General features: G+C 37.8%; 1 protein-coding gene across 1 annotated transcript; it reads right to left on the bottom strand.

Annotated features, from left to right (window-relative positions):
* Window positions 1-2780: 2780 nt before the first annotated feature.
* On the bottom strand, window positions 2781-43130 carry LOC131874511 (uncharacterized). The gene is made up of 5 exons (XM_059217927.1): window positions 42678-43130; window positions 42526-42590; window positions 37481-37553; window positions 3872-3927; window positions 2781-3365 (listed from the first exon to the last, which is right to left on the bottom strand). Exons 1-5 carry the CDS (start codon window positions 42774-42776, stop codon window positions 3260-3262), a joined length of 399 nt encoding a protein of 132 aa, XP_059073910.1. The 5' UTR covers window positions 42777-43130; the 3' UTR covers window positions 2781-3259.
* Window positions 43131-72089: the final 28959 nt, after the last annotated feature.

Here is a 72089-nt window from a genome sequence, read left to right on the forward strand (position 1 = left end):
TATTGGGCAAAAGCAGTGTTCACAATAGTCTATCTTCTTAATAGGTCACCCACTCATGTTGTTAAAAATAAGACTCCTGAGGAAGCATGGTCTGGTCGCAAACCTAGGATCAGCCATTTGAAAGTTTTTGGCTCTTTAGCTTATGTGTGGATTCCTGATGCCGAGCGCACTAAGCTGGATTCCAAGAGTCAGAAGCTCATGTTTACAGGGTACAGTGACAACCATAAGACTTACCGATTGGTTGATGTAGATTCGGATTGTCTTATCTTCAGTCGTGATGTTGTCTTTGATGAACGAGGACCATTTCAGCTTTCCTTGTATCAGCAACATTCTGAGGATCGGCCTTTGAAGGCTTCTGAGTTAGGTATCTATCTTCCATTCGGTTCACCTGATGGGAGAGATGATGCAGATTCTGCATTTGATGATGCACTACCTGAGTTTCCTCTGGAAGATGCTCATCTTCCTCCTCCTGATCCTGATCTGCTTCCTCTTCCAGTTATTCCTCTTGCTCCTGATATTGGCACATCTACTCTTCGGCCTAAATGGTGGGCTAAGACCATCAGCGATCTTCGTCTTGATGAGCTCGTTGAGGGTAGAGCTTCTAGAAATAAGGGCAAACAACAAAACACAGTTAATTTTGCTCTTATGGCTAACATCCACAATATCTATGAGCCTCAAACATATGCAGAGGCCAAAGGGATTCCAGAGTGGGAACAGGAATGGATGTTGAGTTCCAAAGTCTTCAGAAGAATCACACCTGGGTTCTTTCAGAGCTTCCTCCAGGGAAGAAACCCATTAGCTGTAAATGGGTATATAAGGTCAAGTATCATGCAGATGGTACCTTAGATAAATATAAGGCCAGATTAGTTGCTCGAGGATTCACATAGCGAGAAGGCATTGACTATGAGGAGACTTTTGCTCCTACTGCCAAGATGAGTACTATTCGTCTTCTTCTCGCCATTGCAGCTCAGTATGGTTGGAAAGTCCATCAGATGGACGTGAAGAGTGCCTTCCTCAATGGTGAATTGCAAAAAGAAGTCTACATGATGCAGCCTCCTAGTTTCAAGGTTGTCGGTTCAAAAAAGCCTCTATGGACTTAAACAAGCTCCTCGAGCATGGTACATAAAAATTGATCAGTACTTGGTTGTTCATGGCTTTCAGCATAGTCCTTCAAACAGTAATCTATATATCAAACACTCTGGTAATGATATTCTTTTTCTTGTTGTCTATGTGGATGACCCAATCATTACTGGGAATTCAACACATTTGATTTAAGAAATCAAACAGGATTTGTGTAGCACTTTTGATATGACAGATTTAGGACTTCTTCATTATTGTTTGGATGTTGAGGTTTGGCACACTGATAGCAACATCTTCTTTTCTCAGTCTTAGTATGCCAGAAGCTTGCTTGACAGGTTTCGAATGCAAGATTGCAAACCTGCTTCCACACCTATGGAGACTGGTCTGAAATTGTCAGCCAAGTCTGATTCTCCTCTTGTATATTACACAATTCAGACAACTAGTAGGCAGTCTCATCTATCTCACTACCACTAGACCTGACCTCAATTTTGCACTGAGCTACATCTCACGCTTCATGACGGTCCCGAGGGTTGATCATTGGGTAGCAACAAAGCGTGTCCTGCGCTATGTGAAAGGCACCTCGGATTATGGACTTCTTTACACTAGGAGTGATCATCCTAAACTTAGTGGGTTCACAGATTTAGACTGGGCAACCTCAGTTGATGACAGGAAATCAACCTCTAGATGTGTTCAGTTTGGAATCTGGTGCAGTCACCTAGACTAGTAAGAAACAGCATGCAATAGCTCTCTCTTCGACAGAAACAGAGTATAGAGGAGTTGTTAAAGCAAGGCTTCACCGGATGCTTGGAGATATGCAAATGTCTCAAGCAAGTCCAACTCCCTTGTTTTCGGACAATCGGGTTGTTCTCAAACTTGCCAAAAATCCAGTCTTCCGTGAGAGAACCAAACATATAGAACTTCATTGTCACTACATTCGGTAGTTGGTTGAAGACGGATCCCATTCAGTTGCTATATGTTCCTACCTCAGAACAGTCAGCAGATATTTTCGCCAAACCCCTCAGTCCAGATAAGTTTGTAAAATTCAAGGGGTCTATTGGTGTAGTTCATAGATTGCGCATTAAGGGAGGGTATTAGAATAATACTTTATTATTTTATTATTAATGCTCAATATTGTAAACTTAGTGTGTAAATATCTTAATAAAATCTTGCTCGATCTTATTGGCAGTTTCTTTTTAGAAACTTGTCTTCTTGTAATTCTTTGTAATCCTATTTATTGAGCGTTTGCTCATTGTTAATATACATTCAATTTTTTACCAATTACTTGCGTAATATGGAGCTCATTCGCCACCAATTAACTACTTCTGCATCTGCAAATGGATATTAATCTGTCTGATTTCTGAAGTTAATGCAAATGGATATTAATCTGTCTGGATTTCTGAAGTTAATTTTTCTTCTCAATCCTAAAATTAGGGATAAGACTTACATTAATCAAGACTACACTAACTCTGAGAAACTAATAACTCAACAACATCAATCCCATTATCAAGATAACCTAAAACTGGAAAACATGAGGATATAACTTCACTGGATTTGCATGTATAGCTTGTTTCTCTCTATTTCTGCTGCCGAATAATCTGTGCACTTATTCCCATATTGTATAGATGATGTAATGGTTTAAATTCTTATAAATTAGATTTGTGAACTCACTAAATAAAGCTCTTATGTTATGTTTGGAAGCATATCAAAACCATCCATTCAGATATCATATATTTCAATTAGAAAAGTTAAGTTATGAAAATATTATACAAAAAAATTGAGAATGTGCTTAATGTACACAAGGAAAGGCTCCTTTCCTTGGCCATGTTCCTGGTTCATATATCAGAGTGACCTGCATCAAGTGGATGGATAGTGAAATTAGACATTAGATACCATCTTTTTATCTTTGTGTGAAATGAGTCCGGATGCTGACTTAAAGTTCAAATACATTATAAATAATACTTCTTGATGAAAGTGCCCAATGTCTCTAACAAGGACCAAGAAAGCATATTTTATGTAAAGTATCAATCAAAAAGATCTTATGCCTCTACAGTTTCCCTTTATCGGCATGTCTCACACAATATGGCTCTTGAGAGAAGCTGAAAATAGGCTAAAGAGCTTCAAATCCAGCCACTGTATGCCTTTCATATAAATAACAAATAACTATAGAGTAGTTGATAATCTAACTAGAACCAAATTGTTCAATGGTTCTGGTAGCAAGCACTAGGACATCCATAAATGCACTGAATGAAGCACGCAGGAATCTAACCTCCACTGCTGAAAAATTACTGCATTAACGACAAGGGCAAAGAGGGGTGTTAAAGAGTTTTTTTCCAAACTAATCCAATCAGAAATATAGAGAACCTAAGAAACAACTTAGCGGTGAAAAAATTAGGTGAAGAATGCTTAAGACTGCCAGTTGAAAAGATGCAATGATGTTAAATAAATGGAGCTGCCATCAGTTTCATGTGCTATCATTAAAATATTATTTCTGCCAGTAATATCATATGTTACCCAAAGCTTCTAGTTGAGCTAAATGGAAGCAATATTAAGGGAATAAGAACTAGTCCATGTCGATGCTTAAAACAATAGATGTAGGCTATGGCAAGATTAAATCACGGCATAGTATTGTAGTACTACAAATTCAATCTTTCTTTGTGCATCCTTCATATATTCAAAATCAACAGTTGCAGTCTTGAAAACAAAACCAGTTGTTAAGCATTGGTCATCCCCAGCACAAATATAAGATGCATGGAACCGCTTTATAAAATTGATAAAAGAGCGAACAACTTACACTAAAAGTTGGGGACCACTCAAAACCATATCCCTCTTCACTTTGTCAGGCTGTAACTGCAAACACAAAAAAAAAAAGATAAAGGGTTCAGAAATATCCTACCTTGAAAAAAGAGCATGCATACAATCATAGATAAAGAGGATGGCTTAAGCAAAAAAAATTAAATGACTCTAGACATGGTTGTAAGTTATATTTAACAAACAAAATGAGTTATAAACTTAAAACCATAATAATAAAAGCTCCATGCAATGCAATTAACACACAATATAAGGACAACAAAAATATTTAATTAATAGTAAGGACAAGAAGGCATCCAAAATTACATTCAATATTTGATTTCTTATGAGCATCATGTTATAATTGTGTGGTCGAATGATGCTATTTCCTTGATTATTTGTTCATTTTTACATTGTTGTTCTCATTTTAATAGCTCTTTTTAACCTAAGCACTTAGATACAAAGCAAATTGAATAATTTATTCAATTTTTGGACAGGTTATATGTTCTATTTAAAGAGCTATATTTTGGTATAACCAGCCTCGATACAGATTTATTGTCACTAGAAAAAGAAAATAGTTAAATCTTTTCATCTTAAGGATAATATAAATTGCATGTACTAAAAAATATCCATTTTCTCACCAACTTGCAATAATGGCCTTGGTGTTTTGTATTATCTGACAGAAAAGGACAAACAAACAAATGTAAACCACAATAAAAAAATTGAGCAGAGAGGATAGCAATGCTTTATTAACTTTTAACTTTTAATAAAACATTGTGCAAATCAAAGTACATCCCTGGCACAATATCATCTTACATATGACAGCTCTTCAACATATATGGTATACATGTCAAAATATCGTTTATTCCTTCACTCGGTAATCTCTTGAATCCTAGAACATCTTAAAAGGAACCTTTCCCATTGAAGATAGATCCTAAACCAAATTAAACTTTTGTTTGCACTTTAACAAGCTTCAAACTGAAATCTGAAAGAAAGCAACTACACAGTGAGATCAATGCACAGTAAATACGTTGAAAATCCAGAATGGGAAAAACCACAGTGAGAAGTGCTGCTAGGATCTACTGTCCTAATCCAGCCTCACAGAGTAAGAGGATGTTTACAAAGTTTTAAGGCACCAACCCTAAGGAAACACCAAATCCTTTATCTGAGAGCACCAACTCCTACAAATTTACAACTTGACAGACTGAGCACCAACTCAGCATCCTTGGGGATCAACCACAACGATATTACAAATAAAATAGTCACTGATCTCAAATCTGAACTTTACAGCATTACATACATATGATCAGGTTGTTATGAAATAAACATCATGAATTCTTCACACATGTAAACCAGTTTTTATACTCCACAAGATTATTAATCTGCAAGAAAACTTTTGTATTCTGTCTGCAACTTTAAGGAAGTTCTATTCATATAAACTTTATACAATCTCATCAAACAAAACATGACATGTATGGCTGCTAATCCTGTTTACAATCTGAATCAATCAATAAACTGTATAAGTACCGTATACCTCAATCTTCCTCTAACATTTGAACACTTTCAGCACCTTGCACTCGTTCAGAATTTCCTCAAGAATTCATCAACATATTCACTTCACTTAATTCTCAGAATTTTATCATAAATTCTTGTTCAAAATTTTGAAACTCTAAATCATAATTCTCTGCAGTTTGATTATTTATCTTCAACATGTTCTCAGCATTCGTATTCTTCAACATTCCTCCCATTACCACGAACCATATGCATATAAATAGACCTTGATAACTGTTACCAATAGTTAACAGTTGCAGCCAGTTATAACTGATTAGGTTGGCAGTTATAATTAGTTTATAACTTCTTCCAACAAACCTTAAACAAGACAATATACCCTCTCATTGATGACACAAACATTGTCATTAAAAACAAAATAAGTCACATCTATTCATAACCTTCAAACCCACAGATATAACTGCTTTGCCAATGCTTAATATATTCGATGAGACAGTTAGACCAACCACTTTGTCAACCGAACCCAGTGGCTATTAATGCTTAATATATTTGTCAAGCACACTTAGTTTGTGAAACTTTTGTGAGGATCAGTAATACAGAAGACATGATGGTAATGTCAAATCCGATTCCACAGTTAATCTGAAATCACAGTGAGTGTAGAATACAATGTTTTGTTTGTTGACAAATTAACACGGTTTCCTGTTTGTTATTTCTGTCAGATTCAAGGTCAAAACAAACAGTTTCAGAGCAGAATCTGCAACCACAACATAATGTGATACTAAGATTGGAGATAGGTCTGTAATATCCAACCAATATTAATTTTCAGTATCAATCTTAGGGTTTCAGAATCTCTTGACATCAATGACAAATATACAGCCTTCTAACATGGTTTGGAGAAAATGAAGATTTATAAAGAATTCCGAGTTTGCCTTTCAAAGTTTTGGTGTATTTAGTTGATTTTTGGAGTGCTGTTTGAATTTGCAAGTTTTGGGTATTCCTTTCAGTTTAGGCCGTACACTTTCAACTACCCTAAAACCCACGTTTTTGCTCATAACTCTTGGGATATCTCATATTTTCTTCTGGGTATTGTTGCTGAGGCTTTCTCTCTACTGGGCAATGAAGATTCATATATCATATGTGGGTTTTGATTAGCATTTGAATTTTCTAGGCCAAGTCACCCAAGTACAGGGTTGTACACCTGCTGGGCTAGCATGTGGGAGGGCTGAAAGATTGTAATGTCCCCAACTTACAAAGATATATCTGCCCTTTATTGACTGCAAAATCATCTTCATTTGAGGCATTTAAGTTCCCAAAACAAATCTGGAAGAGGTCAGGCAGATTGGAGGTTAAGAGAAGTGCTTGGAAATATTTTATCTGAATCGCCTTTAGTGTTCTCAACGCTCAGGTTGCTGTAGCAGGGTGTTTAGAGTGTGTTTTAAGAAATTGGAATGATCAAATAGTCTTTAGAGTCTGCTCTTTCAGTTCATTTTAATGAAACTGCATCTAAAGGTTTGTCATGACCGAAATCAATTCATTTTATGTATTATGTAATGTGAATAGGATCAAACAATGATATCTTCAGTAGCTCTATGCACATTGCTTTCTCAATATTCTATGCATTGTATCTTGCAAATGTCTTTGAAATGAAGAAACATGAATGAAGTCTGAAAACTAATCCAAACAGCAAGTAACCAGTCCATTACAAATTACCACTTATAAACTAGCAAAAAGATTTTTCTCTTATATATTAAAGAGAGTGTAAACATACATATATCAAACTGTCTGATGTTCAGGACAGCATGTACCTGTCACAGTAAGACTAAAAGCCTATTATACCTATTGAGATAGCCACACAGGGCATCATATCAGTCTATAAATGTTATAGCTTATACATCTGTTTATTAGCATAATATACAAAAAAAAGAGGGGCACACTTCTGCATTATTTTGCATTTCTTTCATCATCATTAGCAAACAAGATTCAAAAAAATCAGAGGGTGCATATTACAGTGGTATCAGAGCTTAGTCATTCTTGCCAGCATATTAATTTAATGTTTCATACGAGCTAATGTGGCGGGGGAATTATCTTGGTAGAGTGATTTAAAAAACTGTAGGCTGATCACTTGATTTGATAACGTGAAAGCCTTAATATTTTCTGGGTAGTGAAATTTACCTTAGTTCGGTAGCTTCAAATAACCCTTGACTGAGCAATGGCAAGGATGAAGTGTTTTATGGGTAAACTTCTTTGGAAATGTGAGATATAGACTCGTCATGGACTGGAAAGGTCAAAGGGGATTAAATGTTAATATCAGTATTGCTGAGCGTAGCCTTTCTTTCCATCAAAGGGAGATTTTAAGAAAATTTATATAATATTTGCTGGAAGTGATCCTGGTTTGGTGTTGGATTCAAAGCTTTTGAGCAGGTCATTGAGCATTTGTCTATGTTATGCCCCTCTCGCTGATAACACTACCTCACAAGACAAATCGCAGCCTTAAATAACAACTAAACCTGATAAGGCTGCCTAGTATTAGAAATAAAAATAATAGTTATCATGGAAGAGGGCCGACTAAGCCCAGGGAAAAAATAATTATTAGCAGTTTATTCTAAGAGGCCGACCCAGCCAAGAGAAAATGAATATCAGCAGTTCTAGGTGGCCGTCTAGGTTAGGGGAAGTTATAAGCAATATTCAAATGACAATTTCTTTAAGGCTGACTGAGAATTGTTAAAGGCTGCAACTCTTGCCAAGGGAAAGGGGTGTTACTGAAGAGGCATGACTCTCTCCAAATGGGAGATATAAAAGGAAGTACAAATCAATTGGACAAGCATCCATGAAGGATCAAAATCTAAGTTGCCAGTACGAGTACAGGAACAGGTATGGGCAATTTTATTTTATTTTTTGCCCTTGGGTACGTGGGTTTGGGTACGTCCGAACATGTGTGCGTGTGTGTGTAAAGAAATATACAGAATTGTAAATCTAAATGCATTTGATAGTATGATAATTCATCATTGATCACTGCCAAATGCCAAAATGGAAGAATAAAGATAAATATTAATTGAATAGTTCCCTATATGAGTAAACATTTTGATGTCGTTGCCGGTACGAAACCTAGAGATCTAAGCCACAAAGAGGTAATATGGCAGCAGGTGTAATATCCCTGACTAAAACGTGCAAGGAATATTGTAGAACAGTTGTCTTCCAACCTTCAATCTGCTCATGCTGTTCTAAGTTTCAGACTGAATAACCTTGTGTGTTATTGACACTGGACAGCCTTTGCATAACTCTACGTGTTATTGATGCTCATGCAGTTTTTTGGTTTTTGCTTGTTTGAATATTTGAATGCAATGAACTGAAAATAAATCACTAAAAAAGAATGCATACAATCATCATATTCAGCTAGTTGACATTTTGTCAAACATATAACATGTAGCCTCAGATTTGAAACAAAACTTATTACAGCATATATAGAGCTCACAACTGATTTCTTTATTTAATGCAATACTTATTACAACCATCAATCTCTAAGCTTGCAACACACATACATACTCCTATACTCAGAAATTATAAATACCAACTAAGGCAGCCATACCAACAACAGTATTTGACAATGCAATATATGACCAAAATTGACAGCAAGAACCTGGTAGATAGATCACTAGTGCTGGTGTTTGAAGAAGCAAGCCATATCCAATGTAAATGAGATCTCTCCAAGCCAAATCGTGGACCACTAACTGCCACCCCTGTTTCTGATTGCTGCAGACAATAAATCAATAATTTCCAGCTTGTACGCCCCCTTTCAAGTATCAAAAGGCATTGTGGGCTTCTCCCAAGGTGAATGATCCAACCTAGGAGAGAAATCGATGCACCTATTGGGTGCTATGAGCAAAATCGTGGCAGCTTCCCAACTGATGTGAAGTCTGAAAATAACTGAGATAAGAACTCAGTAAACGGTAGTCACCAATCAGCTCTTAGATAGCAATAAAGTTGAAGACACCTGATGCCAAAAAGCTTCCAATTTTCCCCAATTCGAACCCAAGCACAAATTGGCCCTTGGCCACCAAATAACCCCAAATAAAAGGACTGATTTATCCTTCCCAACCTGCAACCCTTCAGTGGGTCTTTCACCACCTCTGCTATGCTATCAATGGGAGTTTTCGTTCCCAAAGACAAATAGATCAACTACAGCAATCTTCGGCTCCACAAGCTTAGTCACACAATAGAGATGTCAAGTAATCGATGCCAAACCATGAGGCTCATCCCCTATTTATTCTTTTTCACACATGAATCGACCTCCCTTCTAGAAGATTCCCTTTTTAATAAAATAATATTTAATTGCTCCCTTTAAATAATATTTAAATGTACTTTAGAAAATATTAAAATATTTTTATAATATAAAGTGCAATCAGCAACATACGTGACATCATATGTGAGAACACATTATCTCACCAAAAAATCATGTAAAATGATATGAGAAGCCACAAGTAACTGCCAAAAGGACCCTCTCATCAACTCCTTGGCCTACGAGGGTCAAATAATAGGCCAAACTCCATGAATGCCTGCGCACTAATGAGAAGGGGACATTACAACAGGCAATTTAGCAATGTAATGGGCTGCCCGTTCAAACAAGAAGTATTGGAAATTGAAGAAGAGGAAGACACAATTGAGGACAGATTGAGGCACCATTTGGTATACCTGTGGGAAGTATCTGTTAATTAGTACGTTCAAAGGGAGGCTCTCCAAAGAGAGGTCTCCAAGAGGTCATCTGTAACAACATGACAATGAACGATGCAATTGACCACCTTCTCCAAAGACTCCCAAGGTTGTTGGCACAAAATTTCATCGACCTTCGAGAGGAAAGGGACCAAGAGGAACCTTGGCAACAGATACTACGACGGCACGAGGAAAGGCACCGAAGGGAAGAAGAGGAGCCTGACACAAGCAAACGTTGTACCTCCAACAATTAATGCCCCTACGGCCAAATATGGAAAGAAGACATACTGCAAATAGTCGAGAGGAGCGAAAGAGATTAGTGAGGAGATCTCTCTAACTTAAAGAGCAAAGTAAATGACGACGACGGTTACAAAGAATCGTCAAGGAATCATAGAGTCCAACGAGAAGTAAAAGTAGAAGAGTCAGCCAAAGCCGTAGTCAGAAGAGACAACAGTCCCGTAAGGGAGACAAAACCTCGTATGTTGCCAAGAACCTACCATTCCCTAACGAAGACCTTGCTGACCAAGTAAACAACCAATCTGTACAATCAGTATTAGACAAAGACTCCAAGAGCGAGTCCACAGAGTAGCTCGTTCATACAATCAATACAGGACGAAGAAGAGGGGGATGAAGAGACAAGCTGAGGATGAAAATCGCAAGGGGACCAAAAAACAAAAGACAAAGGAGAAGAAACGTAAGGTTTGTAAAAAATTCAATGGAATAAATTATTACAGAGCAATAAGGCTTAAAAACTGAAGATGAAAAGAATAAGGTTGGGAAAAGTGAGAAGAAATAAATTGTTGGTCAAAAAATTATAATTAGAAAATATTGTGGCATTGGCGAAAATAAAGAGATATATAGGAAAGAAAATAAAAAGTGACATGGAATGGAGAAAGAATATAGAACAAAGTGAAAAAATTAAAAGTGTTCAAAAATAAAAAGGTAAAGGGATGGAAAATATTATAAAGAGAAGATTATTTTTTGTAAATCTAATAAACTATCTGATTAAAAAGCTCACCCTGGATAAAAGTTTCTTTTAAAGCAATTCGTGCAAGTCATTTCACTCTACCAAAACACAGCAAAGTAAGAATATTGAAGTTAATAAGAAGACCCACAAAGGCAGAGAAGCCATATGCATTGCAATACGCAAGAATAGACCGTACGGCAAGAAGGCAAGAGGACTGCACATGGTGCAGAAGGAGTGGTACAGACAGGGAGGACCCTACAACAAAGAAGGGTCCAGACCATACGTGCACACTAGGACCAAACCATATTGCTAATAGGGAAGGCAAAGTATCAAAACTCATCGCCAGCCAGGTGAGTTTGCCAAGTTGGCGAGTTGAGCCAAGCTCGGTGAGTTTTGACAACTCGTGACTCAGACTCGACGAGTTTTGCTCATAACTCGCTTGACTCGCGAATCAGATGAGTTATGACAAAACTCACCGAGTCCGAGCTACAGGACTCGCGTCGCGGCATGTAAATGTTTTGGCTTGCAAAAACAAAAAAAATAAGTTTTTTGACATGTTTTTTTTGTATTTATTTTTCATTTAACCCTAAAAGGTCTTCTAATTGCTAGTTGTGAGAAGAAGAGAGGAAAAGTGTGAGAGAAGAAGGAAAACAAGAGGCCATAGGTTTGCAACCAGCAGTGAAGAAGAACATCAAGGAGACCACAAATCACATTGGGGAGGCCATAGGCTTGCATTGAGAGCATCAAGGAGTCCATAGCAAGACTTCTCAACTCATTTGAAAGAGGTAAATGTTTTAATTTGTAGATTTTGTTGTTTTTTTTTGGTATGTTAATGGACTTTTTTCATTTTGTTTGTTAAATTTTTTTAGTTTAACAATTAACTTTCCAAATCTTGAATGTTTTTATTTTTTTAGTTTAACTTCAATGAGAGAAGTAGAATAATAGCAAAGTGCAAACCCTACATTTTTTTAGAAAAAAATTGTAAACATGTATTTACAATTTTTTCTTAAAAAAGTAGGGTTTGCTGATTTTTTCTATTAGTTTATAAATTTATAAAATTTTCTTATTGCAGCAGCCTTCACGTTTTAAAAACATTCATTTTTCACAATGCCTAAAAAGGAGGAGGCCTGGAAATATACTGAAGAGTTTCCTGGTAGACAAAAAAATCAAACAAAATGTTTTTTTTGTAAAGAAATTAATTTTGGCAGCATCAATAGATTTAAATACCATATTGTCGGCATACCTGGCCATGATATTGAGGTGTGTAAAAAAACAAACTGCTGAGGCAAAACGTTTCTGTTATGTCCAGTTAAAAACACATGAACAAGAAAAGTTAACTAAGAAAAGGCAATTGGAAGAGTTAAGTGCTATTGGCTCCCATGCACCCGCATCCGCATCTGCATCCACATCCACATCCGCAGGCTATGTTGGAGAGGGTTCTTCCATGCCTCCCTTTCGTCCTAGTGCTTCTGCTAGTGCTAGTGTTTCTACTTCTACTCCTCCTAGTGGCACCATTACCTTTGGCCCTAGAGTCCGGAAATCTAGGTTGGATAGTTATTTTGTGCCGCGCAGTACTCCTGGGGCACAACCCTCGCTTGAGAGCATGGGTTGGAACAAGGAGGTTCATGATGATGCAAGAAAACAAATTTGCAAGTTTTGGTACTTTTGCAACATTCCATTTATTGCACCCAAGTAATTCTTTTTTATTTGATTGCTTTAAGATTAAAAGTAAATTTATAGTTTGAAGTTGAACTCTACTTTGTCTAATCATAATCTATTTGTGACAGGTATCTTTATTGGCAAGGCATGGTAGATGCCATAACCATTTGTGATGCGGGATTTTAAGCCCCTATTGATGCTGAGTTAAGTGGCCCCTGCTTGTTAGAAATGGTTGAGGATATGAAAGTTGAGCTAGAGGACCACCGACAGTCTTGGAGCCAAAAGGGTTGCACCATCATGACAGATGGTTGGACGGATAGGAGGAATAGAACACTCCTAAATTTTCTTGTTTCCTATGGAGGTGATTGATCATTCTAATTTCTACTTCCCTAAATGCATTGAATAAATTAAATTTTGATTTGTTGATTGATACATGATAATTGATAATTATTTTGCTCTATTTTCAGGATCCACCATGTTCTTGAAGTCTATTGATGCTTCCTCACATGTGAAAAATGCCACATACTTATGTGAGGCTATTGAGGAAGTCATACAAGAGGTGGGGGAAGAAAATGTGGTGCAGGTGGTGACAGATAATGCAGCAAGTTATGTTGCTGCAGGTAAACTTTGAACTTTTCAAGTCTTGATGGAGAGGCATCTATTGTTGAAAATGGATAGCTAAGTTCGGATTATATTTTAATGATGCCTAGTGGCAATTAAAATATTAATCATATTGTAATAAGGTTAAGCGATTACACGTCTAATAGGGCTGGGCCCAAAATGAGACGTGGTATAACTTGCAATTTATGTAGGCCCCAAATTGGGCGTCACAAAGGGCAAACTTAAAATATGTAAAATAGCGGCAATTTTGTTAAAGCTGACTTGGGGAAAACTTGAACATGAATCTTGTATATAAACAAGATTCATTTCACACTTCAAACAAAAAAATATTATCTTCATCAAGAGCCGTTAGCCATATGCGAATTTAGTCAACGAACTTGGAAGGAAAGAAAACGATCTAAGTCTTCATACTGCTGCAAGTCTATCTGATCATTGAGCGAATCCATTGGACAGCTTGCTGGGCAAAGTGGTGTCCTATACTTCGGCGATCTCCTTCTCCAAGTGATGTCAATATTCTACTCTCTCTAAAGATATACTACAGCTGCATATACTTGGTTTGAATCTGCCCTAGATTGGCACTACAATTAGATAAGTAATCTGATATATACTGTTCATGTAATCTACTTATAAATAAAGCAACTGATCTGAATCTTTGATGTTGGGTTTTTCCTCCAAGAGGGAGGTTTTCCAAGGGTATTTGTGTCTTGTGTCGTGTGTTTTATTGTTATTTCTGCTTATTCTCAGTCTGATTGTAATTTAATTAATTATATTAACATATGATTGCCTAAATTTAACATGGTATCAGAGCCAAGTCCAGACTAGGAGCCCCAAGAACACAAGAGGTGTGGCTTAAGGGGGGGTGTTGGTGTTGGAAATAAGCCATACCCGGACCGACGATGGACTGGTCCAAGACAGGCCAGTAGCTCAATGGTAGAGCACTCCAGCAATGTATGGAAGGTCCTAGGTTCAATTCCTAGCTGGTCCATGTCTCAACATGGTATCAGAGCTTTAGGTTCATTTCAAATAATCGGATTATTAGTTGCCCTTCACTTTCAGTTTGCTGTTTTAGTTTTGCAAGATGGTTACAGGTCTGAAAGTAGAGGATAGACTTGAAGGTGCCCTAAATTTCACATCATAGAAGGTTCGTGTCCTCCTTGCTCTTGAAGAATTAGAGCTGTTACAGTTTGTGGAAGATATGGATCTGACTGAACCTTCAGATCCGGAAGAGCTAAAGCAATTCAAGAAGAATGCCTTCAAAGCAAAGAAGTTCCTTATTGATTTCGTGAAGGATTATCTTGTTCCAGTCACCTCCAAATTGAAGACAGTCCGAGAGTTGTTCAAACATCTAGAAGGGATATATGAGATCAACAACATCAGCCAGACACTCACATTGAGGCAGCAACTTCTTCAAGTCAGAATGTGCAAAGGAGATTCAGTCATGTCCTTCTTCATGAAGATTTCAGAATTGAAAGACCAGCTCAACGCCATTGGAAGCGAGGTTGTGGACAAAGATATCTTCATGATTGCGTTGAATGGTCTTCCTGACTCTTGGGATCCCTTCATTCAAAGTATGAGTGGAAGAGCTGAATTCCCTTCTTTCGATCGCCTCCGGTCAGATTGCATTCAAGAGGAGTCACGACTAGCTATCAGAGAAATGCATAACGGCTCTCATGGAGGAGATCAACATGTGCTTGCATCTCAACATGTTAGAAGGAAGGGAGAACATTGGAAGAAGAACAACTTCAAAAGAGAGAGAGAAATCAGACCTCCAGCTTTCGATTCAAGGAAGAAGCCAAGGGATCTCTCACGTGTTCGTTGCTTCAGATGCGACAAGTTTGGACATTATGCCAAAGAATGACAAAATTCACCCATGCAAGGGAAGGCCAACCTGAATGAAGTTGCAAACTCAGAGGATAATGAAGACTATCTCTTCATTTCTGCTTTGCCCAACAATGTGCCAACCGATAGCAACACTTGGTTGATCGACAGTGATGCATCTAAACACATCACGGGATATCGAGAGCATCTCTCAGACTTGATGGAGAAAAAGTCCAATCTTCATGTGGTAATTGATGATGATGCACAGTATTCGGTAAGAGGCTTTGGTAGTACTTCTTTAAATTTAGAATCTGGTATGTCCTTGCATCTTAGTGATATTTTATTTGTCCCTAGAATTAAGAGGAATTTAATTTCTAATTCTGCCCTAGAAGATAAAGGTTATCAAATAGCATTTTCTGAGGGTAAAGTACTTGCATGGCCTAAGAAATCTAGTATTAAATCTGCTCGTGTTATTGGAAATAGATATGATAGTTTGTATAAGCTTTCAGCTAACCCCATTCGAGCACTCATTCATGAAGCTCCTGAATCCAACGAGCTATGGCATAGAAGGCTCAGTCATCTTCACTATCAAGCACTTTCTTCACTTGAAAAGATGGTTAAAGGTATGCCTAAAATTAATCAATCTCATGATGATGCTTGCAAAGGTTGTGCATTAGGTAAGAACACTAAAAGTCCATTTCATAAAAGTGAGAGTAGAGCTAAAGAAAAGCTAGCACTTGTTCATTTTGATCTATGTGGACCTATGTATGTTCCTTCACCTAGCGGATTTCTATACCATGTTACATTTATAGATGATTTTTCTAGAAAGACTTGGATTTACTTTCTAAAATCTAAAGAATCTGATGAAGTGTTAAGAAGGTTTAAAGAATTTAAAGCTCTAGCTGAAAATATGTCTGGTAAAAGAATTTAAGTGTTAAGATCTGACAATGGAGGTGAATACACCTCAAGTAGCTTCAATGACTTTTGTGCAGAAACAGGAATTAAGAGGGAGTTTTGCATTCCCTACAATCCTCAACAAAATGGTGTAGCTAAACGAAAGAATAGAATCATTGTTGAAGCTGCCAAAGCTATGATTCACGATCGGGACTTGCGGATCTTCTTATGGGCTAAAGCATCCAAAACTGTTGTGTACATTCAAAATAGATGTCCTCACCGTGTCCTAAAGAACATAACTCCCGGCAAAGCTTTCACAGGAGTCAAACCAGATATCAGCCACCTAAGGATCTTTGGAAGTCCTGTCTATGTTCATGTGCCAAAGGAAAAGAGGATTAAGTTAGAGCCTTAAGGGAAGAAGGGTATCCTTGTTGGATATAGTGAATCTTCCAAGGCATTTTGCATCTAAATTCCTAGTCAAAAGTACATTGAGGTAAGTAGGGATGTCACCTTTGAATAAAATATTGCTTTCAAGAAATCTAAAGGTTCTCTTATTGATAATGATAAAGAAGTTAATGATAATCAAGATATGGATATTGATACTAACCGTGAGATTCAGAGGAAGCCTATTGAGCCTCCTGAACCTATTGAGCATGATGTTCCTCTTGAGCCTCTAGTTCCAACTGATGGACCTAGAGATATTGCAGTTAGCAAGAAAAGACCCCTTTGGGTTAGAAGCACAATTCAAGATGCAGAAAAGTTTGCAACTCCTAGTGGCACCTTCAGAGAAAGTAAGAGACCTCAGAAGCTCCCTACCTATGTTGCAATGATGTGCAACATCATTGAGGCTAAACCATCCAGCATAGAAGAAGCTATGAACCAGCAAGCATGGAAGTTAGCTATGGACAAAGAGTATCAATCCATCATCAAGAATGATGTTTGGGATGTTGTGCCTAGACCTAAAGGTAAGTTTGTTGTTTCTTCCACATGATTGTTTAAAATTAAACATGTTGCTGATGGTAATATAGAGAAATATAAAACTAGATTTGTAGCTCGTAGTTTTTCTCAAAAGGAAGGCATAGATTATGAAGAAACATTTGCTCTTGTTGCTAGATATACTTCTATTAGAACTATTATAGCTATTGCTGCAGCCAAAGGTTGGAAATTACATCAAATGGATGTAAAGACTGCCTTCCTTAATGGTGTTATTGAGGAAGAAATCTATATTGAACAACCTGAAGGTTATGAGATTCATAATATAGAGACTCGTGTGCAAATTGAAGAAAGCTCTCTATGGCCTCAAGCAAGCTCCTAGAGCTTGGTATGAAAGAATTGATAAGTACTTAGTTTAGGATTTTATAAGAATGATGCTGATCCTAACATTTACTTTAAAATATTTTATGGTGAAACGTTAATTCTGGTTTTATATGTTGATGATTTATTTCTAACTGGTGAAGATAGTCTCGTCATTAGGTGTAAGAAAGAATTAGCTACTAAATTTGAAATGAAGGATCTAGGTCTAATGCATTACTTTCTAGGGTTAGAAGTTTGGCAAAGACCTAATGAAATTATTCTAAGTCAAGGTAAATACACTATTGATATATTGAAAAGATTTGGTATGATGGATTGTAAACCTATGTCTACTCCTATGGAAACTAACTTGAAGAAGTTGAGTATTTCTGCAACTAACTCTAATTTTACAGATACTTCAGAGTACAGGCAGTTGATTGGATCTTTGATGTATCTAGTCAACACTAGACCAGATATTTGCTATGCAGTGAGAGCACTTAGCCAATTCATGAACCAGTCAAAGCATGTTCACTTGGTGGCAGCCAAGCACATCCTGAGATACTTGCATGGAACAATTGGCTATGGGCTGAAATATCCAATCAACACAATAATCAATTTGGAAGGCTACTTTGATTCTGATTGGGCTGGAAGTGTTACTGATAGGAAAAGCACTTCAGGAATCTGTTTTAGCTTGGGTTCCGCCATGATCTCTTGGGCCAGTAGGAAACAATCCTCAGTTGCATTAAGTACTACAGAAGCTGAATACATTGCTTCAAGTGTGGCAACTAGAGAAGCAGTTTGGCTTCGCAAGCTTCTTGCTGGGTTATTTGGACAACCTTGGGAATCCATTGTTATTTATTGTGATAATCAGAGTTGTATTATAATGTCTAACAGTCCCGTGTTTCATGACAGGTCAAAACATGTGGAAACTCATTATCACTATGTTCGTGATATGGCACAAAGAGGTGCCATCTAGCTGAAATATATCAACACTGATAAACAGGTTTCAGATGTTCTCACCATGCCTCTAACTCAAGTGAAGTTTGAGTACTTCAAAGAGAAGCTTGGAATTGTGGAGGACACAACATTGATTGAGAGGGAGTCTCAATCTCAGTAATGCAATTTAGTTTGCATCCTCCACCCTCTGCGAGCAATGCAAGGTGGAGTCACCCTCTGCGGGCAATGCAAGGTGACAGTATTTCCTTCTCTGGTAGAAGGTCGAGGTGAAAGACCTCTTCCACCCTCTGCAGGCAATGCAAGGTGGATCCATCATTTGCGAGCAATGTAAGATGGGAAGTTTTGTTGGTTTCTAGCAAGTCACCCTTCATCCTCTACGAGCAATGTAAGATGAAGAAGTTCATGATGTATTATTACAATATGTGATAGCTTGTTATTATCCTCTCTAGCTAAGAGGGAGTGTTTAAAATGGATAGCTAAGTTCGGATTACATTTTAATGATGCCTAGTGGCAATTAAAATATTAATCATATTGTAATAAGGTTAAGCGATTACATGTCTAATAGGGTTGGGCCCAAAATGAAACGTGGTATAACTTGCAATTTATGCAAGCCCCAAATTGAGCGCCAAAAAGGGCAAACTTAAAATATGTAAAATAGCGGCAATTTTGTTAAAGCCGACTTGGGGAAAACTTGAACATGAATCTTGTATATAAACAAGATTCATTTCACACTTCAAACAAAAAAATATTATCTTCATCAAGAGTCGTTAGCCTTATGCGAATTTAGTCAACGAACTTGGAAGGAAAGAAAGCGATCTAAGTTTTCATACTGTTGAAAGTCTATCTGATCATTGAGCGAATTCATTGGACAGCTTGCTGTGCAAAGTGGTGTCCTATACTTCAGCAATCTCCTTCTCCAAGTGATGTCGATATTCTACTCTATTCTACTCTCTCTAAAGATATACTACAGCTGCATATACTTGGTTTGAATCTGCCCTAGATTGGCACTACAATCAGATAAGTAATCTGATATATACTGTTCATGTAATCTGCTTATAAATAAAGGAACTGATCTGAATCTTTGATGCTGGGTTTTTCCTCCAGAGGGAGGTTTTCCTAGGGTATTTGTGTCTTGTGTCGTGTGCTTTATTGTTATTTCTGCTTATTCTCAGTTTGATTATAATTTAATTAATTAGATTAACATCTGATTGCCTAAATTTAACATCTATGATTATTTAAAATTTTCTTAACACATCAAAATTTCTAATTAATTTAAAATTGCTGCAAGTAAACTTTTGATGGAGAGGCACCCGAAAAAAATGTAGTCTCCATGTGCGGCCCATTGCCTTGACCTCATGTTGGAGGATATTGGTAAGCTTGAATGGGTGAAATCAATAGTTCAAAGGGCCAAAAATATCAGCAAGTTTATCTACAATCATGCATTGATCCTTAGCATTATGAGGCAATACATGGGGCAAAAGGAGTTGGCTCGTCCAGGTATCACGAGGTTTGCCTCAAACTTCCCCACACTGAAATCCTTGATGAAATCAAAGGCGGCTTCGAGGCGTATGTTTGTTGGTGAGGAGTGGACTTCCTCATCCTATGCTACGACCACTGCAGCGATGGATGTGGTAAATTGCATTTTTGATGAGCCAGGTTTTTGGACCCCTTGTGGAGAAATCGTGCAGGTAAATTTATTAGCAATTGAACTTTGCAATTTTGCTTTTTTTTATTTAATTTGTGACTTAATTGTTTCACATTATGTGTAGGTCACTAAGCCCCTTGTAGTTCTCCTACGAGTTGTTGATGGGGAGAAGCCCTCTATGGGCTATATATACGAGGGTATGGATAGGGCCAAGGAGGCCATTAGATCCATATATGCAGGAGATGAGGATAAGTATGGCCTCATTTGGGAGATTATTGATAGGAGATGGCAAAACCAACTTCACAAGCCCATCCATGCAGCAGCCTATTACCTCAATCCAGCATTTCGATTCCATGATGACTTCAAGGCAGATGAGGAGGTTCTTAGTGGCCTGTATACAGTGGTACAGAAGTTGTGTACTAATGGCACAGTCTCAAGTACAATGCTCCAGCTAGATCAATATAATAATCAAGAAGGGGCAATCTTCGCAAGCAGCATATGCATAGAGGCTCAGACACAATTGCAGCCAGGTAGAAATATATGTAAACTTAAGATTCTTAAGTTTATGGTTTATGCATTTTAATTTTTGATTTTATAATCTAGCCTTAAAGTTGGAAATGAGATTGATTTTTTTTCTTTTCGTTATTTCAAATAAATGGTGGCAAATGTTTGGGCCCTCGACCCCAAACCTTCAAAAAATTGCCATCAATATTTTGAGTCAGCCATGCAGCGCTTCTAGATGTGTGCGCAATTGGTCTATGTTCAAGCACATCCACTCGAAGAGGCGAAATAGATTGTCTGTGCAGAAGTTGAATGATCTTGTTTTTGTTCATTACAACCTCCGTCTTAGGACCAAACAGATTTTGGACACTGACTCCTTTCCGATCACTCCAATGGAGATCGATCCAAAGTTTGAGTGGATCACTGAGTCTACTGATCCCGTCTTCACTGAGGAGGACCATGAGTGGGTTGACTAGGCAAACAGAGAGGCTGAGGCTGTGACTATGGCAGAGCAGGAGGATAGAGCACGATCCGGCACAGGCACTGATGTTGATCATTGTGGCACCTCACAAGCAGAGACTATGGCTACTCCGTCATCCAGGACCTACCTTAGACGCCTTTGTAGGAGGCAGACAGACTACTCTGAGGCTGAGGCTGAGGATGAGCTAGAGCCTGAGCCATAGACTTGTTTTTGTTTACAGTTACATATATGTTTGGGAACATTTGATGACATGGATTTTATATAACTCTATATATCTATGTTTTCTATTTCCTTCAGCTACAATTTACATTTCTACGCATGTGATGGATGAATGTTTATGTATGAGATCAAATTAGCTTCTATTTGATGATGTTATAGTGTCTTTAAGCTTTATTCAATAATGGGTGCTTGAAACAAGTTTTAAATCATTAAAAATCTCTAAATTTCAAGGGTTTTTTTATTTTGCCGAGTCACGAGTTGAGTCGGCCTTGCCGAGTTCAAGCCGAGTCCAAGTCTGAGAACTCTAAGGGAAGGACACCGTACAACCAGGAGATGGAACTGGGAAGAAGTTGACACCCATAGAAAAGATTTGTTGATTCGGACGTGAACAAGGGAAGCCATATTATTCTGTCATACTCGGACACCAAAAGGTTGCGTACAAAGCACCCAATCATAGGTCATACGTCATAGAGTAAGGAAGTCGTAAAGCGACCATAAAACATAGGTGTATGAGCAACCAAGGTTGTACAAGGTAAGATTGCAAGCCATACATGGTAAGGCAATAAATTTTTTGCACGCCATATAGGGTACGAGGGAAGTCATACATGGTGCACACAAGCTCTGTAGGATTTTGCCAAGATCAAGGGCACAATGAAAAGCATAAAAAGAGAGACAATAGAATGATAAGAACAAACTGTATTCTCATCAATATGCAAATGATCAACTCGATTAACCAATACAATGAATATAGGCTTCCTTATATAGGCAAGGCCATATGGATATACGAGCACACAATCATGACATGTGGCTCAATGAGAAACAAGGGTAGGTAAGAAATACTAGGGGTAGGTGGATGACCCACCGAATGTGGAGTGTAACAACAAAACAAGACCACAAAAGGTGGAATTTCTCCTACAAGCTCTATCCCTATGTGCACACTTCCCCAAGTGTCTCAAATCCAAACTACGAAGAGATGCATTATCCTAAGTTAACTTAAGTAAAGTGTAATAATATCCAAAATGAATATTTATTTACACCAACACCCCCCCTTAAGTGCAACTTAGGGGAATGAAGACTCAAGTCAACAATGCAAGATGGGTCCCGGCTACTAGGCCATGATAGGTACCCATGTACAATATGCAAATGCAAGAAAAACCATGCAATGCAATCTTTCACAAACGGAGAAAAGGACAAAACCTAGTGGGAAAAAACTCCCCCCCAAAAGAGAAATGAATGTACAAAAGACTCTCAAAGAAGAAGAACAAAACCTCAAAGAGGAAAAAGTCCCCCCATAAGAGAGGAAGGAGAAGTTAGCTGACCCCCCCTAATGACACATCCCGCACCCCCAAGAGAACTTGCAACTGCTGGAACTTGCTCTCGATGAAAGGTTTGGTGAATATGTCAGCAACCTGCTCCGCTGTAGGACAATACTGCAAATCAATGACTTGCTCCTGAATGAGCTCTCGGATATAGTGCATATGAATCTCAATGTGTTTGGTCCGCTGGTGCTGGACCGGGTTCTTCGAGATTGCAATAGCACTCTGATTGTCGCAATGTAGAACTATCGGCCGTGGAGTGGTGAATCCAAACTCTGTGAGAATCTGCTGGAACCAAATGGTCTCAGTCGCTGTGTTAACAGCGCCTCGATACTCAGCCTCAGTTGAAGAGAGAGCAATAGCATGTTGCTTCTTGCTCTGCCAACAAATGGGGCCCGAACCAAGGTGAAAACTGTAACCAAAGGTAGACTTACGATCATCAAGATCGCCAACCCAATCGGAGTCTGTGTAACCAACCAAGCGAAGTCCTATGCCTGCTGCATAGTGAATCCCATAGTGATGTGTACCCTGGATGTAATGAAGGATGCGTTTGGCGGCTTTCCAATGAAGCTCATGTGGTTCCTGCATGAAGCGGGAAACTATGCCAACTGCAAATGAAATATCAGGGCGTGTATGGGTCAAGTAGATGAGACTACCCACAAGCTGACGATACAAAGTGGCATCAATTGGTGGAGAAGAACACTGAGCCTCAAGCTTGACTCCTGAAAGAAAGGGAGTCGGTGCAGGCTTACAATCAGCCATATGAAAGCGTGCAAGTAGATCAAGAGCATACTTGGGCTGCGATAGTGTAATCGCGGAAGGTGACTGTGAAATCTATCCCGAGAAAGTAGTGCAAAAGACCCAAGTCAGTCATAGCAAATCTGTCATGCAAAGTAGATTTGACCCTGCTAATGATGGATGCGGTACTCCCTGTAATGATCAAGTCATCAACATAGACCACAAGTATCAAGTGAGAGTCATCCTGTCGCAAAATGTAGACATTCGGATCAGAATGACACCTGGTGAACCCTGCGGAGAGAAGAAAGGAATCCATCTTGGCGTACCAAGCCCTGGGGGCCTGCTTAAGGCCATAGAGAGATTTTCTTAGTCTGCAAACCAAGGAAGTATCGTGGATGAAACCCTGTGGCTGCTCCATATAAATCTCCTCATCAAGATCACCATGAAGAAAAGCACTCTTCACATCCATCTAATGTACAGCCCAACCATGAGCTGCAGCAATAGCAAGTGTCAAACGAATGGAGTTCATCTTGGCTACGGGTGCAAAGGTCTCGGTATAGTCAACACCTGCAACCTGAGAGAAACCTTTGGCAACAAGCCGAGTCTTATACTTATCCACACTACCATCCGCTGCAAACTTGGTCCGATAGATCCACTTACATCGAACCATCTTTCTCCCCTTAGGGAGATGGACTAAATCCCATGTGTTGTTCCTCATCAAGGAACTATACTCTTCCTCCATAGCTTGGTCCCACTCAGGAACCCCTGATGCTTCCCGAAATGTCTGTGGATCGAAAGCGGTAACAATGAATGCATGTGGAAGATCCTGATGTTGTGATCGAGTTCTCCGTGTATCTGAAGGATCCCCAACAAGAGAACCCGCGGACTCAAGTGTCTATCAAGCCCAACGAGGTCTAGGTGGAGGTGGAGAACGAGACTCCTCAACTGCAAGTGGACCCTGCGGAGGTGTAACCCTGCGAGTCGGAGTTGAAGGAGTCTCATCATCTGAATCACTAACATCACCATTCACAATGGAGGAAGGTGGAGGAGGTAGAGAGGCTAAGCTAGGAGAGCTTTCCTCAAAGTGAACACTCCTCTCAATGAACACCTCATGTGTCTCAGGATCCATCAATCTATATGCCTTAACACCCTCAGGATATCCAACAAATATGCAAGGGCGACTCTGAGGTTCCAATGCCTTGCGTTTCTGCGGAGGTATGCGAGCCCATGCTGGACATCCAAAGACTCTGAAATGTCTCACAATCGGTTTCCTACCAGCCCAAACCTCAAAAGGAGTAATACCTTGCAAAGCTTTGTGAGGAACCCGATTCTGGATGTGTGTGGCACAACTGATAGCCTCTGCCCAAAAGGCGGGATCAAGAGAACGTGCATGTATCATACAGCTAGCCATTTCTTTGAGAGTTCAATTCTTGCGTTCTGCAACTCCGTTCTGCTGTGGAGTGTATGCAACAGAATGTTGAAGATCAATCCCCTCAAATGTACAAAAATCCTCAAGTCTTTTGTTCACATATTCCCTTCCATTATCTGTACGAAGAATCTTGACCACTTTCCCTGATTGCTTCTCCACGCAAGTCTTGATTATGATTAAGAAAGTAGACCCAAGTGAAGCGGGAGTAGTCATCAATGAAGGTGAGGACATAGCGGGCCTTACTAAATGAAGGTGCTGGAAATGGACCGGCTACATCGCTGTGAATAAGTTGAAGAACTTCCAAAGCTCTCCAAGCTTTCCCCTTATCAAACTTCTCCTCGGGATGCTTGCCCATGGAACAACCTGAACATACACCCTCTGAAAAACTGATTCGAGGTGGACCTGTGACCATGTCTTTAGTGCTGAGCTGCTGAAGATAGCGGTAGTTGAGGTGACCAAACCGCTAATGCCATAGCTTACTTTCTGAATTTGAATGAGTAAGCAAGGCCCTAGAAGGTGAACTTGGCACAAAGTGGGAGAATGAATAAAGCCTTGAGTTGTCATTGACTTGTCCCACTGCTACCAAGGCATCATCATCAAGTTCCTTTACCACAACTGAATCTGGTGTAAACTCAACCTTTTTCCCATTTCCATAGTGAGTGATTTGGTAGATAGAGAGAAGGTTGGTAGACAAGTTAGGAACATAGAGAACATTCTCAAATGTTCCATCATCCATGTCAACTGAACCTTTCCCTTCAACCTCTACTTGTGTATCATCACCTATGTAAATGTGAGGTACCTTAGATGGCTCCAATGAAGAAAACTGCTCCTTTGTAGAACCCATGTGATATGAGGCACCCAAGTCAAGTATCCATTGCTGTGAAGAACCTATTGTAGCCACAAATGCTTGCCCTTTTCCCTTAGAATGTGAGGAAGAGGAAGGAGATGAATCCTTCTTTGTGTAGGCGGATGGCAAGTTGATGTTGTTTTTCTTAAGAAGATTAGTTAACTCATCAACTTGCTTTGCGTGGCATCGATGCTCATCATGACCATACTTCTTGCAATATGCACAAATTGGCTTATCCTTCTTAGCTGGTGTCCCCTTCTTGGAAGAGGATGAAAAATCGCCTTGTGATGGAGAGGATGATTGTCCTTTTCCCTGGTGTGGCTTAGACTAGGATTACTTCTTCTTCTTGTTGGAATCTTTGCCTTGACTTCCTTGATTCCCTTGATTAGCCACCAAAGCCTTGGACTTTGAAGACTTGAGAAGCCCCATGTTCAACAACTTAGATTGTTCCAATATCAACATTTCTGTGAAAGCATCAAATGAAAGCATAACATAGGAACTCCCCACTGTCAAACGATGAGTTTGGAAGCTAGACACAAATGCTGCATATGCCGGTGCAAGCTTGTCAAACAAGTTGAATATCAACTGAGCATCCTTCTTGTCAATTCCACAATCCTTAAGTTTTGCTCTTAGCTCATTTGCTTTGGTGACATAATCTTGGATTGTATCAAAACTCTTGGCATCCAAGTTGGTAAGCTCATTGTCAATCTTATAACCTCTGATTTCATCAACTTGACCATACAATTTCTTAAACATATCCCAAGCATCTTTGATTGTGGTACACTTCTCAATATGAAAGATGAGGTCATCTGATAGATACTTGCGCAAAGTTCCAAGAGCCATGCAATTCTTAGTGAGCCATTCTAATTGAGCATTAGGATTAGCCTAAGGATCAAGTGGTGCTGCTATTGTTCCATCTATGTAATGCGTGAGACCCTTTTCCATTAATTTACTCCATACTTTAATTTTCCATGATGCATAATTATGTGGAGTTAAAGGTGGAAATTTATGAGGACTCATTGCAACAAAAATGAAAGAGCACAAAGAGAGGCACAATCACACAAGACACCCCCCCAAATTCACTCAATCGCAGAACCCCCCCAAAAGTGATGATTTGGCACTTTATAATTAGTGCGTATACAATGGGCCACTTGCAACAAATGGCAAAGTGGGCTTCTGATTTCAATTTTACAACTACCTCAAAAAGGCCAAAAAAGACTCAAACTAATAATGCAAGAGATCTAAACTGAGATCCAAGCACTTTACAAGTACCTAATAGGCCAAATAAGACCAATATCTGAAAGTACAACTTCCACTCAAAATCTCTGAAATCTGATCATAGATTATGAAAGTAGACGAAAAAACATGCACTTTCAAAAAAAACGGCACTTGAAAAGGAGGCCGTATGAGCTCAAACGAGGCCTTTGAAGTTGCAGAATTGAGGATTGGACAAGTACAGCTGAGAGAATCCGAAAATTCTAAAAAACCTATGCACCAAAATCAGAAAATAACCACACCACTGCGAAGATCACGAAATTTTAGCCCATTTCAAAAAAAATTGCACCAAAAAAAGAGCAAAAATGAGCAAGATATGGCCTTTCAAAGTTGAACTGCAAAACTGAAAAGCTCAATGAAGAGGGGGTCAAAAAATTTCAACAGTCTGTTGATGTGACGCTGACGTCAGCAAATGACGTGCTTAAATTTGACACGCGTCTGGCCGTCACAAAAATGTCATCTCTCCCTTGTGTGGCGTCCATATCGTACGGACATGCTAAAATGGCAGCTGTGACTGGGCGATGAACTGTCGTACGGAAGTCAACCGCGGGCCAATGGCCGCCTGCCATGTGGCGGGCGCGGGTCCTCCGATTTAGAGGACTGCCGGAGAGGAGGAGGAGCCAGCGGCAGGGAGCCGAAGGTGCCGGCGGTGGAAGGGTTGCGCGGGTTGCGAGGCGGGAGGCCTGCATGGGCAACAGCGAGGCGGGCGGCTTGCGCGGGCGGCGGCGGGGCGGCCTACTGGGCGAGGCGGCGACGGGGCGGCGCGGGGAGGCCGAGAGATCTAGGCGCCAGCCGATAGGTGCAGCGGAAGGAGTCGCCGACAGAAAAGGACGAGAGGTACACGATACGTGGTACAAACCCTGCAAAAAGATGACACATGGTACGAAGCTCACGGGGGGGTCTGCGTACCCCCCAAAATACTATTTTTTTTTCTTTTTTTTTTTTTGAAAATTTTCCAAATTTTTGTTTTCGGAAAATAAAAATTTATTTTTTTTACAAAAAAAAATTTCGGAATCCGTACAATAATAGCCAAAATGGGGAAAAAAAATTTCTCACCAAAATAGGTCGACTTTATAATCGAAATTCATGGAAACGACCTCCCAGATTCAACCATGATGTCCAAATCGTTGTACGACGCCCCCAAAAATTGAAGATCCCCAAATCCAAAAATTGAAGCCTCCAAAATGTCTCCAAAAGACTAATCAATGAAGCCCTGTAGGCTCTAATACCATGTAGGATTTTGCCAAGATCAAGGGCACAATGAAAAGCATAAAAAGAGATACAATAGAATGATAAGAACAAACTATATTCTCATCAATATGCAAATGATCAACTAGATTAACCAATACAATGAATATAGGCCTGCTTATATAGGCAAGGCCATATGGATGTACGAGCACACAATCATGACATGTGGCTCAATGAGAAACAAGGGTAGGTAAGAAATACTAAGGGTAGGTCGGAGAAATAATATAATATTCCACAAGAGGTGGATGACCCACTAAATGTGGAGTGTAACAACAAAACAAGACCACAAAAGGTGGAATTTCTCCTACAAGCTCTATCCCTATGTGCACACTTCTTTAAGTGTCTCAAATCCAAACTACGAAGAGATGCATTATCCCAAGTTAACTTAAGTAAAGTGTAATAATATCCAAAGAGCAAAGACTGCAAACTGTACACAGAAGAATCACCTAGGTCATACGACAAAGAAGGCATTGCCAGGTCATACAAAAAAGGAATACTTGCCAAACCGTGTGTGGTGGAACCTCCAAGGCCATACAAAGAAGACAGAGGGGTGCATGGAAAGAAGCCAGAGTGGTTATTGAATGAGGAAGTCATTAAAAAGAACAAGTGCAAGGCAAAAGAAAAATCACATGCTCAAGAAAAGATTAGATAATCCATCATTCTAACTAAGTAAATAAAATCGTGGACAAAAGCGAGACATTAGTTGCAATCATGGCTTGTAGTACGAAGGGAAAGAAGCATGCCAGACCTCACATTACAAGAGGGAAACCGAAAAACGAGCCAATCACGGCTGACTCCATTACTTGGGAGAACCTGAAAAGTGATGAATGTAGAAGCTGGTGGTTGAATGCAAAAGATGATCATATCTTGAAGTGCACACTTCGTAATGCATCCGTAGACAAAGCTATGCAATTACCCTTTTCAACTCCAAAGAATTCGAGCCCTACCTACAAGCCATGGTAATACACTACAATTGAGTAAGGAGAGAATTTGTTATTGACTACAATCGTTGTGAGGTGACCATTCAATATCAGCCTGCAGACTTTACTAGAGTATTGGGCATTCTGTCTACTGGACACTATGTAGGGAAATTCAAGAAGGTGAACACAGAGACTGAGTTGTTTATTCAATGGGTGTGTCGATAGGACCTGACACCAGAAGAGTAGGATAGCATACGAAGTTCAGGAGGGAACAGGGGTTTGAAAAGGAACTTCCTCACTAATGCCAACTAGAAATACATACTAGATTTGCTCAAGTGTCGTCTCATGGGTGTGAGTGGTGCATCAGACGTGTCGTTCTAGATGAACAAGTACATGATCAACATATGCATGGGGAGAATGTATAATTGGGCAAGGGGATTGTCAAAAAGGATCCACGAGTTCCTCAACCTCCGCCACAAAGCTTTCTACATGACCCAACATGCTATCGGGCTATTCCTACACGCTATTCACATGCAAGTGCCTTCAGACACGTGGGGAATATTTCAACCAGCTGGATAGCTGGAGCAAAGGTGGCCCACTGCCTTCTACTGTGCTCACCTATGTATTCAAGCAACTAGTGAGGAGACAGTTCCATCAACTATGTTGCAGCAAAGAAAAAGGAAGCACCAACCAGCCAATAGCCCACTAGCCAACGAGGGAGCCGCCATTGCAGTCTCATCCTCATCTAGAGAGGACACTACTCTTGAGAGCACCAGTTCCAATTCGAGTTCAAAGGAGGACGAGTCAATAGAAGCATATCCAATGGCAAAAGCATATTCGGTACCCATGAGACCACCACCACCACCTCCACCTCTAGCTAAAACTATTGTTGGGAGTAGTGTCATGGGGAATGTTGAGTTTGCACCTACCATACTCTCACCCACCACACGAATAATCTCATCCAATACACCACTAAGAATCACTAAACAGGAAGGTGTCCAAGAAGCCACACTGGAGGCCATCGTGGCGAGATTGAGTGCCAGTCATAGCATTACCAAATATGGTGCCCCAGTTGCTGCACTAGTGCCAAGTGCCACAGTGATGCCAGTTGCCACTACCACAGATGTGCCAATCAACACTAATGCCATAGCCACGGAGTAGGGAGAAGATACAAGGGTGGATAGTTAGCTATTAGTTTGAGGTGACAACCATCCAATACACCACTAAGAATCACTAAATAGGAGGGTGTCCAAGAAGCCACGTTGGTGGCCATCGTGGCGAGATTGAGAGTGCCAATCATAGCATTACCAAATATTGTGCCCCAGTTGCCACACTAGTGCCAAGTGCCACAGTGATGCCAGTTGTCGCTACCACGGATGTGCCAATCGACACTAACACCACAGCCACAGAGTAGGGAGAAGATACAAGGGTTGATAGTTGGCTATTAGTTTGAGGTGACACCAATAGCCCCTGCTCCACCATCACCTAGATTTTTGGAGGATTTAGAGTTCTTGCCAACCAAAGGCAGGAAAGTCGCGCACTCAATTGCAGATGAAGAGATTGAGCAAGGAATGGAGCTGGAAGCAATTGCAGGGGAGCAAACAATACATATTATGGAGCTAGTGGAGACAGTGCAAGTGAAGACAAATGAGGCTAGTGGCCATGGCATGCAAGAGGTTGTCACTACCTCCCAAACAGTTAAGGCTAAGGCTAAGACCAAGGCATTGACGGGTGAGGATGAGACCCAAGGCATGCGTATTCAAATTTCAAAACCAGATCTTCATGAAGTCTTGGGCGCGATGCAAAGGAACCTATCCGATCTAAAGTATATCATATTGGTCACACATGAGGTGTTAGAACTTTCCCAATAGATGGACATTGGTCTTGCACAACTACCGACTGATGAGACGGAGAAGATTCTCACTTTTATGTAGACAAATTGTGAAAGGGAGTTCTTTTGATACTTGTATCCCATGGATGGCATGCTACGAAGACCCCTAAGATGCAAAAGGCATGGCACCAAACATGGCCCACTACAGCTGGCAAGCATGGCAGAGTGCTCTCGACACTCCACCATATGGCAGCTTTCTTTCGAGATTGTTTCTACCAGATGAAGAGAAAAAGAACTTCCACGGAGGAAGTTGAAACAATGAAGGTGAATGCACTTGCCCAAGCGGAGGCTGCTAGGAAGGAGTTATTTGCTCAAATGGCCATTCAGTAGGAGCAACCCACTCAACAAACCCAGCTTACCACCACTAAGCAGGAGAGTCATATAGCTTTAGAGGAGCAATTGTGTCATGTCCCCACATTTGTAGAAAATATAATTGATATATTTTTACCATAACATATGTAAAATCATAATGAAATTATTATATCATATTATTAATTTACACTTTATATTGATTAGCAATGTTCAAAAATACATTATAAGCAATAGAAAGCAACTTACTAATTCTATTTCCTAAGACCCGATAACCTTTGGTGAATTGGTGGGAATACTAAGTATTACCCACGTCAGATTGTGGAGGGCCCCGCTAGGTAAAAGTGGTGTCCCTTCATACTGGCTACCAAGAGAAGTATCATGACTTTCCACCACGATGGTTGGAGAGGTTAAATACCCCTCCTCCCTGTGCAAATCAGAAAAGGAGGAAAAACGGAAAATCAGGGGTCTGCTGGAAAGGAAATAAAAGAAAGGAATCTCCAGGGTTGCCAACAGGGATAAGGGAAAGTCAACAGTGACAGGTATGTATAAGTCTGACTTTTGATTTAATATTAGAATATAACCAGTCAGCAATTTATATATATTAAAATCATATTGGTATGTAATTATATATAACTGCTGCGTGTAATCTTAATGAAATGGGTGGCATTTATATGATATTAAGTTGAGAAGCAAATAATATATAATTATTCAAATAATATTGAAATGATTATACATAACAGTACTGTTTGTTAAACATAATAAATATAGATATACATCTGTTAATGAATCCAAAAGGAATAAGGCAATCAAATGCAGTTTGTAATAAATTGCTATAATACTGTAAAATGCTAATAATATAAGATGCATCAATGACACTTAATGAATAATTCTGATTTAAAGTAATACTAACAGAAAGAACTGTTAACAATCTGATATAAGACACTAAGCAATATGATATAATGGAAGTAAAATAACTATGTCAAATACAATTGATTATCATAATTAGTTGAGCTGAATAACAAATATGATTTCAGTGGGAATATCATAATTGGTTCATTGCATACGAGGGACCCTCTCTTAGGTACGCCACTCCATAGTGGATGCCTAACCCCTGCCACATGGAGCCAAGAGGGATGAAGCATCTGCTCTTGGGCTTAAGAGAGGGGGTGGTTGTGATGAGGGGGAACGGCGATAGGATACCTCGCTGGGTATGCCACTCCATGATGGATGCTTAATACCTGCCATATGGAGCCAAGGGGGATATGGTATCTGCTCTTGGGCCTAGGAGGGAGGATTCCTTGGACACCCTATCCAACTAGCCTACCCTAGTGTAATGAGGAATTGGATAGCTAAGAAAAGTACCTAGCCTATAAATCTGATTTTATCTAACAAATCTGACTGTATCTGACAGATATAACAATCTGAATTTATGTAATAAATCTCATACTAATGGTAATTAATGCATTAAGACATACGTCATTCGACATACTTTTTAGTGTGTGTTTCAGTTTTATAAGTATCATTACATATATATTCTCTGGTTTTTATGCAGGAAAACAGTAAACAGAGGTACTCCCCTAAACTTAAATTAGACTTGGGTAAATTGGGGCTAACTTTAAAGGTACAGCTAACTAGGGGACATTACAAATTGTCAAAGCGTTAGAATCATTTGGAGCAATAGAAGGCCGCCTTAGCAAGAAGGGATATTAGATTAGCAGAACTGGAGGAGCGCCAGAAAGCCATGGCTCAAGAGTTGGAGAGGTCCAAGCAAAATTTGATGGAGGTAGTGCAAATGGTGAAGAGGTCATAGGAGCCAGAACTCGTAGCAGAAAGAGACCTGAGACTACGCATGGAGCAAGTGCAACGTTTTCACCAACAACTCTCCACCTTCGAGGCCACATCTATCCCAACGTCCTCTACTTGTCCAAGGACATCCTCACACCCTACTTCTCAGTGACTTGTTGTTGTACATAGGCCCAATTTTGTTTTCGTCATCTAGAAGATGACTTCTTTTTTGGGGGGGGCTAATGTAGTCAACAATTTTGTCGTTGTTCATAAATAAAATGTTGTTAATTAATTACTAAGTTGCAGGGTTCGCCGAGTTTAGGACCTAGTACTGGTCTGGTCCGGTTTGGGTTTGAGTCCTGGTCCAGTCCACCTTGGAGTTTGGCCAACATCTATGCCCGAGTGAGCCAAATTTACTTTTTTTTTTTGCAAAATTTTATAAAATTTATAGTAATGAGGGTTTCATGTTTGTAGAGATATGTGTTTCAGACTTGCAGATTTGTGTGGTTGTTTTGCAAGTTATCATGAAGGTATAAGACTTAAAATTATTAAGAACAACAATAAACAATTGATAGATTTATTCAAATTTTGTTTATGTCTGAAGCAAGATAAAATAGAGCAGCAAACAATTGAGTTTTGACCTCTTACTTGTTAACCTTATAAAATGTACTAGAGCAGTGCTCAATCACAACAGCAGAATACCCATGCATTAGCTCATTCTGATTTACAATCCTTGGCTTATGAACAGCAACAAAAATATTCAGTTTGCTGAGCTCAATTATGATTTCCACACTTAAGTAGTTGGGCTCACTAAATACAAAAATCCCTGAACTTCTATTAGAACTTACAATCTGAGATATACACAATACATTTAATAGAATAGCTGATCTCCACACTAATTTAGAGTCACAATCTTCTCCTAAAATAAACATAAGCTAAATTGCAATCGGCTCCTTATTCCCATGCCACTTTCATGATCATCAGTAATCTGATATGATTTGTGTTCAACACTTCTTCAGTTGTAAGTCACAGAAAGATCTGACAAGTTTATGGTGGTTTTGTTGTTTATATGATGTTGTGACATTCCAATCTTAATTCATGCTTCTAGGCTGCATATATATATATGTTTCCCGGAAACGCGTTTCCGTCTTCAAGGCACCTGTTTCGGAAACCATCCCAGTTTCAGGGACTTGGGGACAGCCAGAAATGTTTCCCAGCCGTCCCCGATCCCCGAAAATTTTCGGAAACCGTCTCAGAAACTCGGAGACGATCAACATTTTCCATGAGGACCGTTGACTGTCCCCAGGACGCCCAAGCCATCCCCTAGTCGTCCCGGGGACGCCTAGCCGTTTCCAGCTCATACAGCAATAAAAAAAAATTAAAAATTAAAAACTTGAGCAGATATAAGATTCTTGTTGTTGCAGTTCACATTCTGAGTACCTATGCATAAATCTAAGTATTTCTTCATCCATTTGCTGCATTGGGTATGTTGTTATCTGCTCAATATTAAGGTCAGATTTTTCTGCAATTATTTCCATGTATGCTGGAAGAGATTTTAATACTGTAACTATCATATATGGATGCCATGAATTATTGTTATCAATCAATGAACAGCTACCATTATTAAAGTCTGTGTTTCATTTGTAACATGTGCACTATGTTCTTATATCTGAATGTTCATAGCTTAGTCTTAATCATTCAATCTAAGTGAGAACAGTTAACTTATTTTGCTGATGAATGAAAATCTTTTTGAGAACATTGAAATCAAACATCATCTGCAAATAATTAGAATTAGAATCAAGACTCATTTATAAATGTATTATGTTGCTACTTGCTATTATTAAATCTCATTATTCATATATATATATATATATATATATATAGCTAGCCGTCCCCTGCTGTCCCCTATTCTGGGCAAAAAAAAACATCCCGGAAACCTGTTTCCCCGCCCCCCCATCCCTGAAACTCGGGATAATATATATATATATATATTATTTTTGTACTAACCAACCCAAACTTCAAAATTTTGTCAAACCGGTGAACCAGGTTCTCAAACCCGAACTGGTGCCCAAACCCAACCAGCAACTTAGAATAATTATATTGTAGTTTGCAATGTAATGTCATTTGTTCCCAAATGGGTAGTTGTTGACAGTTCCTGGTGGTTGGCAGTCTTAACCAACCGTCAGACACTATTTATGTATTCATAATTTCATTGTGTCATGGGAACCAGTAATAATCTTGTACACACATTGCATATGGTGATCAATGAAATATCGTTTTGAAACCTATATTGTGTTCTGCATTGTTACATTGTATTGTATTATGTTCTATAAATGATTTTTGTTTACTCTACATAGTAATTGAATAGTTACCTACAGGAGTAAACACCAATTGATAGTTAAATATTTAATATTTATCTTTATCAATTGAAATTTGATAGTGATAATTTTAGTTATCTAGTTCTTGATTCTGGTCTCCACTCTCAGACCCCCTCATTATAATCAAATTTCTTATATGACAAGAGATCCCACTAATGAGTGGGGTTTTGGGAGTGAGACCCTAATGGGTTTGAGGGGCAGCAATGATAAGCTGCACAAGGTGAAAGATGTGAGAAAAACCCAATGATAGAAGGGGTGTGGGGAATCATTTCATTTCCGCACAAGCAGGAAGTGGGGGTTTGGGGGCTATGCCCCCAAACAAAAAAAATTAGAGAAAATGAGAAAAGAAAGAGTGAAGAGAGCAAAATGATGCTTTTAGGGGAATTTTAGGGTTTTTGGATGCAGAAAAATGGTCAAAAATGTCCTTTTTTGTTACTTTTTGGTGCGTGCCTTAAGCGTAACCTCAAGCGAACCCGTACCCACACATACCTGGTACGGGTTTGGGACACCTTAAGGGCGTACCCAGTAACATAGATCAAAATGAAATGATCAAAGGAGAAACAAGAAAAGCAGTAAATAAGTAATCTGATTTAAGATTAAGAGCAGAAATCAGAATTATTACTACAGCCTAGAATAAGTGAATCTATTATTCGTGGAAGTGTGGTATGAATTTATGAATGCAATATTTATTCTTTGCTGAAATCATATAGGGATAGTTGTATATAATTGCATTGCTTCCAATTTAAGTACTGTTTCCCAATTTAACTAAAATTAATTGTATTTCTATATGATATATATGTGATGACATATTCATATAGTTAATCTATTTTGAATTGGGTAGAAATGGTTGCAAAACAGGAAGGCTGATCAACATGTTGAATTCATGATAGGTGAAGATCCAAGATAGCCACCATCAAGTATGCCACCCATAGGGGGTTAAACGTCATGGGCTGGGAAACGTGTGTGCGCTCCCAAGCTTGGTGGAGGGAGGTAGTCTTCATAATCTTATCAAGCATGCCACCCATCAGGGGTTAAGCCTCATGGGCTGGGAGGCTGATTAGTGCTCCTAGGCTTGATCGAGGAGAATGGACTGGACCATTTTCCACCCATGCTCTCGCAATACAAGGATAATTATCCTTGATATTGCGGTTTGCAAAGTCTCTATCTAATTCCTAATATGGTTACTATAAGAATATGCTTTGGGTGATTATTAATGCTATTGATTATATATACGTTTACATGTTATTGGATTCCTAACCCTTATGAAAATAGTTGGCCTCATGGATTACATTTCAGATGTTGACTAACATGATTGCAGGATCTAAACCAGGATTTATCTTGTTAAAGACATTTCAATTAGTAAATTTATACTCTTAACTTTATTACATTTCTTATTTTAAATGAACTTGTGGTTTTAGAGCAAAATATAAGATATCCCCAAAGGGGACATTCAGTCTGGTCTCTGGGTACATATTGCAGTTTGGAGAGTGGAATGTGGGCAATTTCTGCTGTCTATGGACAGACTTTTTAGAAAGTTTGGAATCAATTCTTCTTCCTTGTTGAACATTGACTCTATAGCAGCAAATACTTCTGAAGGAAGGCCCACGTGGGTTACCTTGGGTTGATGTAGCTAGCTTTTCTAAGGCGTGGAGTTGAAATAGTATTTCTATCCTTACCTGGACGCTCGATTGGAGTATCAAATAATTGCAATCTGAAGGAGTTTGTGGTTATTTTCAGTTTCTGTAGCTGGAAGTGATTAACGGATGGACAGTGTGTAAGAGTTAGGAAGGGTCGAATAAGAGAAAACCTTTAATTCTAGCTACTTTCTTTCTTGTCTCAGACTTCTATCTCTTTGGTGCTGAACGTGAAGTGAAGATTCTGAGAAAGACTGAGATTCACTGTGTATCCTCTGCTGCTATGCATTACTGAGGTTTGCAATAATATTTCAGTGGTTGCTTTTAGTTAAAAGATCAGGACTGTATCTTATTTCTTGTATATGCAATTTTCTAATCAATGATAAACTTTGCCATTTCAGTTTATATGAATGTTGGGAAAGTATAAATCTTATAGTTCTGTAATGCATGTTTCCTAATCTTTGAGTTATGACATCTGCTTACACAAACCAACATCATTAGTTACAATAATACTAGAGAAGTATCGTAAAACCATATGGGAGTCCTAGTTGATGCCTACAACTAAGAATTACCTCTTTATCAACAGACAGTGCTGTGTACACCATTAATGCATTCTCTTCAGATCCAAAATTCACTAGTAAATTGCTGCACAACAAATAGTCATGATATCTGTCATATTCAGAGATTTTGAATTGTGAATCGAACTGTAAATTTAAAAATTTCTTCATGCAAAACCATGAAATGAAAAATCAGTGCAAATGATCACAAAAGAGAACACCATATCAAAATTTGCGTTAAGGATGTTTGTTTTCTTCATAGCTATTTAGGCTTTAGCACTACCAGAAATTGTATTCCAAAGGTAGCTGAGCTTTATGGTAATAATATCCATTCACAAATTGTTGTATTTAAGGGCAATAAAAACTGTGAGCATAGACTTTCCTTGAAATTACTGCTACTAGCAGAAAGCCGGGATTCACATAGATATAATCACATCTGTCAATGAACTCTTTTAAGCCTATTTAGATAATTTTGGTGCATTAAAATGAATTTATATTGTTTTTAAAAGAACTTATCTGTATTCCAGGACCTCTGAAATAAGGTTTCCTAAAGTAATTATTCTGTTATGAAGTGAGGTTTGCCAAATTGTATTTCTCTGTCATTTCTATAGTGTTTGTATAACAATTTGTTAAATGCACATCAAGTGTGAGCTTCAAAATTGCAAAAAGATCTGCAATCCATCTCAGTATGATGTTCTTGCCTTTAACTTTTGCCATCTCAATCTAACATATTTATGTCCACCAACATTGAAATAGGTAATCATTAAGCAACATTTCAATTTCCGTTTTGGGTGGACATGTTGATATAGCTTGAATTCAGCTCGTTATTCATGACTTATTTATGGTGCATCATTTTTCTCTTATTTTTCATAAGATGAGAGTCTCATACCTTATCATGATATTTCAATTTTGACATATTCATTAGTTACTCTGACATCGGGACAGTTTGCATCCATTTTACATCCACCTATCCAATTGCTGTAACCTTTACCCAGCTGCCTTTGAGATGTGTGATTTCGGCTTGCTTTGTACCCAGAAATCTCTCTTGGTTTTGAATACTATTCCAGCAATTTAAATTTTTTGATGACTGCTTCTGCCAGGATGTGAAGTTGAAAAAGAGGAATCCAAGAAGATGCTTCCCCCTCAAACTTGTACCTGTATGATAAATAAGATTAAGGTATATTCCATATCCAAAACTCAACATCTCGGATTCCTTTTTGAAGCTAAATTATACCTTCCACCCTCAGCAAAATCTTTTCAATAATGGTCTTGATTAAATTCAATTGCAAATTTAATTCCTCAAGTCATCATGAGCAATGACCTTTTCCTCCTTGTACTTAAAAAGATATTTGAAGATCCTTTTCTAAATTTCATTAGCATAATTTGTGTTGATATGTATTGCTGTTCACTGATAGTTTTGATTGTGAGCAACATCACAACCTGTAGATGCTTACATCTATTCAATCTCCTTTAGTAAGAACTAGAGGACTAGAATCCAAACTGGGCAGAGAAGATTGTGGATTAATGTCTAGACACTATCTTATAGTTTATATGTCCATCCTGAGTTTGTATATTGTCTTTTGTCTTTGCAACAGAGTAAGGAAAATGCAACTTAATAAATCTGTAAAGATGCTTAGTTATTCTAAACTTTTCATAACTCATACCTAGCAACTTCATCAAAGGATTTTTGAAAGACCACAAAGCAGCACTCTAGATTGTGTTTATTGACTCAATACAACTAAAATGCTTATATAACAAGACAATTTGTTGTGGAACAGTTCTAGCTCATACCTGAATCAAGCTTGAACCATGACAACCCAGTCACTGTTAGCCAAAGGGCTTATCTGTCTTCTAGTATCATTGTCCATAGTTCTGTATTGATATGAATGTGCAGAAGTTCATGGAGATATTTTTTCAACGCCCTATTCAGACCTATGGCTTTCACAGTCCATGACATTAGTGAATGGCTTTTGTAAAAGAAATTGTACAACAATTTTAGATCACACCATGCAATCCGTCCTCAAGATAAAAACACATCTAGGAAATATGGACTAGAACTGCTTATCTAATCTTTTACTAACTTTCAAAGAAAAAGAAATTAAAAATTAGCCATTATGATTTTTAATTTGTCCTTACTAATTCAAAAATATTGAGTGCCTACTTCGAAAAGAGAGGGTTTTTTATTTAAATTTTATTTTATTTATAATGCATCTTCAAGAGTGGCTCAAACCTAAACCCCCATCTCTTTTAAATTTTGTGAATGCTTTCCAATCTCCATAGATTTGAAGTGCCATCTATGGGAGCCCATGTTTGATTAGAATGCTACAAAATCCCCCTGCCCCTAGTATTAAAGGTGAACACAGCTCCAAGTGAAACAGATTTAATTCAAAAAGGTGGACGTGCATTGTTTTTTTGGACATATTTATCATCAACACCCTGAAATCAGCACACTGTACAAAAACCACCCTGCCATAAATAGTTTGACAGTTATATACAGTATACACAAGATTAAAGCATCCTAGTCTCTAGGCAAAATGGTGCTGCAAGATAAAGAGGCATACAAACTAGTGTTCTTTCATAGAGGTAGAGTTTATCTCAACAATAGTCATGTAATGATCTTTTCTCAGTCCATTCCAACATTCTTGGAAAGTTCCAAGAATTTTGGAGAGTGCCAACTTTATCAAGAAGGAATTCTAACGGTGGCAACGAGTTCAAAAAATCAAGATGAGTCGAACAGTACTTTTTGAATGTAGTACAGCAGTTTTGACATTTTAAAAACTCTCCACACTTCTTGGAGAGGTTTGCTATTTTTGGAAAGAACCAATTTTCATAATGTTCGATATCTTGAGAGCTTGGGAATATTTTGGCATCGCCAGAATTCACGTTTGGTTCAATTTATTAGTTTTTGAAACTTTGATGGTTGTGCAGAAATAATTATATAATTAGTGATTAAATGTATTATATTTAAGTTGTCGCAAAGTGGAAACTTAGAAGACAACGTATATTTAATTATTTAAAAAGAGAATTGTTACGGAGAAATAAAAGTGACTTATTGTTGGGCCCGAATATAAAGTTAATTAAATGATCGCTTTGGGCAGGAAATTAAAGGGCAACTTACGTTTATATATATATATATATATTAAAGAGTGGCCCACACCATAAAGTTTCTAAAAAAAGGCCAAAAGTGATAATTCTAGGAATGGGGTAAAAAATGGTGATTTAAAAGGTTGTTTTAAAAAGAATATTAAAAGCAACTTAGAAAATAACAATTAAAACTTAAAAGTAATATCAAATAAAAAGAGTTCCAAAAGTCACTTTATTTTTATTATTGAGGGGGAAATTGAAATAAAAGAAAAATTATTTTAATTACCCTAGAAGAGCCTATAGAAGAGCATTCATTCTTTGGTATTTGCATAATCTTGAAAACCTAGTGTGGAGGTTGAGCAAGTTTGTTCAACAATAGCCTTGGGACGAAAAAACATGCAATGAAGATTGGTTTCAGAAGTGAAAGATCTACCCTAGCCATAACATCCTTGTTTGCAAGATATAAGGAATTTAGTAACAACAGTTTTGAGGTTTTCTGTATATGCACAGAAGATTTAGTGTATTAGTAGATTTATTCCTTGTAGAAATTCATTGTATTTGAGTTCACTGGAAAGACAATTTATTACAGTCCTAAAAGAAGTGAGGATGTATGTGAATCAGAAGTTAGCTAGCACAAATACCCATGTAAATCAATTCAACAGTCTTTATACATTAAATATATATATATTTAGCAGACGTATACAGCTTTGTTGGGTTCCATTGGAGTTGTACAAGTTTGTATCCCAGCCACCCAACAATCCATATAAGTTGTATCAGCTGCAAAAATCATTTATTTAAGGTACAAGTCTGTTTTGGATTGTGAAAACAATAAATTTCAGTATTTATCAACATATAGAACAATCTTTAATGCCAGATTTAATATCAGAAATATAAGTTCCAAGATTCTTATATCAATACTGCCAATTGCTTGTTAAAATGTCAATATGTGCGTGAGTAACTTGCAGCTGTTTCTAATTATGAAATTCAGAAATATTGATTGATTACTGCTGTAGGAACATTTGGGTCCACTGGAAATCCTGCATCACCAAAAAAATATTTTATTTTCAGGTTCAATTTTTGCATTTTTTAGTGTAAGTTTGAGCTTTAAGAGCATCTTGTGAAGTGTCGTAAGGGTAAAAATCTCCATTTTTCAAGACTTGGCTTCCATTTCAAAAATCAAAGGCAACCAGGAGGTTTAATATGATAATTTTGCAAGTTTGAGAGCTTGAAAGGGTCCCATTAGCTGCGTAGATTGGCTTGAAGCTTGTGTTTCTGATAGATCTACAAAACTGAACAAATGTGTTTCAGATTTTCTTGTTAGACGAGATTGTAATATTTCTATTCTCAAGATAAGCCGCCACAAATGAACTGCAGACAACTATACGTCCTTAGTTGAAAAGGTAAGGAACGAGGATTGAATATAATTTCTTAAGAGTATAATGACTTCAGCTTTTTTCATTTCCTCTCATTTCGGAGGTTATGACAGTCTGAGTAAGATGATGATGTGACCGCACTCTAAAGGTGGAAACTAAGAGTGTGTTCCCAATGCTGAATCAGACAATTCAAACAGGCATAATGCGTCCAAAAATGTATACAAAAGTTTAAGGGCATTTTTTAGGTCATGACTTAGCCAGCAAAGAACCTTTTTCACTTTACATCATACATGTTATTTAAATTTTGCACCCTTTGGATATCAACCTCGTAACCAAGCTCAACATTTTACTCAAAAAGAAACATTTGAATTCAGGCTACAAAAATCACGACAGAAGGTATGTACTAAGGCAATCATCCGCCGCCCCGAATCCATTATTTTCTAGGTTTTGTCAGCTACGAAGGACGAATGGCGCTAGGGTTTAAGCAATTTTAAGCCCTTTATTTTTATTTTTATTTTTTAAATTCTACTGTTTGCGATTGAACTAAATGTTATAATTCATAGGCTAGAGTTAAAAGGAATTTATAGAAACGAGAAAACTTACAGTTTTATGTCTCCGTCGTTAAAGCCACTGCAATTGAGATTTGGTTGTTGCAATCCGTCTGGAAGCTGCATAAACGACATTAAAGGTTAACTAAAACCAAAACAGAAAGAAAAAAATATACTGCAACATCTATTGAGAGGAAAAATAAATACAGTGAGAGAAGAATGTTGAATATGAAAGGAGATTTCATTGCCCTCTTGCTTGGGCTCCCCCGTGTTGGCTCTCTTCATTTCGCACGTTAACTCACTCATCGAAGAACAATGTTAAACCAGTGGAAAATGAGGGAACCGAGGTTCTAAACAGCACAAGAAGCTGATATTTTAGGTGGGAAACCCACCACAGGAAAAATTTCACGCCGGTAAGTAGCACGGAGAAATGAAAAGTCTCACGCCTGCCGCAAATAAATTTGCCAGTAATAATTAAATGGCATTGTATTGTATCGAATCAAATGTAAATGCTCAGCTGGGAAATTATCGCATAAATTAGAGAAGTCTAAATGGTTCCTGCGGCTCTATTCCCCGTCCACATTAAAATCCTACTATCTAGATATTAAAAGTAACTATTTTGTTGACTTCTGCCCTAATCCAAAACTCAATGGAAGAGTTGATTAGATCTTCTATGTACTATTTATTTTTATTTATCATTATTACAAGAGTTAAGTTTCATCATTGATTTAGTTCGAGAGACTAGGATTTATGTGAAAGCTTGGTAAAAATATCTAGGATTTATGTGAAAGCTTGGTAAATTTTCTATGGTTCAAAATGTTTTTAATTGTGAATCCTTTTAAATCTTTATTTTAACATATAATATTTTAGATTATTTTATTTTATTTAAAAAATGTTTGAAATATTATTTTGGAGATATGTTTTGGATTTGGTATAGTTGAGTGATAAATGATATTGAGAATTTTTTTAGTTTAAATAAAATAACATATTTCAGATTGTTTCCATTTATATTTATTTTAAATATTCGAGTTTAAAATTAAGATTTTTTAAAGAAGTTTTTGTAATATTAACGTTTATGTTAATATAGACTCGTTCATGGGTTTTTCAAGGTTCATCCTTCGAGTAAGGTGGTTAGAAGAGATGAAGAGGTGTGGGCCAAGTCGAAGCAAGGATGGATTAAGATCAACTTTGATGAGGAGTTGAGAGGTAACCCGGGCATCTCAGGTGTTGGGTGTGTAGCTCATGATGATGAGGGGAAGGTCCTTTTCAAAGGGGCACAGAGGTTGCAAGATGGGACGAACAATGAGGCTAAGGTGCAAGTCATCCTATTAGCGATGAAATTGGCTAATAACATCAATATCCCAAGAGTGCATCTAGAAAGGGGACTCTAAAGTGGTGGTGGATGCAATTGTGAAAGGAGTGTCTTAGAGTTGGCGACTAAATAAATTTGTATCAATTATTTGCTCAAAACTGAATGTTTTTTCAGGATTTTCGTATTTCTCATATTAGGAGGGGGAATGTGTTGGTGGATGCATTATCCAACGTGGCGTGTGAATTGGATAGATGTGTGACGACATGGTGGGGGGGTGATGACGTCATTGTCCAATGGCACTCTTAATCATCATGTATGTTTTCGTATGTGACTATTAATGCGAAGTGTGTGATGAGGACATCTAGTTCTCTTTCCGAGAGCATAGGTTGGCTCGACCAAAGTTGGCAATTAATGTTGATTTATCCTACAGTGGCAATGGAGCCTGAGGAGAGTGCATTTATGGAGAGAGTGGGGAAGTGTGTGTTATTCTTTACGTATTCAGGAAGATTTTTGTTTCGCAAGTGCGGTTTTTCACCGGAAAGTTTGAGGTTGGCATTCTAGTTTTCCAGATGCAATGGAGGTCAATTTCACATTGAAGACATCCAAACTTCTCACTAAATTTTGGGGACCCGTCTCGGAGCGGAGGCTAAAGAATATGTTTCTCTCTAAGGACCCGTTGTTAATTAAGAGTGTGTAGTTGATTCGAGGTGAAGAATTGGGAGTGATTGGTCATCGATATCGGACCTGTGCGGATTTATACTCCCTTATCATGGTGTGGGAACTTGAGCTGGATTCTTCATGTGAGCGGGTTCGAAAGGTAATGAAGGCAATAATTCCAGTATATTTCCTTGACAATATGGAGTCATTTCTGGAGTGGGCTATTCCGAGTGAAGGGTTTAACATTTCTGAAAGGGATTTGGAGTTCCACCAAGAATTGAGAGGCAAGTATATCCCCTTTCTCAAGTGACGGGAGGCAATGAAGGCAAGATTTGCAGAGGCGGTGAGGAGAGGGTGGGAGGCACTGAAGATGTTTGCAAAGATTATGGAGTTGGAGGAGGTGATTTGGAAAACTCGAGCAGAAGCAGGGGACGAGGAAGTGACAGGCTGAAGGCTAAGGCTGAGGACCAGAAGAACTAAGGCAGTGATGGCGGGCAAGTTACAAACCCTACCAATTCTTCCAGGTAGTCCTTTGTGTATTTGATGTTTGTCTTTATTTGGGAGTTTTTTCCCACTCCTATGTTTATCAAACTATGTCAATTTTGTTCTATATCGACTAGTTTTGTGCGTAGCACTATTGTAGGAAATTTTCGGGTTGATGGTCTACAAAATTGATTTTGGGTGGGTGGTTTTGTCTAGGCTGGGTGGTTTTGGTGGTTGGTGCTTTTATGACAAAAATTGTTTCTTTCTTTTGAAGTTGCAACTTTCCTTTCTATATTAATAAAATCCAATATTATCAATGAAAAAAAAAGTTTATGTTAATATGATGAGGAGGAGTGCTTTAACGGGAGCTCGCAACTTATTGTTGTTTATATTTTATCAATATTCTTAGTTAATTGTTTGCCACTTAAAAATAATAATTTTAGGTGGATTCTTGTTATTATTATTTTTACATAGAAGGTTTTATTTTTAATTTATATTTAGCATTGTAAATAACATAAAACTTTTACAGTTTATAATATTATTTTGAAATGTTTTTGAATTTGATTATGAATTTTTCAATTTTTTTAAATCTTATTAATAGTTTTAAATATTGAATTATAAATACTCCAATAGTAATATAATAAAAATAATTATTATAATATTCTAATAATACTTTAAAATATAATGGGCTAGGGACCTAGCTTGATTGGCCATGTAATATACTAACAATAATATAAGATAGTATAATAATAATGAGATTGAAATGTTTTTGAATTTGATTATAAAAATTTAAAAGTTTTTAGAGTTTATGATATTATTTTGAAATATTTTTATATTTGACTCTAGAAAAAAATCACCAATATTTTCAACCATACTTACGACAACACCTAATTAAAAAAAGAACTACACATACTTGTAATATTTACATTGTAATAATAATATAATAATAAAAATAAAAATTATGATATTCTAAAAATAATCTGATAATATATTAAAAAATTGTAATAGACAAATAATAATTTAATAATAATATAAGATAGTATAATAAAAATGCAATTTTAATTATTAAAATAGAATAATTTATTATTATCATATTATCTTATATTATTATTATTATTATTATATAATATAGCTTTTATAGCTTTATACTTAAAATAAATTATGCGCTATATTTTTAATATTGTTTTTTTAATTAATATGTTTATGATATTATTTTATTATAGTTAATATTTTTTTTTTTATCGATAAAACCTTTATTCTTAAGATAAACAATATGTTGAATGATATTTACTTCGAATTGGACTTCCAAACCTAATATAAGAGTTGTATTTCAATTAATATTATCTTATTGTTATATGTATTTATTATAATACACCTATATTAATGTTTTCACTCTAAGGTAAAGCTCATCTTAGAGTTAGGATTAGTATTAGGGCTTAACTAGGGTTAGAGTTAGTGTTAGGATTCAAGCATAACATTTTAGGATTCAAGCACATTTTACCATTCTAGGATAAAGCTTGGGGTTAGGGTTAGCATTAAAGTTCAATTAGGATTAGAGTTGGTGTTCCTAATATTTAAATTAGGATTAGAGACAGTGTTAGGGTTAGGGTTCAATTAGTATTAGGGTTAGGGTGAGTATAATGGTTAGAGTAAATGTGTGTTATATTAGGGTTAAGATGTAATTAAGGTTAGGGTTCTATCTACAATCCTTACTATCAGCATAATCTCAATTGTAACCCTAACCCTATCCCTCACCCTTGAACCCAATTCAAAACCTAAAGCGAACACTAACCCTAAAGCAATTACTAATTATAACCCTGAGCTTAATCTTAACCAAACCATAAGTATGACCTTAACCCTAGCCCTTACTTTAATACGAACCTTAACTCTAACAAAGAAGACATAAAAATAATAAAGATCAAATCTATTCACTATAATATATCCCATAAGTTAATTGTTTCCTTATATTGTAAAAAATTTATAATGTACAATGAAGGATCTTATGGGACCTGTGAGGAGGATCTCAATTGTAAATTTATCTTCACTATTGCATACTATTTAAATTATTATCACTATTCCTCTCATTTGTACCCTCCAATATATATTTAGCGTATATCTTATTATAGTGTAACCATTGCACCTCATCTCGATGCAAGTGCTAGTTATTGGTAATTAAGCTTTACATTATGTGAGAGAAATTTCCAACTAGAATGGACTTCTTGTACAATTAAAATACTAGGCAATTAATCTCTCTCTAATGTAAGTTTAATTTGGTTCTCAAATTTATAAAAAAAAATGTAAATGTTATCTGTAAAAAATAGTAAAATGGGCAAGTTATTGAAGGGAATATATTTTTGAATGAATATAATTATTAAGAAGAGACAATAAAAATATATATATTAAATAATAGTAGTTTTGAATTTTTACAATCTATTAAATAAAATGTAATTGAATAAATATAATTATTAGTTGAAGAATTTGGTTAGTTTTGAGAAAAAGGTAGGAATCTATAAATTATTGTATGGTGATAAGATGTATTGGGAGATCAATGCTACATATTCATAAATGTTGTGTAATACAAGTGTGTAATAGTGGGGTGGTCTATATTTAATTCTTGATTCAATTGTAAAAGGAAGGAACTTGGAAAAATAGTTATAAAAATGAGTATATTTGAGAACTTGATTTCGTGTTCAATGTCAAATACAATTTGCATTGACTATGAAATTGCTTTGTTTAATTTTCATGAAATTAGTAAACATTTGTCCATGTTATGAGACCATCTTTCAAAGTGATTTCATTTGTTCTAAAGGGGACATAAAGAAAAAGTCACTCTATGTAATAATTTTGCAAATCAATGTGTTTATTAAAGTTGACAAATTGTATAACATGTAGGTTAGCCGTGACTTATGATTTTTTTTTTTGGGTCATCCCTTTGTGCAAAATAGTAGCTTGATAGGAAATGCAAATGACATTTTGTGACTAGTTTTTTTTTTTGTTAAAGTGCTTCATAAACGGGAAACAAATGTACCCTAAAAACAAGGTGCCAATAAATATACATTTCTTAAAGTTAAAATTTAAAAAGGATTATAGAATAATGTGAGTTGTAAGATCTCAAGTGTATGTGCCTCATTTTATTGATCTATTTTATCTTTTGATATTTTATTGTACTAACAAAGATATTATTTTTGTATTGATATCAAGGTACCTGATTGAATTCATTTATGTACATATGTATAGTCTTATTTTGTGTTTTGGAGTTATATCGTAATTGTCGATGATGTTCATGTGAATTGCCTTCAAGGTGCATGGATTTTGTACACAAATTAAATATGTTTGCATACATGTTGCATTCAATTGTACTTCAATTTCATTATTTTTATGTTGATATATAATTTTATATATACTTAATATGTTCAACATCGTAATTATATATCTCACATTTTTATATCTAAATGGTGATAGTAATTAGACGATTTCTAGTGAATGTATGTTTTGATATTATATCATTGATGAGTGTTTATGTTGTTCTTTGACTATTTTGTATTAGACAAATATGCTTGTGCAAGCACAAGTTATCTCTAACTTGGCAAGACAAGTATAATAAATTCCATTGAGTGAATAACATTTTTTTGATAACAAAAATAATGTATATTTGGCTGATAATAATATGTAGGCATGAGAATCACCATTTATCAAACCAAATGCAAAAGGTTATTTATATTATATTTTACAGAAATATTGTATGAAAACAAATTTAAAAACTACTTAGTACTTATCTGCAAAGAATGATTACATAACAAATATGAAAAATTATATAGATATGTAAAATATCTAACAACGCATTAAAAACTATGAGCCATAATTAGTGGCACAAATTTTTCATTTTAGCTTTGACTAATTTTCCTACAACACAAAACAAGAAGGACAAGGTAAAAAAAAAATCATATATCATATTAAAGAATGACTTAGTTGTATAGTACACTAGCATATATATCTTAATATAATCTATATAAAATACGAGATATCCTTTCCAAATGCATATTTAATCTATGTTTCTCACAATTCCACTTAAATAATATATACACAAATTAAATTTAGATGCCTCAAAAACAATATCTCTCTATGTATTTTATATAGATTATATTAAAGATATATATGTTAGTAGTAATAAGAGATAGAAGACGTAAGAAAAATAGATTAATATTAATTTAATATAATAATGTCAATTGGGTTAATATTATATTCATTAATATTAATATTATTAGTATTGCTATAATATTATTATTAGTTATTATGTTATTATTATATCACGAGTAAGTGTAAAACATTGGAATCACGAATGCAATCTCAAGTGGATCCTCCTAATGTTGGAGAATTAATAAGTTTGTTTCAGTCATTTGTTCAAAGTTAAATTGTTTTCAAGACTTTCATATTTCACATATTAAGCGAGAGGGAAATGGGGTGGCAGACACCTTCTCTAATGTGGCATGTGACTTGGACCCCCATGGAATCTAGTGGTGGGACAGTTCAGATGGGGAGGTGACTTGGTAGGCATAGTTGGCACGAGTTGTGATTATTTTTTGAGCTCGTGGTACTAAAATCTTTTTTTCGGTCTCTGGGCTTGTACTTTGCGAAGATCTTTTTCTTTTATCATTAAATCTGTGTCGTCGCCTTAATTTGTCATAATGACAATTATTTTGGGGATTGGTTGCAATTGAGGTGGCATGTTTTTCGGTACAAGAGGAGGTTGGATGCATTTATTTGGAAATTTCTAAATTTGGCTTGCATTGCATAGTTCCTTTGCTCATTGTGAAGGTTGTGTGAAGTTTTTTGCTCTAGTTTGAGTGGAGTTGAGTGGTTATGTGGTTTTGTGTGGCAATGGAGGCAAATTTTACTTTCCATTCCACCAAGCAACAGTTGGCTTTCCTGGGTGGTATTTCTAACAAGCGACTGGGTGGCATTCTTCTTTGTGATGAGGAGGAATTTCTTGACATAATTAAATGCTTGTTGGGTCGGGATATCTAGTTTTTTAATACAAATACATAACTAATATGGACATTGTGTCCATTTCGGTGGCTTGGGGATTGACATTTGTTTCTAAGGCTAAGGTGGAATGGGCAATGAAGGGCTGCATACCTACCCACTCACTTTGTGGTTTAGTTTTGTTGATGGGGAGGGCGGTTCCTGGACAAGGACTAAGGCGACCCTTTAGAGAGGGTGTAGTGCTAGATTGAATTAATGTGGAATATTGGCCATTCCTATTGTGGAGAGATGGTATGGATTGTGTGAAGAGGACAAATAAGGATCAGTGGGCATGGGAAGATTTGATGATTTATGTTCGTTCTGCAAAAATTGAAAGGGAAATTGCACAAGTGACAAAGAAAAAATAGGATTGTGGCAAAAAGGTGGATGCAGAATTTGTGGAGGGGTTGGGATCTGTGTCTAGACAGTGGGAGAAATGCAAAGGCAGTGGGTGGTGAACGTTGATACTTCGTTGGTGATGCCCTGAGTGGAGGAATCTGTAGAGTGCCCTAGTTTTGGAGGTGCAAGGGTCTGGGTGACTGCATTTTTTATATTTTGATATGTATACTCTATTTTTATAGGATTCAACTTTATATTTCTAAATATTAATAAAAAATCTATATTACCGATCAAAAAACAAATTGCAAGACATTGGGTTCACATTATTCCAAAAAGTTTGAAAATAACAACGCATACTTTTTTATTTAGTTTTATGCCAAAAAAAGATGTGGTAAGACAACCCTTAGCCTTGGACCTACATGTACAAGGTCATGTTAATAGTAATAGAAAAAAAAAAGATTTTAGCAATATGGTTGATGACTTTTCTTTTTTTCTTTTTAATGAAATTTAAAACCTATTATAAATGACAATATGTATGTGTGTGTGTATGTATGTGTTAGAGTTGTCATTTATTGGCTAATAATTATGTATTTAATTATTAGTTTATTGTCCTCTACACTTAAGCTAAACTTAGGCATTTAATAATATTATAGGTATTTAATAATTATTATAATTATTAAATACACATTGTCCCTTTGGGATTGCATATTCTCCTTTTATAAGGATTGTATTGTACTTTTATTTCAATTCCCTCTCTGAATGATAATCTTTTTCTTCAGAGCCATTATTGTGCTTTTGTCTCCAATCTTCTCTTGTGACAGGTATTTTTCTTGCAGGTGCTCTTGGGATCTCAGAAGTTGTATTTTCTCAACTTCTTCATGGTATCAGAACCTACATCTGTTGTTGCTTGTTCCTGATTTTTTAGAAGATTTTTTTTGGAGGTCAGGGTTTCATTTTTTTTCAGAGTTTTTTTTTGGATCTGGGGAGCTTCTTTATTTATGGGAATTTTGGACTCAAACGAACCTCATCGTTGATCTCAGAACACCCAAAAACCCCCATTTTCATATAAAATTTGTCCAATTTGGACACCTTTGGCTCTGGGATATTTTTTTTTATTTTGGCCCTTTTAGGGCATGTTTTTCGAGAAAATAAAAAAAATAAAAAAATTGGGCCTTTTAACGGTGTGCCTAGGCCGCTTCCAATATCGCCAACCACTAGCAGTTTATTAACCACTGCGGCCAGCACTATGGTTGGCGGTGACCGTAGGCGGCTTTCTCAACCGCCCCGTCGTGCCGCCCAGCCGACCGTCCACCCCGGCTGCCTCTCGGATCGCCCAGCCTGCTTCGCTACTCGACCAGCTACCGCTCTGCCTCCTGGACTGCTTCGCTCCTTTGTCCGCCAAGGCACCACCTCCGCCACCGCTCCGCCCAGGCACCACCTCCCTGCCACCACCAGGGAGTGGTTTTGTTCTTTGGAGGCTTTTCGACAGGCAATTGATTTTTTGGTCATAACTTGGGCAAACGAAGTCGAAATTTTGAAAATGAATAGGCTCTAGAAATCTCTTTTTGATTTCTACTCAGATTCGGAGGTTAGATTTGCTTATTTTTTCATTTTATACCTATTTTTTCCCGTCAAAGTCAGAGTTTTTGTTTGCCCTCCGGGAACCATTACTTGGGCAAACGGACTTTGTTTTTGGAAAACAAATAGGCTTAAGAAAGGTCTTGGAGAGCCCTATTCAGATTTGGGGTTCATTTTTTTCCATAAACTTTACCAGGTACACAAGATATATTCTGACGCACTTTTTTTTAGCTCGTCTTTTTTCTGGCTCTTAGATTGTACTGGGGTTTGGTTTTACATCTTGTGGGAGGTGTTATTCTCTACTTTCTGTAATTTACTTTAGAAAATCAGAACACCTCAAATATCAAAACAAAACCCCTTCTGCATCCTCTGTCTAGTCTGAAAGATCACATAATTTTAAAAAAAAATCAAGAGCAGGTCCAGGTACAGGCACATTTGCATATGGCAAATTCTTCAGTTGAGCTTCTTACTTCACAAAATTATCACCTCTGGAAAGATAGAATGATGAGGCTTCTCAGATCATGAGGGTTGTGGTCTTGTTTGGATGAGGATCAGCCTCTGTTGCAACGTCCTTTTGAGATTATTCAACACAAGAATAAGATGGATGAGGCTATGGGTGTCATTTCCCTACATGTTTCAGACGGTTTGCTTTTTCACCTTGATGGTTTTCTCACTCCTCGAGCTATGTGGACCAAATTTGGTACACTCTTTGGTACCATCAATGAGTTTAGAGCATTACAGATTGAGGCAAAGCTCTCTTTCTTGCTACCCGAGTCTTTTCCTCACATTGAGGACTTTCTGAACAAGTTCAAAACCACCAGGTCTATCCTTCACAGCTGTGGTAAAAATAAGATAGACACTGAGTGCATCTACCTGATTCTTTCCAAGCTTCGAGGTCCCTATCAGATATTTGCTTCTACATTTTATTCTATTATGGATGCCTTGGGTACATGCTTCACCACGCCTACATTTGATGTGTTATGTGATCATTTGACTCGTGAGCAGGCTCACCTATCTTAGTTGGACACTCTCCCTGGATCAAAGAACAAAGCATTGGTTGCACTTTCCTAAGTACAAGTCTAATGTCTTTGATTCATTTCGAGTCTTTAAGACATTTGTAGAGAAGCAGACTAGTTTTTCTATAAAGAGGATACACACAGATAATGGGAGAGAATATGTTAATCGGGCTTTTACAAATTTATGCACAAAACATGGTTTGTAGCATCAGTTATCAGTTCCTCACACCCCTCAACAAAATGGTGTTGCTGAGAGAAAGAACATAACACTACGAGAGATGGCCAATTGTATGCTTCAGTCATGTTCTATGCGGCCTGCCTTTTGGGCTGAGGCAATTAATTGTGCCACTTATATTCAGAATCGGATGCCTCGTAAGGCATTGCGCCAGATGACTCCTGAGGAGGCTTGGTCCCATGTCAAGCCTGATGTTTCATCATTCTGAGTTTTTGGTAGTGAGGCTTGGGCATTTATTCCAGATGCTCAGAGGAAATCCATGGAGAGGAAGAGCCAACCACTCATATTTTTTGGCTACTGTGAGGATGTTAAAGCATACAGGCTATTTGATCCTGATTCCTGAGAGGTCTTGTTTAGGCGAGATGTCCAGTTTGATGAGCGCCTTCCTCAGATGGATTCTCCATCACCAGCTTCTCCCTCACTGCCTCCTCCTCCCTCTTCATCTTTTGAGGATTCCTTATTCCTTGAAGATGATGCAGATGATGGTATGTCATCTCCACCACCACCACCACCAGCTCAGCCTTTGCCCAAGTGGGCCCGATTTATAGTTGGTGATGTTGGTTCTATGGCAAGCGATCCTTCAGATTCTCATTGTACTTGTGCACAGACATCTGGCTCTAGTCTTCTGATTCATGCCATTTTGGATGATCCTCAAAAAAATTCAGAGGTGACAAGTCACCCAGAGTGGGATAGGGCCATGGATGAGGAGTATTATTCTTTGATGAAGAATCATACTTGGGATCTTTGTACTCTTTCGAAAGGAAGAAAGTTAGTTTGGTGCAAGTGGGTGTATTGTACCAAGTATGTTGCAGATGGTTCTATTAATAAGTATAAGGCATGTCTTGTTGCGAAGGGGTTTTCTCAGGTGGAGGGTGTTGATTACTCTGAGACCTTTGTTCCTGTCACCAAGATGAATTCTATTCACTTTGTACTTTCACTTGCAGCTTCACAGGGATGGACATATTTTCAGATGGATGTGAAGAGTGCCTTCTTGCATGGAGACCTTCATGAGGAGATCTATATGGAGCAGCCTCAGGGATTTGTGTAGGATTCCTCTTTGGTTTGCAAACTTCAGCGTTCATTATATGGTCTCAAACATGCCCCTCAGGCCTTGTATGAGAAAATGGACTCTTTTTTGCTCTCCTCACTCTTCGCACATTGTCATTTTGATCCCACAGTTTATATTCAGCATCAGGGGGATGATATAGTTATCCTTGTGCTATATGTTGATGATCTTATCATTACTGGTAGCTCATCCTCCTTGATTCAGGATATTCAGAGAGCTTTGATGGAGCAGTTTGAGATGACAGATCTTGGCCTTCTGCACTATTTTTTGGGCCTACAGGTTATTTAGTCTTTCAATGGGATTCCATCCTTCAACAGAAGTATGCTCTTGATATGCTTCACCGATTTGACATGATTGTTTGCAAACCTGCACCCACACCATTTAAGGCAGGTATTGTTTTGTCTACCACTTGTTCTACACCTTCCATGGATCCTAACTTATACAAGCAGCTGGTTAGCAATTTGTTGAAACTGACACATACGCGTTCGAATCTTTCTTTTGTGGTCGGTCTTGTCTCTCGGTTCTCCCATGATCCTCATGAGAGCCATTGGCAAGAAGACAAACGTATTCTGAGGTACATTCAGGGCACTACATAGTTTGTCATTCACTGTACTTCAGGATCCCCTCGCATTGTTGGCTTCACTGACTCGGATTGGGCTGGTGATGCTCATGATCGAAAGTCTACTTCTGGCTTTGTTTTTGCCTTGGTTTTGGCCCCATCACATGGACTTGCAAGAAGTAGTCTGCTATTGCATTATCATCTACAGAGGTTGAGTATCGAGCAACAATGTTAGCTAGTCAAGAGGTTTTATGGCTTCGAAAGTTGATGACTGAGTTAGGGTTCCCTCCTGATAGTCCCACTATTCTTTGGCGTGACAATCAGAGTGCCATTCACATTTCCCATGACCCAATGGAGCGCCAGAGGACTAAACACATTGATCTTCACATGCACTTCATCAGACAGTTGATTCAGAACGACCTTCTCATCTTGGAGTACATTCCTATAGAGGAGTAGGTTGCTGACATCTTCACTAAACCTTTTACATCTTCGTTCTACCTTTAGTTCTACTCTATGCTTGGGGTGAAGGAAGTTGTCCTTGGGGGGTCTCGTTGAGGCCTTCCTTCCTTCATGTTTTTTCCCATCTCTTTTTGGAGTATAGTTTTTTCCAATGTGGTTTTCTCTATCTTTCCAATTCACAGAGATTTGGTTGTGATTGGGTACCTCATCAGGCCTTATTGTCGGGACCCAAATTTGCCTTCATCATGTAGTTGCATTTTGCTTCGTGCATTTAGTTTTTTAGCTACTCCCTAAGTTCATCTTAAGGGAGGGTGTTAGAGTTATCATTTGTTGGCTAATAATTATGTATTTAATTATTATTATCCTCTACACTTAAGATAAACTCAGGCATTTAATAATATTGTAGGTAATTTAATAATGATTCTAATTATTAAATACACATTATCCCTTTAGGGTTTCTTTAGGGTTGCATATTCTCCTTTTATAAGGATTGTATTGTACTTTTATTTCAATTCCCTCTTTCAATGATAATCTTTTTCTTCAGAGCCAATATTGTGTTTTTGTCTCCAATCTTCTCTTGTGACGGGTATTTTGCTTGCACGTGCTCTTGGGATCTCAGAAGTAGTATTTTCTCAAATTCTTCAGTATGTATGTATGTATGTATGTATGTTTATCTATCCATCTATCTATCTATCTATCTATCTATCTATCCATCTCTCTCTCTATATATGGCATGTTTTTCTACATATTCATCAAATTATGAGGAAACCAGTCCATAAACTTGAAATATCAGGTTTTAGTATTTTTAAATAACCTTTAATTATATATGTATATATACATGTCATCAATATAGACATCATTCTTTATGCAAGGAAAAAAATATTTTATGATTAGTTTAGATCAAATTATTTTGGCCATATACAAATGGATCTCAAAAACAACAATTAAGATCTATAAAAATTCAATAGAAATATATACATTTAGAAAAAAAAAACTAAAAAAATATCCTCATTGATTTGATTGCAGTATGTTGCACATATTTTCACAAAATAAATTAAAAAACACTTTTATTTAGGTCAAATTATTGTGTCCGTACACATACATGGTGTGTTCCTTAAAAAGTGGGTTTTTATATATTCAGGTATTAAAAAACAATTTGTATAATCTAGGTATTAGAATAAATTACATTTTTGAAAACTATACTCAAAATACTACATTTCATATTACTATACTTTTAAATATATAATGTTTTAATGCTTCAAATATTTAATCCAATTGCGACAAAGGTTGAAAATCAGGAAAAACAAGTTTCCACTTTTTGTATCTTTTGTATCCATCTAACTTCTTGCACCTACCATTATTATAATATTATTAATGTTTTTATGTTATTCTTATATAATTGATTGAGTTGGGATTAGAGTCAAATTAATTTTTAATTCAATTAGGGTAAGGGGTTAATCATGTTTCCCTTGTTGATGGGGTTTTTTCGACTTAATTCAACTTCTTTATGTGTCATGATGACCTAGATGCCACCCAATTTAGGACATGGGTAAAATTGAACTTTGATGGAGTTTCCAAGGGAAATCTAGGCCCATTTGGCACTGATTTCCTTTTAGGAGACTCTCAAGGAAAAACACTTTTCTCCCCTTCTCTCCCTTTAGTTCGTAGAACCAATAACTAAGCGAAGTTTCAAGCCCTTCTTCATGGATAAAAATTATGCGATGCTAGGCAAATGAACCATCTTGAAATCAAAGGGGATGCTTTGGTAGTCTTTAATGATGTTCAACGTCACTCCACTCCAACCTGAAAGCTCCAAGTAATTTTAGATGAAATTCTTGCTATCCTTAAGAGGATACATAATCATTTAGGAAATCATATTTTTTATGGGATGACTTAAATCACATACACCAAGCTTTGACATCTAGGCTTAAAAGTGTTAAATACTTAGAGTTGATTGACATTCTCCAGGCTTAATATGTTGTTTAGTGTGTGTGGTTTAAGATTGGGCATTTTTTTATGAAGCTAATACTGCAACGAACATCCTCTCAAATGTTGTAGATGACGGGGTAGCCACCTACACATTGGCCTCTAGACAAGTTGGAGATTGTAAATATGACAGTGTAAGGAAGTGACAATGGGTTTATGAAATTTAGGTGTATTTTTTTTGCCTTGCTCAAGGAGAACAACAACAATTCTCTAATTTCTATAGCCTTTTAGTCACCTCAATTTGTAATTTATAGCATTGGCATCATATCACTTTACAAATTTGGACATGTGCTCATTGGTGCTTGCGTTCAGATCGATTCCTACCAACTCATCCTCATTTTTCTCCTCTCTCAATAAGGTATTTATAGATTGTTATCAACTGCATTTAGTGTGGGATTTTGATTTCCTTGAGTTGTATCTACAACAACAATTATTTTCTCTCACCATGGAGCATCCTATCTCACTCAAATCGTGTGATTTGCAACTGGGTTTGGTTATAAGGGGTCAACAAAGGAGGTTTTTGAGCATTTGACTCCTAACTATTGATAAGGTTAGCTTGGGCTCTGAGATGGACACTCCAAATTGTTTGCTTATTCCTTGTTGATAAATGGTGTTATTTTGCCTCGTCACACACCAGAGGTTGAAGGTGGACCTTTTGCCCCCCAACAGGTTGATGTTGGATGTAATGCTCGTCAAAATACCCTAGAGAAAATAGCTAATCTAACTAATAAATAGAGGTTTTTTTTTTTTTAAATACATCTACCAATGCAACATACTACACTACAAACACTCATATGCATTAATCAAATCATCACATAAAATAACTTAAACATAATTATATTCTTAACAACATAGTATGCAAGCGGAATAACAATACAACAACTATCCATCCCTATGGTATCTTAACACCATTACTTAACTAACAATAACACGTAAACACATCCATAATCATGATACCATTAACATCCATCTCATCTAGTTCATAATTGATTACTTACTTCCTAAAATGAGAATGCAAATCCTACATATCCCCATTAACTCCTGGATTCAACTTATTGCACCAAATCAAATGTTTATAATTCCCTTTAAAAATCCATCTAGGATGATAATGTCATCTTTCCACACAAGGTATCATCTAATGCAAATCATTTTTATTTTTTATAAGAATACCATATGATCTACAACTACTTAATCATAATCACATTCTAAGATAACCAATATTGAGGAATAACATCTTTCAATTTAGTACATCCCCTCATAGACATACACAAATCATTTAACATTTCCACTGCCATCTATAGAGACGCACAAGATAATCCAATCACATGACTTAATCATTTAATTCCTCTCCAATCTAGAATTACACTCATAATGAATATCCAATTACAACAATCATAATCCCTTACAAACCATCATGAACTCAACCTAATACAAGTCCTATTACATATGTTTACAAGGTACTAAATACATATCCTTTCTTTACAATTACGTTCATCTCATGATATAAAGTACAAGATTTAAAACTCAATTACATAGATAATACTCCACAAATCCATCCACACGAAGAGAAGATATAAGTCCACATCCACGCATGATAGCATCCAGAGAAGAACATTCAAATGGAAGAAGGCATCAAACCACTCGACCATGTGGAACCATAAGGAACCACCCCCTGTGCTAGGAGATGACACAAGGTTTCAACCAACACTCTAAACCTAGGTTGACACCTAACAACCAAAGGACAAGAACTCATTCATAGAAAGGCAACCACCTAAAGAAATACACCAAATCACATCTCAAGGCTAAATCAATAAACTCCCAAAGGTATACCATCAATCAAGCATAAGGATCATGGCCACATGTAGGCAAAGAGTGGCATCACATGCTATCCTCACATAGAAGGGGCCAAGCCACACCCTGATAGACATATGGAGCCATCTCAACCTTTGAGAAATCAAGGGAGTTTGGCTTACTATCTCTACGATCTTCCCAAGCTCATCCCTAGTTTTTATTCAAGGGCCTTGATGTGGGGCCACAAAACCAATTTCATTATCCTGATTAAGTGAATCCTAATTACCCAACCCACTAATAAAGTTATTATGGTTACCACTTGCAAATTAAAGGTAAACTCTTCACGTGGTTCCATGATAGGTCTAGACCTAAGCATCCTTACAAGGATCCTCTTAGAAGCCTATTGCTCGTGATCGCGATCCTACACATGCAAGATACCACTCTCCCTATCCATGTACCAAGACCTTAGGGTGAACATAATAATAACAACATCACAAGGAGGCTCATACATAAGATCCATCAATAACAACATCATATTGATACAAATATGAAGCATGACAAAGACCATGAAGTCAACATGATAAACAAGATCCTAAACTACCAAAAGTACCACAATCAACAAGAGTAAGGCTTACAACATATTTCTCAACAATATACAAATAAAATCCTCAACAATGAGGTACATACATCCCATTGGAGCTCATATAAACTAAATCTCAATAGCAAGGTGTAGTCACATAAATTTGTCCACTTAATTAAATGAATACTTAGTATTTATTTGATTATTTAACCATCAATTAATAATTAATTAAATTAATATTTAATTAATTCATCTTAACCCTATTCTCCTATTAATTAAATAAATTATTCAATTTATTTGATTTAATTCACTTAACCAAATTCAGACCATTAATTAAATAAATAAATCATATTTATTTAATTAAATCTTCTCTCACATTTAAATAAATTAATATTTATTTAAAACCCCCAAAATCCCACCTCTCACATTTAAATAAATAAATCATTTATTTAAATCACCTTTATCCTCCACCCACTTGCATTTTCCTACAAATGCAAGTTGCACAATTATTTTAAATAAATAATTTATTTAAATCACCTTTATCCTCCACCCACTTGTATTTTCCTACAAAAGCAAGTTGCACAACTATTTTAAATAAATTATTTATTTAAAATCCTATTTATCCTCACCCACTTGAAACCTTTAATGGTTTCCCTTAAAGTAGTCAAACTTGATGGCTTTAAAGTCTTCAAACTTGATGGCTTCCTTCTATAGTCTTCTTAAGACTTTAATGGTTTTCCTTAAAGTCTTCAAGCCTTTAATGGTTTCCCTCAAAGTCTTCAAGCATTTTAAATGCTTTATCTTCATTTTTCTCATTTAAATAAATTAATATTTATTTGAATATTTATCCAAATGCAAATTACACCATTTAATTGAAATAAATGATTTTATTTTAATTGAAAATACCAAAATTTCTCCCACTTGCATTTTCCTACAAAATCCACTTGCATGCCTAAACCCCTTCTAAATTCTTCTAAACCCTTCCTAATTAGCCTAATCCATCCCCTAAATATTGTCACATTCCTAAGCAAATTGGAGTCACTTCTCAAAGACTCCAAAGTCTTTGAAAAGCAATTAATGCTTTGTGTGTTCAACAAATTAACCCTCAAAGTCTTGGATAACCTTTGAAAGCTTCCAACCTTCAACCACTAAATGGCTCAAAGTCTTGGATAACCTTTGAAAGCTTTCAACCTTCAACCACTTAATCCCCAAAGTCTCCAATAACCATTAATGGTTAATTCAACCCTCCCACATGGTTAAAACATTTGTTTTGACTCAACCTCTACCCAACCCAAAGGTCTCATCAGGCCATTAATGCTTTGACCATGATTATCTCTTAAACATTTGCACAAAGGTTTATCCTTGGATTAACTCTTAATCCAATGGGTAATCTTAATTTAGACTTGACCCTTACCTTCTAGATAACCATGAGGTCTTCTCAGGCCTTTAATGCCTCCAACCTCTTCTCTCAACCCAATCCTATGTTGAAACTTGTCACCATTTTATTGGTGCCAATTGTGCACATGGATCCCCAACTTTCAATCCTAACCCTTGTTAAGATTGCTCAATCTTAACCCTTCATTTCCCTATTTCTTCTATAAATAGAACCCTTCTCCTCAAGCAAAAGAGGAAGCATTTTAGAGTATTGTTGTTATACTGGCATTAGCATAGAGCTTTTTCATAGCATCACTATCTACTCTTGCATAGTATTTGCTTATCATATTCAACCATCTTGAATCTCCATATGGCATCCATGGCTAGTGCTAAAAGCTGAGAGCTACACTCATTTGGGACTTGGAGAGGAGAGGAACAAGGGAGGAGCAACTATGAGCATCTTGATTAGCTATTTCATTCTATGTTTATATGCTTTCTATTTCATGCTTAATATCTCTCTTGATATGCCTGTTTAGGATAATCTTTTGTTGCTAACACTAACGTTTGTTTCTTGTGCTCTTGTGTGTGTTTCCATCAAACAGGTTTTCTAATCCTTTTTGCAGAGCATCATTTGGTGAACCCGACGTGAATCCAAACACCAAAAAGATCAAATTTTTTTTTTTTTTAACCAATAACATGTTTGAATGTTGAAAATGTCACACAGGTTGCGATTTTGACACTGTTTTGGTGCATTTGGCATTATTTTGGCGCTATTCCCCCTGTTTCAGTGCTTTTCCCTTCTCTGTCTTTCCCTTTCTTTTAATACGTTTGTGTTAAATAGTGCCTCTGTTCAAACGCAGACTAGCGCTATTGTAACAAAACGTTGTACAAATCACTTTGTAACCAAAAAAAATTAAAAAACCAAAAAATAAAATAAAATTTAGGCTTGTAGAAGCCCACCAAATAGGCGGATTTTACTAACTATTTTTCTCTTTTGTGCAGATTTAAATTAGATTAAAGAGTAGATTTATATTTTTTACTAACTTGTTTTTGAAGTTGGTTTTAAAAATGAATTCACTTTTTATTTCGGTTTAAAATTAACTTCACATTTCAAGTTTGGGCTTTTAAAAAAGAATCACACATTTGTTTGGGGCTCTTAAAAAGAATTTCATTGTTCAAAGGTAAAAAGAACCACAAACTTATACAAAAACAACTTTATTTTTTTTGCAAGTTAGGAAACAAACTTCGTTTTGGTGCTTAAAATCAACAAGGCAAATTTTATTTCTTGCATCAAGATAAAACTCACAATCCACACTTCCATTTTTGGTGCAAATAAAATTCACAATCAACTTGTCTCATTTTCAAAGCAATTTTACTTCATGCAAACATGTTTTTCATTAAGTTGACCAGGATTTCAAATTCTAGTTTACTCAAACAATTGCCTTTGAAAATTAAAAAGAACACCATGATTGTTGGAGCAACATCTCCAAATAGTTAGATCACATTGCAATGACAGATTAAAAAGAACAAGTGTTTTTCGTGCTTGGCACACTTGTGCAAAGAGTTGGTCGAGTGGTCCTACTTCTAACACACACTATCCTCTCCCTTGGCTTTCGTGGTCCTAGGTGCAAGAGAAAAGTGTTAGTAACACTCAAAATTTTATCTTTTTAAGAGAGGCCTGCCAAGAGACACATCACTCTTGGGAACGACCTTGAGCGGTAAATCCTTCGAGCCGCTATAGAAATCAGGTGTGAGCGAAAGCTGTAGCCTTGGGTATAGCTGTTCCTACAGTGTAACTGGCCGAAAGGACAAATGGGCCCCACCACCAGTTACAAGGCTCTTAAGTGAGTCACTGCAGAATGAACTTATGTCCAAAAACATCGAACATGACTAAACATCTTTAAGTAGTAGCCCACCCGTTCTATTGATTGAGGATATTTGAGGTATAATTTAGTGCAAGAGCATAGATGGTTTTGCTCCCAAGATACTCACCATACATATTTCCTTGAGTAGAAACATAGCTTTTTGAAAGGTCACTTGTGGCTTGATAAAAGTGGTGACTCCCCCATCATAGGGATCATCTATTTGTTATGCTCGTGCAAGACTTAGTATATCACATCCTTACCTGCCACGGCGGGATTGATAAGGTATGTAGTACCAAAGTCGAAGAAATATCAAGATGTGGGCTAAATTTATCACAACTGGCCATTTGACCTTAGGGATAAAGAGTGTTTGAAGTGTGTTCGTTTTACAGACCTAGTGCAAATTGAGCCGACTTCAGGCTTTGGAATTACACCTTAAAATAAATCTAAAGGAAGGGTCAAAAACAAGTCCAAGGATTGGGTTAATCTAGACCCATACTCATTTGTGCCTTTTTAGGCAACATTCTTGTGTTTGTGTGCTTGCTTTGTTTTCTTGTCAAAGAAAAATCAGAAAATCAATCCCAAAAACAAAGTATTCATCCAACATCTGTCAACACAACAAAAAACATCAAAAACAAGGTACAAACAAACAAAGAATCAAAAATTTATGACCATTCTTCACATCTTGCGAAAGAAGAAGTGTCATCAGAATATCACCTTGAAAAGGAGACCACTAAGCTCAAAGGCTTTGATCAAAAGGAGGAAATTCTTCTATCTCAATAGACAAATCTTTGTCTCACATAGAGTCTTTCTACATCGCATGCGTCTCTATCTTCAAGGTAAAACAAACGAGTTTGATTCAGAATCACTGAACCGCAGAGCTTTTATGCAATATAGAGCTCTGAGTTATCACAAAAATCAAGGAGGAAAGATTAATCCCAACTTCTTCCCAAACATCTGTATCACCTACAACATAGCTCGAGAAGTGCCACCAACGCCTGAAAGGGAAGAGGTAGAGTTTGTCCCATTTGTGACACAGAGTTTTTATTGAAGTTGAAAACAAAAACATCCATCATCTCACTCATACATCATCACTTCATCATCAATCCATCCCAACTCTCAAAACATTAAGAGGTTCTCGTCCCAAGATTCTTTTTTAGATATTGCTTGAAATCAAAACACATCACATCACTTTTTAGATTGTTTCTACATCTAGGATAAGCTCATCCTAAGAGACACATCTACGCAGGTTAAAACTAGTTCATGAGTGAATCCTCTCATTGCTAGGTAGTTAAATCTGTAACACATCTCAGATTTCTCTGCACCTTATCACATCCAAACTTATCAAACAAACAAGCAAATCAAAGAAGGAATTTCGGTTACATCTACCTTAAAGTGCTAGAGATCCACATACAACACAAATCACCAATCATCAATCTTTCATTTCATCACCAACTCATCATCATCTTCAATCAACTTCAAAACAAACTTGCAAACAAAATGGCTCAAACCCGATCGCGATCAAGGCAACGAGAAATAGAAATTGAGGAAGAAGAGGACAATCTCAATGAATTTCAAGAAGCACTTGGAGGAAATGTAAATGATGAAAACCCAAGTACTCCTACTCCGTCAACAATCGAAAGGGTTCAGCATAACCCTCATTTTAACAGATTATTTGATGAAATACTAAGGAGCAATGCGGATGCTCACTTTTTAAGACTCGCTCAAGAAGGAGCCAAACTCCCCTCTAACTTTGATCTTGCCCAATTAAGACAAGCATCAGAAAGACAAAGTCGCCATGAGGAGGAAAGGCGTAGAGATCCCATCAGATATAACATCCCTCGAGGTAACCCACCACCTCCTCCTCCAAATGAAATGGAGATGTTGCGGCAACAAGTCGAGAATCTCGCCCAACAACTTCATAGTGGTGTTAAGACCAATCAATTCTCACTTAACGACATCTGTCCCTATCCGTTTGATAGGAATCTTTATATGCCACCCTTTCCACGCGGGTTCGAAACACCAAAATTCGAAAAATATAGAGGAAAGGGAGATCCCCGCGATCATGTCCGAGAATTTCATTCCGCTTGTCTCGAAGTTGCATATGAAGACACATACTTAATGCGCCTTTTTCCCCAAAGCTTGGGAGGAACAACCACATCATGGTTTTCCCGACTTCCAGGAGGCATTAGAACATTTGAGGAACTCATCCAGAAGTTCCTATCTCATTACTCTTATAACATTGAACGTGACATCACCATGGCTGATCTATGCAATACCAAACAAAAACCAGGTGAACTATTCTCAGTATTCCTGCAACGATGGCGCCAAATGTCTAGCAGACGTTCTCTTCAGTTACCTGAACGAGAACTAGTGGAAATTTTCATTTCCAACTTAAACGAAGAAATGGAATTTCACCTGGATGTCAAAGACACAGACTCCTTTAACGATATGATCACCAAAGGTATAAAATGTGAAAGGGCACTCGTCAAGAAAGGACTCATCAAAATCTTTAATGAACCAAAAGATGGTCCTCGCCCGCGATTCAATAGTGATAAACCAAACTTCTGGAACAAGAATAAGAATATCGTCAACGATGGGGTTGTGGATGCTCGAACTATCCAAAATGCACAACCTGTGGTTCGGTTTGCAGGACAAAATCCTCCACCTCAAAATAACACAAATGTTCCTCCTAATCAAGGTCGCATCACATCTCAGGATGAACCAAGACCTCGTCCACAAAAACAAAAACGTACATACACTCCCTTAGGGGAACCCATTGAAAAAGTGTTGCGACAACTCCTTTCTCAGAATTTGATCACTCTACCTAAGCTATCCAACTATGAGCCTCAAGTCAAACCAGCATGGTGGAGAGATACTGAACATTGTGAGTTCCATCAAGGACGAGGACACAAGACAAGTAATTGTCACCGATTGAAAGATCTCATTCAAGATCTTATTGATCGAGGAGAAATTGAGATTGAAGGACATGATCCAAAAATGACAAATAATGATCATTTAATGTTTAAGAATCCACTTCCATCACAAGATCAAAGGGGTCCTTCCACTTCCCGGCGAGGCACTGATACCACTGATTATACACAGGCTACGTATAACTACACTGTAAATCACCTGTATGATGCCAGTGAACAAATTGCAACTATAACCTTCAAAAATCCCACCTCAAATTGCAATGTTGTTACACGTCGTGGCAAGGTCACCATCAAGGCAGCTCCACAGGGCACCACCTTCGCCCCAAAGCAATATAACCTTGTGGAACAATTAGATAAAACCCCTGCGCTCATATCCATTTTAGAGCTATTACGCCTATCACCATCTCATAAAACTATCTTGGATCAAGCACTCCAAGAGGCGTCAGTCCCTGCAAACCTGAATACGGACCAGTTTCAAGCCATGGTTGGAAATCTAAAGTCATCACCTTGTCTCACTTTTTCTGAAAGTGACAACTCTTCGTTCCAGCAACCTCATAACGCCTCACTCCACATTGAAGGCTTTGTCAACCAACACAGGATCAAGCGAGTCTTGATAGATAATGGAGCAGGCCTAAACATTTGTACACTACAGTTGGTCACAGCATTGGGATATGCAATAGAATCAGTGGATCCTCGCAAGAAGATCACCATCAAGGCCTATGATGATGCAGAGCGTTCATCCAAAGGAGCGGTGGTGCTACCAATCCGAGTGGGCCCTGTGGTAAAACACATAATTTGTCAGGTTCTGGACCTTCCTCTGCCATATAATCTATTATTAGGAAGACCTTGGATACATGCCATGCAAGCCGTTCCATCTACCTACCATCAATGTATCAAGTTCCCACATAATGGTGCAGAGATCACAATCCTGGGTGATGCAAATCCCTTTGCATTTTGCCATAATATCAGCCATCAACCAGAGATTACTGTTCCTAATAATAGGGAAGCCATTTCCTCCACATCATATGTAAATCCCACCTCTCTTGCCAGTTCGAACACCCCTATACCCAAGCAAGAAAAGCTTAAGATGAAAGTCGCAGAGGAAGGTCCCGGGGAATATAACTTAAGTCAACTCTTTTGTGTGGGACAAATGCCCACTTCTCCTAGAACACATGGTAAACCACAGCAGTTACTCCAGCAACGACTAATCACGCCAGCATGTGCCTTAACGCCTTTCATCCTTGGAAAGAGTCAAGAGGAAGAAACACAAGATGAGGACCTAGCGGACTGGATCTATAAAGATCCCATCACCACTGACAAACCGCAAGTTACACTTCCTACGGAACAATATGGCAAAGGCCTCCTCATTATGCAAAGAATGGGATATGATGGTCAGAGTGCTTTGGGATACTGCAAACAAGGACGACACGAACCGCTGCTACCAGAATTCAAGCCCAAAGGTAATACAGGCCTAGGTTTTGAAAAAGAGATCCTTCCTAAACTTAGATTCAAAGGAAAACCTAGCAAACCATTTTGCCCACCTACTGCAAAGAGGACACCTTTCATAATCAAAGCACCATCAAACACTATCCCCACTGCCCCATCGAGGCTCACAAACCCACCACAACCATCTACAATGCCAATCATCCCACCAAACGAACCAGTAATCCCATCAATAACACCAATAGCAGCAGCAACTGTATCAGAACCCGCAGCAACATCTATGGCACCAGTAATTCCAGCAGAAGCCACTGAGTCACCATTACCGATACTTCCAGTGACACATCCATTAAACCCCATCACAATTCCTGCAACACCGATCACTACAAGGATACATAAACCAATCACACCTGCCGTGTTTAACTCCAAAGACATCCCAGTATGGTATAGCAATCGGATGCTGGAGAGTGATTCAGAGACCGACTCACATGAGTGGGAATTCGATTCAGTGCAACTTAACACTTCAGATGAGGAAGACACATCACCACCTCCACCCCGCAAAGACATCCCTGTTTACGGAGAAGCACAGATAAAGACCACTTGGGTACCTGAGCTGGAAACATCTTCCACAGACCCTACGTCTCATCCTACGCCTGATTCTGACAGGGAGAGTACCATCAACGACCTTCACCACACCGTCTTAACCCTCACTGATACATCTCCCGCACTTAACTTAATCGATGAAGTAATGCCCATTATCCACCCTGAACTCATCGAATGGAACCAACCAAATCCCCCATGTCTTGACCTCTTCCAAAACGATGAGGCTATCATTGACTTTTTGGAATTAAGGGATAATCTACCAAGCGGGGATCACAAAGCTGGATTCGCCATTCAACTTAATAGCGCAGCATACTTCGGGGCAGATGCCAAACCCTTCAGCTGCAAAAATATAACATTAAAACATGGATCTTCCAGTGAAAACCACACTGTGGCATTGTTTGATCCAACAAAAGTAAAAAGAAAGAGCGTATCCAACGGTGAAAACCTCTCTGAGGCGCCTGAGGATGAAGGGTTTGACATTCTCCCTGCAAGTACACAACAGGAACGATCAACGATCCTCATTGAGGAGACCAATGAATACAATGTGGGGACTCCTGAAAATCCTCATATCATACATCTGGCATCTCTTCTCACTCCAGAGGAACAGCCTCAATTTATAGAGTTCTTCCAACAGCGTCAGATCAACTTTGCATGGTCATATGCAGACATGCCTGGGCTTGATCCTGATTTAGTCATGCATCATCTCACAGTAGCAAAAGGAGCCAAACCTGTCAAGCAGAAGCTTCGTAAGATGCATCCTCAGATTGCCGTGCTAGTCAAAACAGAACTCAAGAAACTCCTGGATGTTGGTTTCATTAGACCAATTGATTATGCAGAATGGATCTCCAATATTGTGCCAGTTGGCAAACCAAAAGGGGGCATCCGCATTTGTACAGACTTCAGAGATCTAAATAAAGCATGTCCTAAGGATGACTTCCCTCTACCAAATATTGACATCATAGTAGATTTGACAGCAGGACATGCCATGCTTTCACTCATGGATGGCTTTTCAGGATACAATCAAATAAAGATCGCACTAGAGGACCAACATAAGACAACCTTCACATGTCCATGGGGCACATACTGCTGGAATGTAATGCCTTTTGGTCTAAAGAATGCAGGAGCGACCTATCAAAGAGCAATGACCACCATCTTCCATGACATGATGCATACTATGATGGAAGATTATGTGGATGATTTACTAGCAAAATCACTTACTAGAGAAGGACATCTTCACATCTTAGATAAAATATTTGATAGACTGGAACAATACCATGTTCGACTCAACCCAAAGAAATGTGTCTTCGGAGTGACCTCCGGGAAGCTTCTAGGATACATTGTCTCAAGCAAAGGTATTGAGGTCGATCCAGCAAAGGTTAACGCAATCATGGACATGCCACCTCCAAGGAATATCAGTCAGCTAAGGACACTACAAGGACGGCTTCAATCCATCCGCAGATTCATTGCACATCATTGCACAATTGGCTGATAAGTGTCACCCATTCACACACCTGCTACACAAGAACATCCGCTTTCAGTGGGATGCCCGATGCCAGCAAGCATTTCAGGCGCTTAAAGACTATCTCATGAATCCACCATTGTTGATGCCACCAGATCCAAGTAGACCGTTGTTACTTTATATCTCAGCGACAAGTACAACATTAGGTGTATTACTGGCACAGCATAATGCAGAAGGCAAAGAGTGTGCTGTATACTACATCTCTCGTACACTGGTTGGCTATGAACTCAATTACACACCTATTGAGCGAGCTTGCCTAGCAGTAATCCTGGCAGCCACTAAATTGCGGCACTATCTATTAACACACAAGGTACAACTCATTGCAAAGATTGATCCACTCAAGTATTTACTCAGCAAAGCAGCATTGACAGGTCGCTTGGCCAAATGGGTAATGATTCTAAGTGAATTTGACATTGAGTATGTGGACCGTAAAGCTATCAAAGGTCAAGTTATTGCAGATCAGTTGGCTGATGCACCTCTCATAGGCGATCATCCTCTCATTTCCAATTTTCCAGATGAAGAGATATTCATGATTACAGAAGCACAGTCATGGAAATTATACTTTGATGGTTCATACACTAGGCACGGCTCGGGGGCAGGCATTCTGTTTATCACACCTCAAGGTGATAGCATCCCGAAGTCTTACAGGCTCACATTTCCATGCACAAACAACATAGCAGAGTATGAGGCCTTGATCACAGGACTCAGATTAGCCATACAATGGAAATTAAAAGAACTGCAAGTATATGGCGATTCCCAACTAGTCATTCGACAAGCAACAGATGAGTATCAGACCAAAGATGATAAACTCATGCCATACAAGCAAATGGTGGACAATCTAAAGACATCATTTACTACTATCACTTTTGAGCAGATACCAAGAGATCAGAATCGAGCTGCTGACGCTATGGCTACCATCGCATCTCTACTAGATCTTCCACAGAATTCAACACGCTACGAGTTCTTGGTAGAACAACTTTGGATCGCGGCTTATGATATCCCTGAATCTGAAATGATATGTTGCCTTGTTGGTTCTGAATCCCCATGGTACGGTGATTTCTACACCTATCTCCGCGATCACACCCTTCCTCCCAACCAATCAAATAACCAACGTAAAACCTTCATTCGCCAAATTGCTCGATATACCATTATTGCCGAAACCCTATACCGACGCGGTCTTGATGGTACTCTCCTTCGATGTCTGGAACAAGGTGAGATAACAAAGGCTTTGGAAGAGGTACATGAAGGAATTTGCGGGACTCATTCAAGTGGTCCATCACTCGCCAAGAAACTCTTGCGAGCTGGATATTATTGGCCATCTATGGAAAAGGATTTCTACTACTTTGTCAAAAAATGCAAGAAATGTCAAGTTCATGGCGACCTGATACATGCACCGGCCCAGGAACTGCAACCAATCACAACACCATGGCCTTTTTGTCAATGGGGTCTTGATCTTGTGGGTAAAATCCATCCATCTTCATCCAATGGCCATAAATTCATTATTACCGCCACCGAATATTTTACCAAGTGGATCGAAGCTGTTCCACTTACCCAAGTCACCGGCAAGCAGATCGCCTCATTCATCCTCAATTACATCATCTGCCGGTATGGTGTGCCCATGTCCATTGTCACAGATAACGGTCTTCCTTTCAAAAATCAGGATGTTCGTGAGCTTTGTGAGAAATTTCATATCCAACACCGCTTTTCCACTCCCTATTACCCACAAGGCAATGGTCAGGCCGAAGCATCCAATAAAAACATATTGAGGATCCTAAAGAAGACAGTCAATGATGCCGGCCGTGATTGGCATGTTCAATTGAATCCAGCGCTATGGGCATATCGAACTAGCATTCGGACCCCTACAGGTGCAACTCCTTATTCATTGGTCTATGGTGTTGAAGCTATCTTACCTATTGAGGTCGAGATACCATCCTTACGAGTTTCATTGCACAATCTCATCGATGATGAAGCATACAGAGTATCTCGTCTTCAGGACTTAGAGTTACTAGATGAGAAGCGACAAGCTGCATACAATCACCTCAAAGCCTATCAGCAGCGCATGAGTAGAAGCTACAATCACCGAGTTAGATCTCGTACATTTGAGGTAGGTGATCTTGTTCTTCGAGAAAATCCTCGCAACCAACCAAACAGAGAACATCAAGGCAAGTTTGAATCAAACTGGTTGGGCCCATATGTTGTCACTGCTGTATTCGGGTCCGGGGCATATCAGTTGGCTACATCAGACGGAGAACCGCTCGCAGATCCAATCAATAGCATGCACCTCAAACGGTTTTATACCTAAGGTATACATATCAGAAAATATCAAAAACATTCAGAAAATGTCCTAAAGAAAATACAAAACCATTCAAAACAAAAAAAAAGTAAAGAAAAATCATGCATCCAAACGGTGAACAACCACTCCGGTGGCACCTTGGGTAAGTGCGATGGTGAAAACCTGGCAAACAGGCGCCACTCGTAAAGGCAATGGCTCTAGTATCTTTCACGCTCGTTGCGATCACATTCATACATACACACATCCATCCATCTAACCATGGCTTGTTATTTGATCTGTCATCCAAGAAAGTACTTCATGCGTCTAGCATCCCGCTTTTTCATAAATCATGTCCAACTTGGGGGCAATGCCCTTACAATCTAGATGATGGAAGTGGATTCTACATTACTGGTGATTCATTGGCAAAAACATTCAAAAATGTCTCGCAAAATACAAGAACATTCAAAAATGTCTCGCAAAATACAAAAACATTCAAAAATGACTCACAAAATCCACAAACATTCAAAAACTAT

This window comes from Cryptomeria japonica, chromosome 1 (assembly GCF_030272615.1).
Source record: "Cryptomeria japonica chromosome 1, Sugi_1.0, whole genome shotgun sequence".
NCBI lineage: Eukaryota > Viridiplantae > Streptophyta > Pinopsida > Cupressales > Cupressaceae > Cryptomeria > Cryptomeria japonica.

Excerpts from the sequence above, each read along its gene's own strand:
- LOC131874511 (XM_059217927.1), bottom strand. The coding sequence starts at position 42,776 with ATGAGTGAGTTAACGTGCGAAATGAAGAGAGCCAACACGGGGGAGCCC. Across the intron at positions 3,928-37,480 it reads CACTGTCTGTTGATAAAGAG|TTACAGCCTGACAAAGTGAA; the intron begins GTAATTCTTAGT and ends TTGTGTTTGCAG. Across the intron at positions 3,366-3,871 it reads AGTGGTCCCCAACTTTTAGT|TAATTTTTCAGCAGTGGAGG; the intron begins GTAAGTTGTTCG and ends TCGTTAATGCAG.